Source organism: Vicia villosa, unplaced genomic scaffold, assembly GCF_029867415.1.
Source record: "Vicia villosa cultivar HV-30 ecotype Madison, WI unplaced genomic scaffold, Vvil1.0 ctg.000976F_1_1, whole genome shotgun sequence".
Taxonomy (NCBI): domain Eukaryota; kingdom Viridiplantae; phylum Streptophyta; class Magnoliopsida; order Fabales; family Fabaceae; genus Vicia; species Vicia villosa.
The window spans coordinates 124,169-196,257 of NW_026705440.1; the positions used below are offsets into that span (position 1 = coordinate 124,169).

The 72,089-nt window shown below is 33.8% G+C and overlaps 1 protein-coding gene and 2 long non-coding RNA genes across 3 annotated transcripts; 1 reads left to right on the top strand and 2 right to left on the bottom strand.

Annotated features, from left to right (window-relative positions):
- Window positions 1–18,583: 18,583 nt before the first annotated feature.
- LOC131632646 (uncharacterized) lies at window positions 18,584–19,709 on the top strand. The gene is made up of 3 exons (XR_009293066.1): window positions 18,584–18,768; window positions 18,994–19,061; window positions 19,686–19,709. It is a non-coding gene; the product is annotated as an uncharacterized LOC131632646 (long non-coding RNA).
- Window positions 19,710–29,457: 9,748 nt separating this feature from the next.
- LOC131632645 (uncharacterized) lies at window positions 29,458–31,392 on the bottom strand. Its single transcript, XR_009293065.1, has 4 exons — window positions 31,302–31,392; window positions 31,124–31,225; window positions 30,692–31,036; window positions 29,458–29,868 (listed from the first exon to the last, which is right to left on the bottom strand). It is a non-coding gene; the product is annotated as an uncharacterized LOC131632645 (long non-coding RNA).
- A 64-nt stretch (window positions 31,393–31,456) lies between these two features.
- LOC131632638 (uncharacterized) lies at window positions 31,457–35,300 on the bottom strand. The gene is made up of 5 exons (XM_058903384.1): window positions 33,094–35,300; window positions 32,705–33,010; window positions 32,512–32,617; window positions 31,712–32,436; window positions 31,457–31,591 (listed from the first exon to the last, which is right to left on the bottom strand). Exons 1-3 carry the CDS (start codon window positions 35,295–35,297, stop codon window positions 32,524–32,526), a joined length of 2,604 nt encoding a protein of 867 aa, XP_058759367.1. The 5' UTR covers window positions 35,298–35,300; the 3' UTR covers window positions 31,457–31,591; window positions 31,712–32,436; window positions 32,512–32,523.
- Window positions 35,301–72,089: the final 36,789 nt, after the last annotated feature.

The following is a 72,089-nucleotide window of genomic DNA, read 5'->3' on the forward strand; positions in this document are numbered from 1 at the left end:
CATAACTGCCACCCCCCCCCCCGTTCGCAATTCAAAACAAAGAAAGCTTTCCGCCTACTATTTCCGTTGTCCGACCTTAAAATAACAATTGCAAATCCATTTTTGTTAGCTTCCTTCCGAACCAAATCAAGCAATTGTTCGCGATCGCCGAAGCTCCGATCAATTGTAAAATGTTGTCGAACATCGACCGCATTGATCATAGGAGTAACGTCAATAACCGGATCATTATCAACGTTGAAAATTTCCGGAACTAATACTCCACCGTCTTGCACAATGTTGTCCGGATGCACCATACCTAACAAATGAATAAATTATCAAAAGTTGGCCAAAACTGTTTTTTTTTACTGCCAGGCCTATTTTCGGAAGTTAATTTCCGAAATATGTTAGGTAACATATTTCAGAAATGAACTTCCGAATTATATCAGTGTTCAGCAGAATTTTGTTGAATCAATGTAGTGAAATAGGGAATGAAATAAGTGATGTTTACCTGAAATTGTAGCTTTTTATGCTCCCTTTAACATGATCAACGGTTTGAAACTTGATTTTAGGACGAAAAATGGATGGAGATTGATTGGGTTTTGTGGAGGGTTTGGAAAAGTGTTGGAGAAAAATGATGAAATAGTGAAGGAGGGAAATTTGTATATGCAGAAATATTTTCGGAAATGAACTTCCGAAATATTAACGGTTTTGACATCTTCGGAGGTTCATTTCCGAAGACGAAAAAAATTCAAAAAAAAAGCGCTTCGGAAGTTCATTTCCGAAGCAGGGGTAGTTTTGGTTTTTCGCTGGGTGTCACCCCCATAGGGAGGTGGCTAAAGAAAAAATCACAATTTGGATAGCAATTTTATGGAGTCTATGGATGCGTAGGAACGACATTGTGTTTAACAATGGATCGTGGAATTCGAGGGATGTGGTATGGAGTTGTAAGACCCTAGTGTGGAGGTGGTCATATATCGGGAAAATTACCCACTCCAATTATAACTTCTATGAGTTTTACAATAACCCATTGTTCTACTTAAGTTAAGTTGTAATCGGTCTGTAATTTTCTTTTTTGTTCGATTTTGTGGCGTTGTAATTTGGAATGGTTGGTGGTTTATTAATATATTTCTTAATTTCAAAAAAAAAAAACAAAGTACACGGACTTCACAAATAAAAAGTTTACAAATTTTGATTAAAAATAACTTTTATTTTCATTTAGAAAACTATAATAAACAACAGTACATTTTTTTATTTTAAACAAAAATAACTTTATCTTTTATCTTAGAATGGATTTTTCTCATACTTGAAAAATCACTTCTTATCACGCATGGGTGAGGTCCATGCGACGTGCACTTGGTGAAAAAAATAAATTTGATTTTGTTAATGAATCAATTTCAGTTCCTGGAAAATTTGATTTGAGTTTCAAAGCTTAGAATCGTTGCAACATGCTAGTTCATACGAGGATCATAAATTCCGTTGATGAATCCATTTGATAAAACATCGTCTTCCTCGAGAACACCATTGATGTGCGGATTAAGCTCAAAGAACATTTTTCACAAGGTGACTTTATTCCCATCTTTTAACTGAACTGTGAATCTTTGCTTTAAATTAAAATTCACGATCTGTTTTTGAATTTTTCACGACTTTGAAGGTTCTATGGGAAAAGCTCAAAGCATATTTTCCTATTCTTATATGCTTGTGTCCTCATCGATGTGTGTGTAGCACATGTCTGGGAAATGCTAAGCTGCAACATACTCATTCCATTTGCTTTCTCACTAGTTTGAACGAAAATTTTGATCTGGTTCGTTTTCAAGTCTTGTTAATGAATCCTTTACCTAACATCAACAAGATCTTCTTCATGGTGTTACAACATGAAAGATAGTTCAAGACTTCAATTTCTGATGAGTTTAATATCCTCATCAATGTGAGTGACTATAGAAGATCTCTAGGAATGAGGCGTGACAATGGTTCTTCCTCTTTTGGCAACAAGAAAATTTGTACATATTGTGGCAAAACTGGCCACATAGTTGACACATTCTAATAGAAGTATTGTTTTCCACCTAATTTTCGCAAAGGTAATGCTATAATCAACCTTTCTTCCCTTAAACTACATGAAGAAAAGGATGATGTTGATGACTCAAGAAGCCACAAAGGGACCGATATGATCAACTCATGAATTTGCTAGATCATTTAAGCTCTCTTAGAAATTCAATTGCATCTTTTAGCAAAGTGAACATTGTAACACCCCGATAATTAGATTTAATTATTTAATTATTATTTGATGTTTTTGATGTGATTATGTGATGTGTGACGTTTTATGTTGATGTGTGTGGGGTAGTAATTCTATTCCTGAGAAATCTCGTCTTGAAGTCCTCTCTCGGATCTTATTTCGGTTATGTATACAATTATGCTGAAATTTATTTATTATTTAATTTTTTTGGATTAACTGCAGGTTAGGGGTTAGGGTTTTGTGTGGTGTGGATCATGAGGATTTGAATCAAGTTTTTTATGTCTATACAATAATTAGAAAAATAATAAGTGTCAATTTTTAGTTAATTCAATTTATGATATCTCATACTATTGATACCTAATAAAATCACTGGTTGCAAATTCTTTGGGCCTCATTTGCCTCAAATTCTAGTACTCTTGGATTTTATATGCCATTGTTTAAAACATTTGTTTTTGTTTTGTATGGTTGATGTAATTATATTAGGAGCATTAGAATCAGGAGATTTTTCATGAGATCGACACCCATCAGACATGGATTTACGAACATGATCGTCCTCGACGCAAAACTTGACAACATATTATAATGATGAAAACTGTAAATACCCGGTAAAACATTGCAGAATCAGAATTTTGCAAAAACTAATTTCGAGGAATGAAGAAGGCTTTCGTTGAAATTTGCTGCTGCAAATCAGAATCATGACGCTGAAATTATGTCGACGCCACCATCGAAAGGTAAGTGTTTCTCATCCATTACTTTAAATTTTCAAAAGACTACTTTTAGACGATTTATAAGTGAATTTACGATCTTTGTGCTTTCGGTTAAGATAAACATGTGTGAACAAGTATTGCCGTTACGATAATATATGTAGTGTTTCGAAGATATCGCGTAAGCATGTATTACCATATAGTACAATTACTGTGAAACATTTACTGTGAAATATATATATATATATATATATATATATATATATATATATATATATATATATATATATATATATATATATATATATATATATATATATATATATATATATGCTAGGGTACCATTATTATAAAAATGTCATTATGCATTGTGTTATCAAATCTACTCGCATGATTCTTAAAGAGCTAATGAAACATCTTCTGTTCCATCTTAAATAAGTAAATGCTGGCAACAATCAGAGATGACCAGTTCATCGATGCAAATATAGTGAAACTGCTAATTCAATAGCAAGCTTAAATAGCTAATCAAATGTGACTGATGAACTTACGGTATATACACACGACACTGTTCATTCATGTACGGACAACTACTATTCATGTACGATCGGAACTGTTCACGTTACTATTCATGAACAGTATTTTACATTAGTCACCAAATTTGGTTAATGCACTGTAAAAATTTGGTTAATGCAGTAATAAAGTTGGTTAATGCAACATCCAGGTATTAAAAATAATTTTTAGCAGTCATCAAACTTGGTTCATGCAGTGTAAAAACTAGATTAATGCAGTAATGAAGTTGGTTAATGCACGTCCAGGTATTTTGAATATCTGGATGTTGCATTAACCAACTTTGTTATTGCATTAACCAAGTTCTTACACTGCATTAACCATGTTTGGTGACTGCTAAAAATTATTTTTAAAACCTGGATGTTGCATTAACCAACTTTATTACTGCCTTAACTAAGTTTTTACACTACAATAACCAAGTTTGGTGACATCTAAAAAATATTTTTAATACCTGAATATTGCATTAACCAACTTCATTACTGCATTAACCAAGTTTGTACACTGCATTAACCAAAATTAGTGACCACTGTAAAGTACTGTTCATGAATAGTAACGTGAATAGTTCCATCCGTACATAAATAGTAGTCGTCTGTATATACGGTAATTTAAAAAATTATAAATATTTTTTATAAATATTATTATTTTATTTTAAAAAACATTGTTCACCGTATAAATACGGTGAGAAGTGTTTGGTGTAAGTATTAGTGTATAATATGGATGTAAGAATAGCATTACTCATGTACTTATGGGGTTATTCTTTCTCTCTCTACGGATAATGAGTTTTGGTTCGTTTATAATTGTTTTTTGGTTACAGTTCATTTCTAATTGTTTCAATCTTTTCTTTTGTAATGCTTTTTAATTGGATGTCTAGAAATGACTACATTTTTAAGAGCATAGATCCATCTTACGATGATGTTATGTCGGCTATTATATTTCTATCTTTAATATGGTTATCTTCTTGCGATCCTTTGTTATCTAGTTGTAATTTTTTACCTTGAAATACTCATCCTTTCCGTTGTTTTTGGAGGTAGAGGTATTCCATGTTGTACTTTCGTTCGATTAGCCTTTTTGGCTCAGTTTTAATAGATATCTTGCCTATTAAAAAAAATTGTTTTAAACTTTTATTTTACAGTATGTTATTGATGTTTCAGTCTCGGTCGAGAAATTATGCAACTTTTTCTAGACACTGGAATAAAAATTATAAGTTTATAATTATTAATCAAAGGAATACATGTGTGGGGAAACATTCTCTTCACTCTCTTCATCACTTTGCTGCATGATACCATTTATGCTTTGGATTGGTGAAAGTGGACACAATATTTCCATTTTTTTATTTGACTTGCATTCATTTTAATTTTTAAGATTCTACTTTTTAAGTTTCATCACTTTTTATTAACTTACATGGAGTTACTTCTCTTTCTCAACTGTTTCTTAAAAACTGTCGCATAAACAACAATACAATGAAAAAGTTTAATCTTTAGAGTTTCTTCAAGTGTGAATGAAAGCAAATATTATGACTAAGGGGATGTTCTCCCCCTGGCCCTTACTATTAATGAAAACATATAAATATGCAGATAATTTACACTTTAATTTATTTTACTCAAGTATTCATTTCAAATGTAGCTTTCAATTTTACTCTAATTTATTTTCTAATTTTGTTTGTCAATTGGATAAATGGTGATGTGATGATGTTGATACAAATATTATACATTTGAGAAAAATGTTCCTGTTAATTCAACATATGATACTATAAGCAAGATATATAAAACAGTATATATATATTTCCTTTAAGAATCCTAACATAGTATATATAAGAAAAATATATAAAACACAATATATATATATATATATATATATATATATATATATATATATATATATATATATATATATATATAAACTAAGATGCTTCTAAATTTTTTATTTTCTTTTTATTTGATGGTACTTTTATTTTATTTAAGAGAAAAAAAGGATATTCATCGATAATACAAAGTAATATATATAACTTAACCAAAACAAGTAAATACGCCGACATATAGAGGGAAAAGATGGAAAGAGGAGCGGAGAGAGACCGGGGAAGCGACGGCAGAGATGGATGGCAAATGGTGAGTAAGAGGAAAAACAAACCAAAAGAACACAGGATCATGGGAGGACATTGGGATGCAAAGAAAGGCAAAGAGATCTATGAAGATGAAGCAAAAACATCTAGTTATTTCTTTACGGAATTTCCGGAGAAGTATGAAGCGAGGGATATGTTCGAGGTATTCAAGGAGTACGGGTTGGTGTCTGAGGTAGTAATACCGCCAAGAAGAGACAAAGTAGGGAGACGTTTTGGGTTCGTAAGATTCAGAAAGGTTAGTGATGAAAAGCTATTGGCAGTGCAACTGGATAACATATTCATCGGTGAAAAGAAACTACATGCAAACATTCCAAGGTTTCAACGTAGCACAAGTGAACGAAATCAGTTCCAGCAAAAGCAGAGGTACAGAGGAAAACCAGCATTGACTGGGAATGGGTTGAAGAAAACATACAAGGGGGTGGCGAGTAAGTCGTATGCGCAGATAGTTAGAGGATCAGAGGCGAAGGTAGATGTTCATGGGGGTAACGAGGCTGACAGAGCTAAGAACTACAAGAATAAAACTTGGAGGAAAGTAGGGTTTGGGAACGGTTACGATAGTCTAGGAAGGGGAGAGCAGAAACCAATATTTGCACATAAGCATTTCACGGTAGAAGAAAGCAAATTGGAAAGGTTTAAAAAAGCGTTCGTAGGGGTGGTGGAGAAGGCTGGAACAACGTATGATATTCAAGAAGCTTTCAACATTGAAGGTTTTTTTGGGGTCAAGATTAGTCCAATGGGAGCAAACTTATGTTTGATGGAAGAGGAGACTGAGGGGGTGTTATCATCATTGATTGAAGAAGAGAAGGAATGGATAAGAAGGTGGTTCTCAGAGATCAAACCATGGTCACCAGAGATGGTGGACAACGAAAGGCTAACATGGATAAATTGCTATGGTGTTCCATGCCATGCATGGTCCTTCGAATTCTTTGACTTTATTACATGCTCATGGGGTAAACTGGTATCGTTGGATGAGGAAACGTTGGAACAAAAAAATTTGGATGTGGCTAGAATATTAGTAAGGACCAAATATTCTATGGTATTGAATGCATCTATCATGGTGGATATCAATGACAATGTCTACAAGGTGAAACTATTGGAAGTGGCCCATGGTCCCAAGAGGTTGATGGAAATGAATAGCTTGAATGAAGACTCATCGGAAGTAGAGAGTAGTGAGGAAGAGTATGAGACATCAGTTGTGGCGGAAGAAGGCGAAGCTCAGGGAGAAACTCAGGTTCCGGAGACCAACGAGGAACTAGTACAACCTATAGTTCTAGAATCTGAAAAAGTAGGAGGAGGTTTGGAGGTTAGGGCGGTGGAAGGGACGTGCAATGATAAGTTTTGCATGGAGAAGAGAAATAACGGTGATGTGTTAGGTGGGTCTGAAGAAGCATTAATGGGAGCATTAAATGCAAAAGTGGATTTACTTGTAGAACCAAAAAGTAATCCCAACTTACAGAAAGCAAACCAAGGACAAAGTGTAGCACGTGGAGGAAAGTATGTATTGGAACCACATGACCGAAATAGGGTGGAAAATGAAAAGGAATTTTTGAATTCATTTTCAGACTCATCTATTGGGCCAATTAACCAAATAGGAGATGGGCCTTCAAACGGGCCGAAAACAAAAAAGAAGAAGAAAAATTTAGAAGACATCGTTGACAGGTGTAAAGAGTTTGTTGTTCCTTCCTACTTCAATGCCTTGTTGCCTCATAGAAGGAATTTATGCAGCTTAGCTTTACCAATTCAAAAACCTAGTCAGTCTAATTCAATCTCCACAAGTGAATCGATAGAAAACAGGCAGGTTGATGGGTGTATCGATAGCTCCTCTATCAATGACTCAGAAATCCGGCAGGGGAACTCAAGGTACAGAGGTGTGATGGATAGAACCATTCCGACGAAAATATGGAATTCCATCAAGGAGCTAGGAATCGATGGTGAAGAAGATGACGAGGTATTTGAAAGCATCATACGAAAAATGGAAGCAAAGGAAAAACAGAATGATGCTAAGATGGTGGAGCATAACAATGGTGATCAATGAATATTGGTACTTTTAATTTACGAGGGTGCGGCAATTCTCTTAAGAAAAGAAGAATCCGGCAAATGATAGCAAAACAACAAACAGATATGATTCTATTTCAAGAAACTAAAGTATGCGAAATGGTGGATGAGGTGGTGTACAATCTATGGGGGTCGAAAGAATGTGATTGGTCTGCAAAGAATTCAGAGGATCAATCGGGGGGAATTCTCACAGTCTGGAATAAAGACAGTATTACGCCAATTCTAAGCTTCAGGGGGGAAAGGATATTTGGGGGTGAAGGCTTGGAGAAAAGGTAAGGTAATTTACTTTATAAATGTTTACTCGTCCTGTGCTCTGAATGAGAAGAGGTTGTTATGGAGTGAACTACTAGTCTTAAAGAACAAGTATGGTGATGGTGAGTGGATTATGGGGGGGGGGGGGATTTTAACGCTGTAAGGGAGGTAGAGGAAAGATGGGGAAGAAGTGCTAATTCGAGACAAACAGAAATGGAGGAATTCAACACTTTTATAGATTGTATGGAACTGTTTGATGTACCGGTACTAGGGAACAAACATACATGGATCAATTCCAATGGCACTGCCAGTAGCCGTTTAGACAGATTTCTTTTGTCTGAAGAAATTGTTCAGAGCTGGAATGTTGTGGCACAACGGTCTGGAAACAGGGACATCTCAGATCATAGGCCGGTATGGATCTTAACAAATAAGCTTAACTGGGGTCCAAATCCATTTAAAGTCTTCAAAGCATGGTTTGAACATTCAGAATTCCTCCCGTTCGTCAAGAAGGAATGGGAGTCGTTTTCAATCCGAGGAAAGAAAGCTTATGTGGTCATAGAAAAATTCAAGAGGTTGAAACTGCGTCTAAAATGGTGGAATGAAAATGTGTTCGGGTGGATTGACCTAAAGGTGGAAAGCGAGGTAGAAGAATTAAACAAGATGGAGATGGAAATGGTGAATTCAAGGTCAGCAATATCACAGGGTTCGCAAGAGTTAAGGAGAATTAAAACAGAATCTCTATGGAACTTCTTGCACCTCAAAGAGTGTATAATAAAACAGAAATCTAGGCAAAAGTGGATTCAAGAGGGTGATCTGAATACTAAATTCTTCCATTCAATGATGAAGGCGAGACATAGAAGAAACGCTATTGTGGAGATTAGTACAAACAATGGGGTGGTTAATACTGTGGAAGAAGTAAAGCATGAGATTAAAACACACTTTGCGGAACGGTTCAAGAATCAGAATGGTACCAGGCCAAACTTCAATGGGATAGTGTTCAACTCTCTATCAAATGAAGATAACACAAAACTAGAGGAGGGTTTTACAAAAGAAGAAATTGAAGATGTCATTTTTGAAAGTGATGGGGATAAAAGTCCTGGGCCCGATGGATTTAATTTGGACTTCATCAAAAAATGTCGGAGTATTGTCGGAAGCGATATCATTGAATTTATTCAGGAGTTTCACAAGACATCAAGGTTATCAAGTGCCATGACCTCATCCTTTCTTGCTCTGATTCCTAAGGTGGAGAGCCCCCAATGCCTTGACGAATATCGACCCATATGCTTGATAGGATGCCTTTACAAGGTCGTGTCGAAGATTCTAGCAGCAAGGCTGAGAAGTGTGATTGGAAAGCTTGTTTCTGAAACACAGACAGCGTTTATCCCGTGTAGGCAAATACTTGATGGTATTATGGTAACAAATGAATTGATCGACTTTGCGAGAAGAGAAAGAAGAAGTTGTATGATGTTTAAAGTTGACTTTGCACAAGCATATGATTGTGTGGACTGGAGTTATTTACGAGGTGTCATGAACAATATGGGCTTTGGTAAGAGATGGTTAAGTTGGATGGAACCAGGAATATTCACTAGCAAGATGTCTGTACTTGTGAATGGAAGTCCAACAGAAGAATTCACGGTTAAGAGAGGATTGCGTCAAGGGGACCCGTTATCGCCATTTCTTTTTGCTATAGCTGCGGAGTGGTTGGCACGAATGGTGAGACAAGCAATAGCAGTAGGTATGTTTAGCGAGTTTAAGATAAATGCCACTGATGCATACAGCCTGTTGTAATTCGCTGATGATACAATAATGGTGGGTGAGGGATCGTGGCAGAACGTTTGGTCCTTAAAGGTGATTTTACGCGGATTTGAAATGGTGTCCGGGCTGCGTATTAATATGGCTAAAAGTCAAATATATGCGGTAGGAGTGGATAATTATTTTCTGGTGGCAGCAGCACAATTTTTATCATGTCAAATTGGAACTATTCCTTTCAAGTTCCTTGGTATAATGGTGGGAGGTAACCATAGAAGGGTTGATTTTTGGAAACCAATTATAAGCAGGTTGAGGGCAAAGCTTTCGACATGGAAGGGGAGGTTACTATCGATGGGGGGAAGAATCTCACTAATTAATTCTGTTTTATCGAATCTGCCTGTGTTTTATGTGTCGTTTTTCAAGGTACCAGCCAGTGTTATAAAGGAGATCATCAGTATTCAACGTAATTTCCTGTGGTATGGCTCGGTCGAGAAAACGGGGATCATATGGAAAAGTTGGAAGGCGCTGTGCAGGACCAAAGAAGAGGGAGGATTAGGGATAAAAGATGTAGCACTGTTTAATAAGGCATGTCTAAAGAAATGGCTGTGGAGAATTGGTTCGGAGCGAAATGCGATTTGGTCGAAACTTCTTCGTCAAAGATATGGAAATGTGATTAATAGGATATGGGCTGACGAGGAGAGTGAGGCAAAATCTAATGAGTCTTTATGGTGGAGAGATTTGATGTTAATCAAAGGAACCATTTTATCACCGGCTTTCTCGCAATGGGTGTCGTGGAGACTAGGGAAGGGGGCAGACATATCCTTCTGGAACTGTAAGTGGATAGCAGGAACTACTCTGAGACTGTTGTGCCCAAACTTGTATTTGATAGCGTCAAACAAGGGAGCTTCGGTGTATGAAAGTGGCTACTGGGCAGGGGAGAGATGGCATTGAGCATTGCATGGGAGTGGGATCAAAACAATGTGGAGTTAGGACCGGAAGCAGAGCTGTTAGCAGAAATTCTATTGGAGGTTCGGCCAAATCACATGGAGCAAGACATAATGATATGGCCTTATGGAGAAGGAAAGGTGTTCTCAGTTAAATCTTGTTACGAAAAGTTACTGTCGATGAATGAAGTGGAAGGTTTAGGCGAGACTGAGGCTGCGGCATTAAAGCTAGTGTGGAAGGCGAAAGTGCCACTTAAAGTGAAAGTATTTGCTTTGAGGTTAATTCGTAACAAATTGCCAACGAAAGTGCAATTGGTAAGGCGAGGTGTGGAAATAGCGGATAGCGAAATGATTTGTAATCTGTGTAAGGAGAATAATAGCCAAGATGAAATCACTCATATCATGGTTTCGTGTGAGGTTGCAAAGAAAATATGGAAATCTGTTGGCTTATGGCTGAATTTGCAGGGTGGTATTGGTGAACCAGCCTCATGTCAAGAACACTTGCTATTATTTTTTGCAGCTTGAAGAACAAGGTGAAAAAGGGTAGGGAACTAGTAATCTGGTTGGCAGCAACATGGTGTTTATGAAGAGCAAGAAATGGAATCATTTTTAATAGTGAGATTGGTGATAGTGATGAGATTATATTTAATTTGCAATCCTTTTCTTGGTGGTGGAGTCAAATAGGATTAAATAGACTTAATTGTAACTTTTATGAGTGGTCTAAATACCCTCTAATCTTTTTTTAAATAGGTTGTTGGGTACGGTCGGTTTAATGTTCGGGTTCGAGTATCCCTAGTACTCTGATTTGAATATACAAGTTTCTTATAAAAAAAAAACAAAGTAATATATATATATATATATATATATATATATATATATATATAAATATATATATATATATATTATTGATTCAAATATTTTTATATATCGAAAGAATTATAGGCAATGATTTCTTATCTTTTTAAAAAAAAAATTCATTTTATTATATTTTGAAAACAAATGTGCGTACTATATCGGTATCCGTGCGAACGCACGGGTATCCCGCTAGCTTCATACGTAAGGATTGTTTCGTTATGCTTTCATCATTTTATTATATTCACTATTTCATGATTATTATTTCGTTATGCTTTCATCAATTTATTATAGGGAAAAAGGGATATGCACTGACAGTGTAAAATATTTTTACACTGTCAACCAATTACATCCATGTATCCAATTAAAACATAATTTTAATTTTAAAAAACTAATATGACATGGCAAGTGTAAGAATTTTGATTGGTTGTATGTGTAAAATTAGTTTACACTGTCAGTGCACTACCTTTAAACTCTTTATTATATTCACTATTTCATGATTATTTATATTATTATTGACAGTTTGACTTTTTCTTTAAATCAAATCTACATTATTTCTTTTTAAAAATTAAAATCACATCTATTTTTTAACATATTATTTGTTTTAAATACCTTTAATATACCTATTTATATTATTATTATTTCTTTATCAATTACATACATTATTCTTACAGATGGAAACTCTATATTTCTTAAGTGCATTCTTAGTTGTATTATTCAATCTAAAATAATATAAACTTTATTTTATTAATTATCTTTTATGTTCAATATTCAATTTTTTTTATTATTAGTATTTTTATAACTTTTCCAATTTTAATCAAAATATAATCTTTTACTAATACCTTTTATTTGCCTCAACCCGAATGCGCGAAAACGACGAGCATCCGTGCAAACGCATGGATATCACACTATTTAATATTTAACAAGTGCAGACTCATAATGCAATGCCATTCTCTTTCTGTTAAATTTTTTATGGACCAGAAAACTATCTTAGTCTCTATAGTGCAATAAACATGCTTATCCATATATTCAAATTATCTCAAACTGCGATGGCAATTTGACTCCTCTAGATCACCCTGCTGATCATTATGATTATCATGTAATATATGTTAGCACAATTTTTAATTTATAGACACATATATTCTTGTGTAGTATCTTATCTTACTATTTTTTTATTCAGTGAATGGGAAATAACCACTATGTGCTACTGCACTCAAAGTGAAACCCTAACTTCTCTTGCCTTATTCCAATCTCTCAAAACTCCATAATATATTAACAAAATTACAACACAACTTCTCCTTGCACAAATCATCATAACTCATTTGTTTGTGTTTATTTTCTCTTTGCACAAATCATCGTAACTCATTTGTTTGTCTTTATTTTCGACGAATCTTTTCAAGGAAAGGTGCGTACGTGAAACATTTTCCTCCATTCATTTTACGAGTTTTGATTTTGTTGTTGATGGTTTTGTTGAGATATGTTGTTGTTTTGTTAAGGTAAGTTGTTATTTTTGTTGATAAATGTTATTGTGTTGAGTTATTGTAGATGTTTAATTATTAGGTATGCTGATGGTTTTCTTGAGGTGTGTTGTTGTTTTGTTAAGGAAAGTTGTTGTATTTATTGATAAATATTGTTGTTTGTGTTGTGGTAGATGTTTTTTATTAGGTATGTTGATGTTTTTAGGGAGGTATCTTGTTGTTTTGTTAAGGTAAGTTTATGTTTTTATTGATAAATGTAATTGTTTGTGTTATTTTAGATACTTTTGTAAAAGTATGTTGATGTTTGTGTTGAGGAATGTGTCATACCCTAAATTTCACCCATAAAGATTCATCTACATCATTTGCAACACCTGCATAAAAGTTAAAAGTTGACTTTTTGTTTACCTTGTTTATTTCATTTGCAGGTTTATTTTTAAGTCCAAATGCCCGAGTGATCTCTATTTGATTTACTAACTATATCATTTGTGATTGATTTTTGCATTGGAATTTTTAATTTTTTATATATTTTAATTTTCATTATTAATTAATTTTTGCATATTTTAATTTGCATTTTTAATTAAAAATGATTTTTGCATGTTTTAATTTGCATTTTAATTACAATTGATTTTTTTTTTATATTTTAACTTGCATTTTTAATTTTTTTCATATCTTAATTTGCATTTTTAACTATTGTTGATTATGGCATATTTTAATTTGAACTTGAACTAATAATTGTATTTGCACATGTAAATTGAGTCTTGCAACAAAGAACATTTTATTTGCTCTTTTTATTTTGAAATAGGATAAAATTAGAAAGAAAAAAAGCGAAAATGAAATGAATAAAATAAGATAGTTTATTTTTTAATATTCTTACATCCAACGTACCATCTCATGCTATGTATAACACGTGAAAAATGAGAACAAGGGCAGACAAGTCATCTTCAAGTCCATCATATTCTTTGTTGTCCATAGTCATACCCTTCATGATCCCTATATCTCACCACCATGCATCATTAGCATCAACCTTATGATGTAACATGGAAACAAGAATTTACCAATTACACACATACATTCATCACAAACAATCAACATACCATACATACATAAATTGAGCTCACAGCTTTTTCACTAATTCTCCTAACAAACTCAGATTTTAGTCTTACAAACAAACACAAAACTTAAAATCACAACCCTTGATTCAAAGGAAAGACACACGGATCGCTAAACCAAACATTCCTTGCCATTGAGCAATTTCTCATTCACTCTAACTTCGCAAATATTTCCCTCCATTTATAACATATTGACTCAATATTCATGACTCTCTCACCTATAAATTAGTTCCTCTAGGGGATCAAGGGGACTGAGGGATTGCATTTGTGTGTTTTGTTGTTGTTATGAGCTCTAACTTCTTTTTCGTGTTGATTACTTCGCCAATATGGATATTTTAACCAACCTAGTTTAGTTTCCCAAAATTACATATGTTTTGAGTTCCTCAATGCATAGGAGAATATGTAGGAGCGAGATTCAACATCTCGTCAGACAACCTTTTTCCTTTTATCTCAACACTCATACGTGATGACTTAAATAACTTACAATCTACCATTTTTACCCTTTCTCCATCACTCGTTCGTGTTGGTCTAGACACTCGTCCGTATCACTCAAACCAAAATCCAAAAAAATTAAGTTCTCCTAAGAACTACATAAGCTCTGCCTTTTTCATTGCACTCGGGAATACGTAGGCACGGAATTTTGAAATCTTGTCGAGCCCGATATTAAAAAACCCAAAATACATTTTCCTTTCTTCGTCTTTTTTTCGCGTAATCACTACAAGAAAACATTGATTTTGCCATGTGAGTTTTCTAGGTGAAAATCACCTAGCAAACATGTACTTGCATAGTGATTTTCACCTTGCAACATAATTTTTTGTATAAAAGAAAAGAAAAAGATTTTCCCTCTCGTAACTGATGGGTGAAATTTGAATTTTTTTTGAAAATAACATTGCGAAGTATTATTCACCCCGCAACTAAGTTTCAAAAAAATGGGTGTAAATTAAAGGTTGGAATTATTGTGTGTCAGGTGTGGTAGCTGACCGTTTGACACTTTTTCAAATGCAGACATTGCGGGGTGAAAGTCATTCCACATGTCCCAATGTCTCTTTACCTTGCGGGGTACAAAATACTTCGCAAGTGTTTTTTCAAAAAGTTGATAGAATGATGTCGGAACTTTACTTATGGCACTGAGCACAAGGCAGGCTTTGACTGACACAAAAGTTGCGCGGTGGGAGTCACTTCGTAACTCTCAACAACAATAAATGTTGCGGGGTGTGTTTCACTTTGCAACATTATTATAAATACCAACTTTTCTCTTTCATTCTCCACACTCTATTTTATATCTCAGTTTTCCAAATACTCGTTCTCTCTTCCACACGTACTAGCTGCGGGTTCATCATTATATAAACCTAAAATCTCTTAAAATTTACATTTTTATCAAAAATCAAAACCTCCAATCCCCAATTTTGTAGCTGGTTCAAAGTTTTGGTTGAAATGTTAGAGTTTATGTTTTTAGGGTTTATGTTAGAGTTTATGATTTGGTTGAAGTACGATTGTGTATAAAATTTCCATGATTTGATTGTATTAAATTATATTGCATCAATGTTAAATTGGTTTATATTATACTGGATCAATATTTTTAGGTTTATGTTAATAATTTGTTTTTTTTTTCGTTTATTTATATATAAATAAATATTACATTTAAAAAACAAAATAATATATGTTTCTAAACAGAAAATTTTAATATTATATTCAAAACATATTTTTTTTTTCGTTTTTTATATATAAATGAATGCTTTATGAGAATAGAATAGTATTATTCATATTATATTTAAAAAAGAGCTTGAAAATGGTATATGTTGAATCCATTTTATATATAAATTATATATATAAATTTCCATTTTATAGTGTGTTACAACTCCATTTTTCTATCCAAAATTAAATTTCTCCACAAAAGAGCTTGAAAATGGTATATGTTGAATCCTTTTGGAGACTGGTTGTTCACTATTCTGGTTTAAAAAAGATTTTTTTTGTTTGTTTAACACATAAATGATTTTTAACACAGTATTGAACATGATATTTTATTGTGTTGCAGAATTTGCCAACCGAGATTTAGTATTTGGAGTTCTTTTGGATCTTGTAGAGATAAGGAATAGTGACATTTTGAAAGCTAGAGAGGTTCCGAATCAATTTATTCATGCCGCCCCTTTAAGTGCAACTAGACATTTTCCACCATTCAAGAAGGTATTAGAAGAGATTCAGAAGCATCTCCTTTTTATTTTTGTTGGTGTGGTGATGGGTGGTTATGCACTTGGGTTTTGATATGGTTGTTGTTGCAATGAGACCAAATGAGTCTGGCTCTGTTCCAGTTACAGATCAATCCAGTTTTCTGGTTTCTATCTTAGATGCACAACACACAATTTTGTAATTAATTTAAAAAATAATAGTATATATGGTTCTTCTCAGATTGAAATTTAAAAATCACTATTTGTAATTAATTTAAAAAATAATAGTATATATGGTTCTTCTCTTTCACTATCCATTCACACAATTTTCTCTTTTGCAGATCTACACCAATACTCATCAAATTTTTTATTTGGACCTTCCGCCTCCATTCGTCACAACCGTGATTCCATCCGGTTCGACAATCTCTTTGCCACTGTCTAGCCTCAACAAGGTTGATGCACCGTTCAAGTTAGTTCATCAACTCTGTCTTTACACTTTGCAAAGATTTGCTAAAAAAACTTGGGGAAAATTTCAGAATCAAACTAACGTGAATTTCAGCGAAGAGGCCGGTCCTTGCAACGACAAGCATAACGAAAGTTGTTGATTTCTCAGATTTAAAACCCTTGCCATTGAATTATTTTTTTTCCATGTCGACAATGTATATTGAATGAACATGAGAGATGAAGGACAACCGTAATGCGACGATATATGTGAATCGGTAACAGTACGCCGGCGAGTAGTGTGGACACTGAAGCAGTTGGTGTTGTTAGGTTTTAGAAAATGATATAAAGGTGTTGTGAAAATTATATTTTATATATTTTATTAAAAATTACAGAATTTACTACATCTAATCTGAACAATTGATAAGTTAAATATCACGCGTCAAAAGATCAACAAAGAAACTGAATAACCGGACAATTTAAAAAGTGGAGCGGATACCAACTCGAGTAAAGAAATATATCATTTGGTTTGATTATGCACAATTTAAAGTTGTGCTATTATGAGTATTAATATCAAATACAACATAAAACTCGTGGAACTTTTATCGGTGAGATTAACTTAGAGTTGTTCACAGTTTAGAATATATCCAGATATTTTAATGTGTCAAAAAGTATTGTTGAATAGAAAGTACTATCTTGTTGGTTAAAAGTATTGGTTATTGTCATGTTCATAAAATGTTCTCATCAAGTACAATTCATTTTGCAAGAGAGTATAACAACTTTCTTAAAAATACTTCTTCAAAGAATCATGTCCTCAAGCTAAAACAATTATAAGAAACAGTTTTCACGATCGTGTTCTTAGGTAAATATAAACTCAACGCTCCTTAATTACTTTTTTTTAATACTTAGAAAAGTCAATATTATTGGTTTTAAATTAAACCAATAAATATGTGTTTTTTTTTTTTGTTCTGATAAATCATTACTCATTACTCTTATTTATGTGTGTTAGTGGATGATTTAATATAATTTATGAGTTTTAATATTGAGAGTTAAATCAAATAATGATCATTTATTCAATATTAATTTATCATTAATAGACTTGTTCTTTTATTTTTTAGCAATATTAGACAAGAGAATTCAATAAGTATTAAAATTCAAAAGTATGGATAGTACTATATATTTATTGGAAGATTCAGACTATCCAAACTATTTCATAGCATGTACCATAATTGTCCTATATGTTTTAACGTTAAATTTCCATTAAAAAAAATGTTATCTTTAAAATATAGATCAAAAAGAAAATAATAGAAAAATTAAGGATTAAATATGAGAATGTTTAACATGATTTAATAGTGTGTTGAATATAATTTAATTGGAGTCTTTTTTTCTTTGAGAGATTTAGTGATGATTAAATTTAAATCTATTATAAATATATAAAATGTAAAGTACCTGATAATTACAAGTTAACCCAACTGATTAAAAGCTTAATCTAATCTAATTACAAGGGTAAAACAGACTAATTGCACATTACTTGATTTATATTGATTTGGTATTTAATACCGCTGATGTGGCACACCAAGAATTTTTGTCGCATTTTATATATATTTTTTATATTCCATTTATATTCCATTAACAAATAACTTGAATTGAACGAATAAGGGATGTATGGATGCATTTATGGTGGCAGACAAAATTGAACATCCATCATAAATATTCTATTCTTGAGAAAATCATTATTTACATTGCAAAAAATCCTTTCCCGAGATTCATTCATTTGAATCTTGCCTAAACCATATTAATAGATGTTTTGAATTTTCAATTTTCAAATTATGCTTAATATATTCTGTTGTTTTCTATATTTCTTTTGTTTTTGTTTTGTAATGGGTAGTAAATTTTAGGGCATTGTTTGCCTGTTTGAGATGGTTGATGCCGATGACGGTGCTGGTTGAAAGGGAGGTGAAGATCTACATCTTTCTTTCTTTAATTTTCTTCTCTGTTCCTTAATGTTTTTCGCCAGAAAATTGAGGAGCATGCTATTAGGTGTGGAGAAGAAGAGGAAACAATAAGAAAAGCTTGATTCTAATTTCACCTCAAGACCTCAGACTTCGAACATGGATGAATCTGGTATTCTATTTCATGTATTTTTGTTTTTATTTCCTTGAAAATATGATGCTGCTCATAAATAGTGAATCTTAGACGTTGTTGAGTTTCTCTAAATGTAAGTTTTGTCATAGTGAGTTTCTCTAAACAATATGGTTTTGATTTGTTTGGGAAAGTATATGATGAAGTAAATTGATGAGGTTGAGTGCTTATTATTTTTTCATGTTATTTGGTTATTTTGTTTTGCAGAGTCGTGGCAAGTCGGTTTTTGGACTGGAGCATGGCTCAAAACTGGAGTAGGTTCATTGGCACAATAGGTATGTTGCAGCAAGTTTGGTACATGTTTAATATGCATAGATCTCTGAACCGTATGCCCCTTTGGTTTTATGTGAGCCATTGAGGTACTCTGAATATAACACCATATTACGCTGCCTCTGCATATTGACTTCAAATAAGAGGATGTTTGATTAATGCTTGGGTTTGGATGTGTATTTTGGATACTATTTCCTGTTAGTTAGAAATGTTATACTAATTGAAGTAGTTTGAAAAACATTAGAGAATCTGCAATCAACTGTTAGTATGTTGGCTTTAGGACTGTTTTGTATCAAAATTGAATTTCCTTTGATGTTGCATGGTGAATTGACATGAATGATGAATGGTGATAGTTTATTGTTCTGAATGGTTTTGTTAAGTTATGTAGGTTAGAAAATGACTCAAGATTGTGTGTAAGTTAAATGTATGCAATGTGTAAAAGCTTGAACGTGCATGGCCCTTGGCTCTTGAATGTTTGGATTTTGAAACTGGCTGTGTGATTCCCTCTTTGGACCTTCATTTGAATTCCATGATCAATGAATGTTTAAACTTGCATTTGCTGTTGTGAACTGATGGACCAGTTACTGTAATTTCTATGAGCATTAATGTTAGTAATTTTGTCGTGGCAGGAATTAATTGGATGCGACTATACTACAGTAGCTGTAACACCCCAAATTCTACCCAAAAATTATAATGCGGAAAATATCAGAGTATTTAAAAATTTTCAAACAACACATTGGAGTATCACATATCAACTTAAAACTTCAACTTGTATTTCATTCAACAATGATACATAGCATTCGAATTAACAGTCAACTATCAGCTTATCTCAACTCAAACTACTTTGAAGTATAATAAGTAATTCATATTATTCAACTTTGAATCAACGGTTAAAATAACAACAACTAAAACATCAACAACCTAGAAATAATGATATAAGCAACCCCCCGAGTGCTACGTATCAGAGCGACACACCAACTGGACTCGATGAAGCAACAAACTTCCACATCTATACTTGAGTACCTGCCCATTTCCCATGGTAGGGGAAACATCAGCAGCAAGGGTGAGATATCAAACTATATAAATAGGATCATGATAAATCATATATTAGGTAAAGAATATAAATGAATCAGCGTCTCACACAACATCAACATAAACAGCACAAAGAACATCATCAATGAATAGTCATGATATCAACAGATAAACAAATTCAACAGGTCATCATATAAGCATCATCAACAAGTCAACACATAGGCATCTTTATTTTATATATATATATATCAGAAAATAAGGCATATTCGGTTAATCGCATTCACAAGTATTAATATCATCACTCTATTCATTAAATCACAAATTCACATCTTCACATAATTTCATCATTTAATAAGTCACAAAAATACAATGACTATATAGTCACAAAACGTCACAACTATGAATCACATAAGACACATGGGACATGACTCATGTATATGCATGTGGTACCAATCGGAGCTTCAGCCCCCGTCACCAATTGCCCAATTCAGAGGCACAAGGCATAAGCCTTCGTCACTAATTTGTCAATCCAGGCCGTCACAGAGTATGCAAATGAAATGTGACTCGACAAACAAGACAATACAGCATACTCATCACAATCACATATCGTCACGAGGCATGAGCCTATATCACAAACAGTTACCATCTATACGAGGTAATTCACATCACCATAATATTTCATCTTCACTTAGTCACAAAATCATCATCACAAATATATACAACATCACGTATTACAAATCATCACAAAACATCGTCATATTTCAACACATTATCGCAATTATACAACTTCGCATATAAACAAGTCATTACATATATATCCTCATGCTTCAGCATATCACAACAAACATACAACTTCGTGTATTAACAAAATCGTCACAAATATACAATTCGCATATCATCAACAGTATTACAATTATCATCACGTTTCGGCACATTGGCACAACTACTCAATTTCACATATTAAAAAAAATCATTCAAATTAAAACCATAATTATCGATCAATTCGTAAGATAATCTCAACTTGCTAATTTATCAAGTAAACCGAATCAACCTCCAATTATCAACTAATTCAATTAGACATAATATTATTTATCAAGACAACATCATTGGCATAACAATATATTATTCTCAACATAAATATTCAACCAAATCACGATTACGGTCAAATTCTCAAGACACCGTAATTTACCGATAAACCGAATAATTTATTCAAGTCTAAGTATATTCCAATTAATTAGAATTATTGAAATTAATTCTACTATTTAATTTAATCAACCGATCAATGTCACACTATATTAATTCTAATTTCATTATATTCTATTTCTAAAATTTGTGTCAATTTCCATCACAAAACCAACATTTATTTATAAAGAATATTTAAATCAAACACAATTTCGGTCGATTCGTAAATTATCACAATTTCAACAAAATAACACCACGACGTTAATCTACTAATTAAACTTAGCTACCACGTGAATTTTCATCAAATTCCGGACAACTAAGTATACCGTTTATTTAAGCTATTTCGATCAAACGAGACTGTTTTAAATTACACTTTGTTCCACCAGAATACTGTTTTACACTTATTAAGCTTCTACTATTTTCAATTATTATATATCATCTCATAAATATTCATTATACTATTATTTCCATTATATTATATACATACCTCAAGTTATAGTTTAGAACAATAAGTAGCAAAACAGATACTTATGTATAAACAGCAAGGGGCACTACCAGCACACACATTGAAATAGAAAGAAATAAGGTTACATGATAACTCTTTAGCACCTAAGTGTTTCTATTTAAAAAGACTCACATAAGGCACAAAATGAAAACAAGTTACTATACATAAATAAAATCTCACGAGAAACAGGATAACTGGCTAGGTGGGTGTGCCGTCGGCAACTTCTTTCACCCAATCACTATATCGTCCGCCAATACTCATTAAACCACCATTTCAGCTGCTTGCATTTCTCATTCATTTTTATTTACGCACACAGAATCAATAGTGTTCTAATTTAATGAATCTACAACAAACAAAATTAACACAACAATCTATACCCTAAACCCACATACAATCCATCATATTCACATTTAGGTAGTAAGAATCTCCCTTACCTTGGATTAAGTGCAACTCTAAGAAGAATCAATGGAGATTTTTGAGAAAAATTGCACTTTAGAGCAACACTTTTGGGTCCCCCTTTCTCCTCTTCACAAACCCTAGCCTCCCTTCTCTATTTTTCCTTTCTCTTCCTCGGTTCCCTTTCTATCACTATGCTTCTATTATTTTTTTTTTAAATTGGCAAAAGAGACCACCACTACTTAATGGGCCTAACCAAATATACCCCTTAACACTTAAAAATGTCATTAATTAAACCCAAAATTTAGTCTACTCTTAATAAAAAAAAACTATCACCATTAAATACCATTAAAATAAAATCTGATTATTTTAATATACCGACTGAATACTCAGTGTCTCATATTTACGGTCTAATCTTAATTACTCGGAAAATTCCCAAAACGCTACATATTATCTCATTAATATTTTTAATACTAAAAATATTAAAATCTTCGATTAAATGTCGATCCGCTATCCCGAACTAATACCGACTAAATCGTCTCAAAATACGAAAACTTCACTAAAAACTCCGAACGTCTAGATTAAGCGAATAATCGAATTTTTGGGCGTTACAGTAGCGATCGAAGAGTTGAAGGTCTCGATTGAAAGCTCAAGCTCCACAGAAAACTGGAAGCGAATGTAACAACAAGAAAAATGCAACTTCAGAATAGACAATGTTTGACATACTGGTGCCACGGTGGCATCAACATTGGTTTTGTTTTGGTTTATAAATTGTTGAAATTGATTTTATAGAAGGTAGTTGAATTATAATTTAGAGAGGGAAAAGAAAAGCAGTGTGATGCTATCTCTAATGTGATGATTTTTGAAGATTCAGCTTTGGGATGATTTGTTGTAACTTACTCATGAATGTTTGGATGGCCTTTTTTGGGGAAGAATTGATTTTTTTCTCTGAAAATGCCTTTAGAATCCTTACAAAAACAAACTCCTCTTTTTTTATTCTAATTTTAATCTCTATTTAAATGTTACTTCATCGACACTTTGGAAATATCTACTAGGATTAGTGAACATTAATATTGGTTGCTGCAATAATTAAATTCGCTGAATGACTTTAACTAAAATTATATTTTTTATTTACTCTATTTTTATCAAACAGGGTTTCAAAAGAATTTGTTGATATAGTATAAGTAAAAAGATAAATTAAAATTAGTGTTGATATCTATTAAAAATATGAAACAAATAGAACATATTTTATAATTACATGATATGATTATAGAATAAATTTATATCATAAAATGATTTTTTTTTAAATCTGTTTCATTATTTTTTAATTTAAATTTGTCACTTTTATTTATAAATGCATTCTGCGTAATAAATTTATATATTTTATATGACTTCATTTGTTGCATTATACAATTTTTTTTTAAACATAGAGTTTAAAGATCTGCAAATCATTGGTTGAGATTGTTTAAAACTAATTTAGTGTAACTGCATGAAGTTTTAAACATATTATAGATTCATATTACACACAGATGCCTATGACTTTATTTATATAAGAGGGAGACAAGGTTAAGAAACAAGGAGATAGAAAAGAGGAAACTAAAAGAGTTTATAAAATGTAATTTGAATGTGTAAACGGACCCGACAAGCATTATAAATTAAGATATTCATTATGAATTCATTCCGATAAATTATTTTCCTCTTTTATAATAATTCTTATTTTCTTAACAAAAATTAAGATTTTTCGCTCAGCAAGTATGCTGATAAATAGCTAAATGTGTAAAGTATCTTAATAATAATAATTGGTTATCCTGTATTTCTATTGTTTTTTTATGGTAGTTTTTTATTTTAAGAAATGATATGAGGTTATAGTATTTGTAGCAGTTGACAAATTGAATTAAGTTTTGTTGTGTAATGTATTTTGTGTTTGACTGTAAGGGAGCTCATTTGCTTTAAGTAATTATCTTGAAAAAAGTTGTTTAAATTTATTACGGCAGAAGAAATTGTAGTTTAATTATTTTTTTTAAACAATTTTAACTATCAAAATATCTTGACTTATATGTACGTTCATTTGTTTTGTTTGAAGGATAATAACAAGTAAGTTTACTCCTACAAAATTAAATAAGTTATTTTTATAAGTGGGTTGTTAGTAAAAGAAAAATCGTATAAATTAATTAAACGAATAAGGAAATTTAAAGAGAACAAATATTTGAAGTTGAATCGTTTAAGTTTTATTTTATTTTTTCAATTTTCCAAATGAAGCATTAAAGACATTCTTAAACTTTCTTCTTTTGTTTTCTTCAATTTTCCATATGGTCATATGGAGCATTAATGACAATAATTATTTTCTTTTTATTTTCAATTTTGTATAAGAAAAATTATCATACATTCTTTACTTTCTTTTTTTACACAATAAACATTAATTCAAACTATTTATTAGAACAATAAAAGTCGTAATAACTTCTGATAAAAAAACTTAATTATTTTTATGAAATGATATTGTAATAAAGGTTAAATTATCATTTAAAATAATATTGTAATTACAATTTATTACTTATTTATTTTAATATATTTTTTTCCTTATGTGTCTAATACCATCTATTTAAAAAAACTTGGCCTCAATTACTGGACTATTTTATAAATTATAGTTGGTGCCAACAAGAAAATATTAAATTATAAAACGACATTCCTTAGCAGAGCATTTTATAAATTATAATTGGTGCATAAGTAAGTGTTACTCTATGTTTTATAAAGTTTATTGTTGGTCCAATATTTTTTTTTAAAACGACATTCTTTTTAAATACGTAAAAAAATGTATCTTTGATATAGATTTTTTAAAAATGGAAAAAAGTCTATTTTTATGCAAATATTGTTATAAACGAACAAATATTGTTATAAACGAATTTTTTTTAATGTTGATACAAATATATTTAAATTAATCATTTGATTATTCTTTTTTAAATGAACAAATGTATTGTTAATTTGTTGTTGTATTTACAATATGTAGTTATTTCAATAGCCCCTATGTTAAGTTTTGTATACGAACAATTGATCTCAAATTTATTTTACTAATTTAACAATGATACTTTTGCTTTCATGTTATATAAAAAATATGGGTGACTGTTTTAATTTGTTTTTCGTAACTTTTAGTTGTCCTATATTAATAATATAGCATTTTTGAAACAATAAAAATGCAAATGACCATATCTATTAAAACTCATATTTTTAACTTTTAAATGCAAATTCAATTCTTTTATGTTCAATGCAACTAATCTAAAAGGTCACATGGGGAGATGAAAAGTCTTCTAGACACCCAATTTTTTTAGCTTTCAATTCAAATATTTTATTCTCATGTATCTTAAAGGCAATTAAATTATAATTACAAGAATACTGGTCAAATTATCATTTAATAAATTATTATTGAATGAAATAATTATTATTAAATTGAAAACTAAATTACTCATAATTATTATTTATTTCTTAATTTCATAATTTTAAAAGTTAAAAAGAGTTTTTTTTTAAATGACTTTTGCTTTTCATCTAACATAAAAAATACGGGTGACTTTTTTATTTGTTGTCCTATATTAATAATATAGCATTTTGGAAAAAATAAAAATGCAAATTACCATAACATTAAAAATCATTTTTTTTTTAATTTTTCAATGCAAATTTAGTTTTTCCCTGCTCAATCCAATTAATCTGAAAGGTCACGCGGGCAGATGAAAAGTCTTTTAATGCAGATACAAAGAGTCCAATTTTTGGAGATTTCAATTCAATATTTTTATTATCATCTTAGAGACAATTAAATGATAATTACAATAATAATGGTCAAAATTATATCATTTAATATAGACTTTACAAAAATTTATTATTGAATAAAATAATTATTATTGAATTGAAAACTAAATAATTCCTCATAATTATTATTTATTTCTTAATTCCTGTTATACATTTTAGATTTGTAAAATGCATAAGTTTAACGAGATCTGACATTTGGATTCGACTGAATTTTTAGCTTATCTGAATTAACGGGTAGATGTGAACGTATTTATGAGATACTACCTATTACATAAATTTTTTATAGATATAAAGGAACTTTACAACTCAAAACTTTACAAGTCAAAACTAAATACATGTAATGTGAAATCCCGACCAGACCCGTGCGACAGCACGGGTTTCCTACTAGTTTTATGTTAAAAATTGCTATACATTATTATTAAGTGGTATAATATTAGAGGATTTGTAAGTGTTTTACTAGCAAACTAATTATTGTAAATTGATTGTTTTTTAAATAAACATCAGACTCGATATTATTTTAATTTTGTTGTTATATTATAAAATACTATCTTGTTGGTTAAAAGTATTGGTTATTGTCATGTTCTCATCAAGTACAATTCATTTTGCAAGAGATTATAACAACTTTCTTAAAAATACTTCAAAGAATCATGTCCTCAAGCTAAAACAATCATAAGAAACAGTTTTCACGATCGTGTTCTTAGGTAAATATAAACTCAACGCTCCTTAATTACTTTTTTTTAATACTTAGAAAAGTCAATATTATTGGTTTTAAATTAAACCAATAAATATGTGTTTTTTTTTTTGTTCTGATAAATCATTACTCATTACTCTTATTTATGTGTGTTAGTGGATGATTTAATATAATTTATGAGTTTTAATATTGAGAGTTAAATCAAATAATGATCATTTATTCAATATTAATTTATCATTAATAGACTTGTTCTTTTATTTTTTAGCAATATTAGACAAGAGAATTCAATAAGTATTAAAATTCAAAAGTATGGATAGTACTGTATATTTATTGGAAGATTCAGACTATCCAAACTATTTCATAGCATGTACCATAATTGTCCTATATGTTTTAACGTTAAATTTCCATTAAAAAAATGTTATCTTTAAAATATAGATCAAAAAGAAAATAATAGAAAAATTAAGGATTAAATATGAGAATGTTTAACATGATTTAATAGTGTGTTGAATATGATTTAATTGGAGTCTTTTTTTCTTTGAGAGATTTAGTGATGATTAAATTTAAATTTTATGTTAAAAATTGCTATACATTATTATTAAGTGGTATAATATTAGAGGATTTGTAAGTGTTTTACTAGCAAACTAATTATTGTAAATTGATTGTTTTTTAAATAAACATCAGACTCGATATTATTTTAATTTTGTTGTTATATTATAAAATATTTTAATTTATGGGTCACAATTAGTACAATACTATTTTACTTGGCTTTTTTTTTTTGTGTGTTATTTGGTGCAGGAACCAAAATACAAAACATTTAAGTTTTCCTAAGAACTACGTAAGCTTTGACTTTCTCATTGCACTCGGGAATACGTAGGCACGGAATTTTGAAATCTTGTCGAGCTTAATATTAAAAAACCCAAAATACATTTTCATTTCTTTCACTTTTTCTCGCGTAATCACTACAAGAAAACATTGATTTTGCCATGTGAGTTTTCTAGGTGAAAATCACCTAGCAAACATGTACTTGCAGAGGGATTTTCACCTTGCAGCATAATTTTTTGTATAAAAGAAAAGAAAAAGATTTTCCCTCTCGTAACAGATGGGTGAAATTTGAAATTTTTTGTAGATAACGTTGCGAAGTATTATTCACCCCGCAACTAAGTTTCAAAAAAAGGGTGGAAATTAAAGGTTGGAATTATTGTGTGTCAGGTGTGGTAGGTGACTGTTTGGCACTTTTTCAAAGGGAAACATTGCGGGGTGAAAGCCATGCTGCATGTCCCAATGTCTCTTTACCTTGCAGGGTGCAAAATACTTCGCAAGTGTTTTTTCAAAAAGTTGATAGGATAATATCTGAATTTTACTTATGGCACTAAGCACAAGGCAGGCTTTGACTAACACAAAATTTGTGCGGTGGGAGGGAGTCATTTCGTAACTCTAACCGACAATAAATGTTGCGGGGTGTGTTTCAATTTGAAAAATATTATAAATACCAATTTTTCTCTTTCATTTTCACACTCCATTTTATATCTCAGTTTTCCAAATACCCATTCTCTCTTACACACGTACTAGTTGAGGGTTCATTATTATATACACCCAAAATCTCTTAAAATTTTCATTTTTATCACAAATCAAAACCTCCTAGACCCAATTTTGTAGCTGGTTCAAAGTTTTGTCATCAAACTCATTTTTAAGGTATACATCTAAACGAAATTACTTGTTGTTTATCATGATAAAATTTGTATGATTTTGTGTATAAAATTTTTGTGATTGGTTGAAATGTTAGAGTTTATGTTTTTAGGGTTTATGTTAGAGTTTATGTTTTCAGGATTTATGTTAGAGTTTATGATTTGGTTGAAGTTTGATTTTGTGAATAAAATTTCTATGATTTGATTGTATTATATAATGCATCAGTGTTAAATTGGTTTATATTATACTGGATCAATATTTTTAGGTTTATGTAAATAATTTATTTTTTTCGTTTATTTATATATAAATAAATATTACATTTAAAAAATACAAAATAATATATGTTTCTAAACAGAAAATTTTAATATTATATTAAAAACATATTTTTTTCATTTTTTATATATAAATGAATGTTTTATGAAAACAGAATAGTATTATTAATATTATATTTAAAAAAAGAACTGTATTATTAGTATTATATATTAAAAATATAATAAAAAAATTTCCAAAACAATTTTTTTTTATAAAATAGAATATTTGCTAGGTGAATTTCACCCCGCAAGTTTCTGTCAAATTTGCACAACTCCACTTGCTCTGCACTACAAAAAATAAGTTAAACAGCGGAGGTTATTTTAACATTTAGCGGGGGTTTTTGGACCCCCGCTAAATACTTAGCGGGGGTTTTTAAAACTGTCACAAATAGTATTGCCACAAACAATACACGGGAGTTTTTTTTACTCCTGGTATCTTATAGATATCGCGGGAGTTTTATTTCAGGGGGTTAGTAACCCCTTTTATGTGAGATATTTTTATAAAACATTTACAGCATTATTTATTAAATTTTGTATATTGTAGGAGTTCTTAACCTCCTTTGTTATTGATTTAGTTATGAAATTCTATAAGCTCATTATTATCACGTGTATTTAGTATTTATAAAAATATGTTAGAAATATAATCAAATCTCTAATTTAGAAATATAATCAAATCTCTAATTGACATCATATGTAAAATATTCAACCATTTTTTAAAATATCCACAAAATTTTCATTAAATCAACAATCCAAAGAACATTAGACATTGATATTTTTTAATGGAACATAGACATAATTCAACATTAATACCTCAAATAAATTATAATTTTTAAAGCAGCTTAAAATTCATTAAATTCTAAATATATGTTGGCAGTAAGCCAATGTTTCTAGCATTTGATGATGATCTTGCATCTAAAGGTGGGCTAGACATACTATCATCCAATCATTAGAAATGGTTGCATATTTTCAAGGGTTACCCTATTTTTAATCACACTAAAAATAAAATTGCTAACATTTGATGATCTTGCAATTAAAGGTGAGTTGGTCACAGTAGCATCCAATGGTAATTTAGTCATGTCTGCATATTTGTAATACCATCATTCATTGCTTGCATTTGATGATCTTCTTGCATCCAAAGATGAGTTACCCACACTAGTATCCAATGGCGAGGTAGGCATGCTTGGTGAATTATGAAAAGTCGGAGCATCATTTACCTAGTAAAAACATATACACTCATAAATGATTGCACTATTAAAAACAAAACATAATTAAATTCAGTTAAAATTTTTTTTTGCATGAAGATAACATTTGTTTGATAAAGAAAATTTTCTTTCAAGTAGAGATCAAAACTATGACCTAAAATACAACCCAACTAACTTTGAAAACCAATAAACATAGAAATTTTAACAATGAGCAACATAATTACTAGAATTATATCAACAATACTTGTAATAACTAGAAAACATTTATAGTCTCCAAAACCAAAACTGTTTGGGGTATCTACATGAAAAGCAACAAACGAAACATTATAAAAACTAAGTTAACAAACTTTAAAATTTCAAGACAATGAGATTGCTATAATCAATAAATCCCTTCAAATAGATCAATTTTATGCATGAAACACATTTAGTTAATTAATATGACTTAAGATATTGACTTTTAATTTTTTATATTGTTGCCATTAAACCTAAAGGATAAAAAATGTGACATAAGCATTTCAAAGTAACACATTTGAGACATGTAGCAAATCATTTCAATGCAAAGCATTTAAGATATGTACTTAAAGATTTCTAAGTAGCACAATTAAGACATGTAGCAAATCATTTCAATGTAAAGCATTTAAGGTATATATTTTAGCATTTCAAAGTACTCTCGAAGTCTCAGCCTAATGTACTTGCAGCAGTTGTGAATACCCATGACTTATAATAAAAATATTGTATAAACTACGCATTCATATATAAAGATATATTACGTATCATCTTGGAATAGAAGTGAACACTAATTTTATGAAAAATAGTATATTTAAAGGAAACTTACATGTGGTTTATCAAATAGGCCAGCTAATTTTTCAGGTATCTTCCCTTCCTTCATTATGACATAGGTCTGGAATGAACTCAAGATGGTTTGAATTTGAGATTCTAAGTGGCTGTACTTCTCTTGCCAAGGGTTAGATGATGATGGTACTGCAACATTAGGTGAAGAATAACTCAAATCTGAAATTCGCAGTCTAGTGTTCCTAAATGCTCCAGTTGGTACTACTCCCATTCCCATGCAACGCACTCTCCCAGAATGCTCTAGTCCAAGCACTCTACCGAGAACATCTTGAGGAGAAACTTCTGATTCATCATTAGTACTTTGTGTCAAACCCTCTTCTATTTGTTCCTACATAAGAATTCAATTTTATAAAGTTTATATTTCATGTTTAAAATACAAAGTACATAAAAAACAAAATATTCAATATAAACTTACAACTATAGTCTTTGCAGCATCATTTACCAATGATCCATCTTTTCTCTTGTGAGTTTCAATGTATCATTTTCCACGACTCGGTAGTTGCCCAGTTTCCATAAACTAAAATTGAAAATAACTTATTAGATCATTTGCATTGGTAAAAATATATTCTAAAAATATAAATTAATGTTATTACCATCTCGTATCTTTTTCTCGCTAGAGGTTTAGAACCGCCGGTATGAGGAATAACTTGCTTGCTTCGACTTTCTTTATTTCTTTTACAAAGGTCCTATAAGAAACAATAATTTATAAAGTGAGTAAATTTTTTAATAATCATCATACATTCTTGAATCACATGATTTGTAGAACATTGTTGTGGAGGTGATGGTGAAGGATGAACCACATCTTGAATCACATGATTTGTAGAACATTGTTGTGGAGGTTCTGACTTTTGTGGATTTTGGAAGCGTTTGACCTTTACCATGGCTGTATATTCATAAAAAAGAGGAAAATATTAGAGCTAAATACTATAAATTAATAGATATGCATAAATATACAGTATAAACCCCATAAATAGCAACAAATTTAAAGATTCTATATTATTACCTTTAAATAAAGTATAATACATATTATTTTCTATTGGGACATGTGTGAAGATGTTTACAAGTTAGAAGCCAAATTATTGTCAATCATATCATCATTTATATCATTTGTAGCCAGTTGAGCATGCTCATCATCAATATTTACAATTTTCTCAAGTAGTTGCTCTTGGTATGGCTCATTTACATATCCAGCCTCTTCGACTTCCTCGCCCATTTCATATAAATCTCTTGGTTTTAAATGCACAGCAACACTCCATCCTTCATTGACCACATCATCTACATAATACACCATTTGTGCTTGAGATGCTTCAATATAGGGATCATGGTCTTCACGATCACCAGTATGAATTAATCTATCAAAATTAACACAATTAAAATTCCAAGGATCTTTTTTATACCCTCTATCCCTTGTTGTATCTGCCCACTTACATTTAAAAAGAACAACCTTAAACTGACCATAATAGTTAATCTCAATAATATCTTCTAACTTCCCATAATAAGGCAAGTCTGCTTGTCTTAAGTTCTTATCAGCACGACTCGAAACACAAGATGTGTTGGATGTTAAAAACACACCACTATTTTGTGTTTTTAACCCCTCTTCTCGAGTTAAGGTTCGAAATTTGTACCATTAACATTGTATGCACTAAATCTTCTTGCATTGTCCAATGGTCCTCGAGCTAGAAACTTCATATCAACTGACATAGTCCTTATTGCTTCTGGGTTCAAAATCTAAATAAAGTAGTTATATTAGTAAGTTTAAAAAAAAATATGAATTAGAATTATAGCCTTAGATTGATTACTTACCCGTTTTTCAAACTAAGCAACAAATTCTCTACTTACTCTCTTTTCAATATCTGTAGCTGATGGCCTTCTTGACCTTAAACTCCTCTTTAAGAATTGTCTAAATTCCCTACATGAATTAATTTTAATACAATTAATGCTCATGCTAGTTTATACTAAATATTCTAATCAAATGTTGTTTATTTCAATTACTCACTCAATAAATGGTGTGACTGTTTTGCCATTTAGAAGCACATAGCGATGAGCCTGTTGTTTTTGCATTTGAGATAGAGTGAAATTTGATGAAGCCCCTACTGGTTTACCCATTTGAGGGAAGATGGTGGAAGCATAAGAAGGCTCATTTATTTCATCACAAACACGTCTAGGTCGGTTGAATCTTGTCTCTATATCTTCAAGGTATCGTGAACAGAAATTAAGAGATTCTTCAGCTAAGTACCCCTCAGCTATAGAACCTTCGGGTTGGGCCTTGTTACGTACAAAGGACTTCAAATGACCCAATTCCCTACAAAAATTATGGATTTTAGATGTAATAAAGTTTGATGAGTATAAGAAATATGATAAGTTAATTTTTTTTGAGTGATTTACCTCTCCACAGGATACATATATCTGTAATGAACCGGACCTCCAAGTTTTGCTTCCTCTACTAGATGCACAGTCAAATGAATCATAACTGTGAACAATGATGGAGGAAATAACATTTCTAAATGGCAAAGTGTGGACACAATGCGGTCTTGGAGTATTTGAAGTTCAGGAAGATTTAAGCTTTTACTACAAAGGATTCTGAAAAATGAACAAAACTCCACCAAGACTGCGATAACATGGTTTGGTAACAAATTACGAATTGCTAATGGTAGTAATTGTTCCATTATAATATGACAATCATGACTTTTTAACCCAAATATCTTTTGTTGCACTTCATCAATGCATATGGAAATGTTACTTGAGTAACCGTCTGGTACCCTTAATTTCTTCAAAGTTTTAAGAAACAGCTTTTTGGTGTTGCGTGTTAGTGAAAACAAAGCAAGGTGGTAAATCCCTCTATCATCAGGCCATAGATCACGCCTTAATCCCATTTCTTTCAAATCTTTTCGAGCATTGAGATGATCTTTTGATTTAGACTTGTCATTAAGTAGAGTATACAAGACATTGTCACATACATTTTTTTCAATATGCATAAAATCCAAATTGTGACGCAGTAAATTTAACTCCCAATACGGAAGTTCAAAGAATATGCTTCTCTTCTTCCATTGCTTAACTACTTGTCTATTTCTTTTTCCCCTCCTACATGTAATATTAGGATTTTCCATTTGCCTCAAAATGTCAGATCCAGACAATTTTAATGGTGGATTTCTTTCCTCCACACCTCCATCAAAATGAACACGGTTTAATCTAAACCTATGGTTTTTGCTTAAAAAACGACGGTGACCCATAAAACACCATTTTTTACTATGCGGAAGACGACAAGGTTCTGCATCAAAGTTACAAGTAGGACAAGCCAACCCAGTATATGTGTTCCACCAAGAGAGAATACTTAAGCCCGGAAAGTAATTAATTGTCCAAAGAAGAGCTGCTCGCATTCTAAAAGTTTCATTAGTTGATGCATCGAAAGTCTCAACACCATCATTCCAAAGATCTTTTAGCTCTTTCACTAGGGGTTGTAAATATACATCTATTTTATTTCCAGGCACCTCCTTTCCAGGAATGATAATTGATAAGATGAAGGATGTGTGCTTCATACACATCCACGGAGGAAAATTATAGGGAATTAAGAAAACAGGCCAAATACTATATGAAGTACTCATCTTACCAAAAGGATTAAAACCATCACTAGCAAGTCCGGAGCGAATATTTCTTGGATAAGATGCAAATTCACGATGTATCGAATCAAAATTCTTCCATTCCTCACCATCCCTAGGATGCCTCATCAACCCGTCCTTATTATTTTCCAAAGCATGCCATCTCATATGCTCTGCGGTTTTTGAACACATGAATAGTCTTTGTAATCTTGGTTTCAGTGGAAAGTAACGAAGAACCTTTGCCGCTTTCTTCTTTTTATGATTTGGATTCCATCTGGATGTTCCACAATGCTTGCATATTTCCAAGTTCTTTTCTTCATCTCCCAAATACAACATACAATCATTTGGACATGCATCTATCTTTGTATAATTAAGACCAAGTTTTTGAATGGTTTTCTTAGCCTCATAAAAAGAAGGGGGGAATTTTGCTTGTTCAAATGCGTCTCTCAATAGATCAAGTATCATTTTCATTGCTTTGTCACTTAATCCACACAAAACCTTTATGTGATAATATTTAGTTAAAAATTCTAGTTTTGTGTACTTACTTCCTTCATAAAGTGACTGATTTCCGTCATCGATAAACTCACGAAAACTACTCTGCTCCTCCCTTAACCCTCCATTTAATATATCAGGACCACCCAATGGTTGTGATTCATCTATATTAGTGGTTGGTCTATGGTTCCCAAATGCATCATTGATCATAGTTTCCATTGGATTTTCAAAGCAAAACATCTCTTGCACAATATCTTCGTTTCTTGAAGCAACCGGCAGTCGCTTCTCGCCATGAAGATCCCATATTACATAGTTTTTGGGAAATGGTCTACAAAGCAAGTGATCCTTAACTACGTCTCTAGTTTCCCATTTTAAAAACCCACATACAGGACATGGACATCGTACTGTAGGGTCCTTCTTAAAAGCAAAGTCTAAGAATATATTCAAGCCATTTAAATATTCGTTTGTATTATGTAGCTTAGCAATCCAAGACTTGTCCATTGATTAAGATACCTATATAAGTTAAAGAATGAAATATAAAAACCAAAACTTGTATTATTCAATGAAAAATTATCACCATGATTGAATGAAAGCATCGATAAACTTTGTAAATAAAGAAAAACAATTACAATTTTTCTAACTAAAGCATGTGTGAAAATTTTATACTTGAATATAATTTATACTTACCTATAATAGTTCATTAATGTAAAGATTGACTAAGAAAATAATTCTAGACAATAATAATTAAATTATTTATCTTGACTAGAAAGCGTTCTTTAATTTGTTGACTTAAATTGCTTTTCTTTGCACTAGACTTCCAATGAAGATATTCACTAACAACAATAACAATAGAAGTACATTAGTTCATATGCAGCGAGAAGATTTGTTGCTATATTTGTTCAATCAGTTGCCTTCATTAGCTCAAAATATTATCACAAAATTGTGAATCATCTAACTCATCCATTTTAAATACCTTTCTTACTTCATAGAAATATTAAATCATAAATAATTGAATATAATCACAAATTATTAAAACCAAATAACAAAATAATCAATTAAAGAAAATCTCTTTTTTTTTTAATTGTAATCATTTAAAATTAAATCACAAACTATTAAAACAAAATCATTGACAATTATAAACATTATTTACAATGTCTAAGGTAGAAGAAATGTCCTGCAAATTACAACTTCTTGCAATCACTTTTTTTGTTATAAACATGGCCACGTAAATATGAGGAAAAAACTAAAAGGCTGTATGGATTTTAATTAGGGTTAAATAAGTTTTTAGTCCCTATAAATATGGCACTTTTCACTTTTAGTCCTTACAAAAAATTTCGTCGAATTTTGGTCCTCCCAAAATTTTCCGTCACGATTTTTAGTCCCTCCCGTTAGATTGCACTAACGGAGGCTTACGTGGCACGCCACGTATGACGCCACGTTAGGGAAAGTCAAAACTAAGAAAAAAAGACAGATTGCGGGGGTTGTAAACCTCCTTTAAATAACTTAAAAACAATAATTTTAAAGCACCAATTCCCAGCGTTGTCCTTCTTTTTTTGCCTGAATTTGACGAACAAATTCAGGCACCATTTCATTCCATCATCTTCAAAATCCCATGCTCCATGCATCACATACAAACTAGACACAAAACTACTTCATATTCAAGACACAATTCTCTTTATAAAACAACTCTTGGCTACCTAATGTGAATGTAACACTGTCAAAGGTGGAATAGATATTCAGGTCAACATTGAAAATGATTGTACATTACAAATAGAAACTAAATTCAAAAGCTTTATACATTTACTGTCTTATATAATGGTAACAAACAATATATCTTAGCCTTAAGTCCTTGTGTAGCATTCCTATATAAAGCATTTAAGAAAAGCATGAGTGGAAGCACCATATTTTACTTGCAATTTCTATAACATATACTATGAACAAATTTCAGCAAAAGCCATTCTATTCCTCTTTGATACTTTGCATAATCATTTTCAATTCAATGGTGTAGATTTTTAAATTGTTTAATGACATAGAACTACCAGTTCTATAAAATATAAATTATGGTGATATCATATATATATATATATATATATATATATATATATATATATATATATATATATATATATATATATATATATATATATATATATATATATATATATATATATATATATATATAAGACCACTTATATTTTACTTCTAATCTTAATTGTCATACAAAATTTATCTCACTCTATCCTATTAAACTTTTTGTTTTCGTTTCATACCAGGTACATCCAAACTGGTGAAATTTTTGCAAAGGTAAACAGATAAATTATTATTCAAATCAATCTTTTTTTTCAACTAACCCAACAAATTGAAGAAACTGTCATTGTAAATAAGTGGCTTGCATTTCAGGTGTCAAGTAGGAGAGAAAGCCAAAGGAATGTGAGGAAAAATATAACAACAATGATCATCATCTTTACAAAACAATTTCAGCATTAGAATCTCAAGTTATATTTTTGCGTGAAAGCATCTCAAAACTGTTAGAAATAATGAGAATGAAAAAACGTTGGCAGTAAAATGCAAATAGGAAAGGGATCTTACCGCAACAACATGCAGCATCTATCGCCATTTAGTTAGTGATCTTATGCTTGTTGCAAATGTTGGAGACTCCATGGTTGTTATATGCTTGTGGTTGTAATGGTAAGAGTACTAGCTTCTTACATGTATATATAGTATAATACTCACATTTGTAGATGCAGTAGTTAATTATTACATGCCATATAGTTAATTATTACATGCCATATAATATGACTAATTAGAAAATTTTGTGAAGCTACAAAAGTTGTGTGAAGCTACAGAGGCTTGATCTCAGAATGAACTAGTTTACTTGCATGTTTCCTAATTTAGTTAACAATCTAATGAATTTAGAGCTGCAATAATTAAAAAATAATATATTTGCTAATTTAGTTAACAATCTTATGAATTTAGAGCTGCAATAATTAAAAAATAATATAGCAAAAGTTGGCACGAATAATTTTGGATTGACAATACAAAAGTTTGTGTATGTTTCCATTCATTTTTTCTTTCATGTAATTATTAATTTGGGTTTATTCATGCTTGTTATTAACTTTTAAATTAGATTAAATTAAAAAATTGAAACTTTTTACACCCAATTTTCTCATTAATTCTAATACTGTTTTTTTTTACAAGCGAAATTTCTACCATGTAAACTAATCAAAATTTTGTATTACATTGACTCATTTCTCCATCTGTTTCTCTCCTTTTTCTATCATATTATTATCCATTATTTTTTTCTATTATCTTCCTCTCTTGCATACATATCACACACACCCCATTAAAAGTGTGAGAGAATCAATATTCTAGTGCATACAAATCTAGTACACCATCACTGCAAAGTCAACAAATAAAAACCAATATATGTAAATCCTGTGACTAACACAAGTTATTAAATCAGGAAAACAAGTTATTAAAATGTGCGTATGTGTATCAATGTATGTAAAATTAGCTTTGAGAAGTTACTGTTGATGCAACTATTGAAAAATCTGGAAGCAGAATTGATACAATGGAAAATTCAAAGTCTATTGTTTTTTAAGTTATTTAAAGGGGGTTTAAAACCCCCGCAATCTTTCTCTTTTTTTTTTCTATTATTTACCTTAACTTACGTGGCATGATACGTGGCGGGCCACGTAAGCCTCCGTTAGTGGAATCTAACGGGAGGGACCAAAAATAGGGACGGAAAATATTGCGAGGACCATTGTTTGAAGAAAAATTTTGTAGGGACTAAACTTGAAAGTTGACATATTTGTAGGAACCCCTAACATATTTAACCCTTTTAATTATGAAGCAGATAGTTAAAGAAAAAAAATTTATTTGCATATATCCTTTTACCACCTTATTTTCTATTCAATTGAATTAAAAATCTAAAAATATTCTCATAAAAGTGTGAAAATACTGCTCCCACTACGCCATATTCTGTTTTATGTTTGAAAAGTGCATTGCGGGGTGAAATTCACCTGGAAACGTTGCGAAGTGATTTTCACCTGGCAACGTCACGGGGTGTTTTCCACCTGGAAAAAAGTTGCAACTAACGTTTTTGCGGGATAATTGCTCCACCCCACTATAATTACGTTGCAGGGATATTTTTTCGTCTGTGAGGTGGTTTTCACCTAGAAAAACATTGTTTTTTTTTGTACTGAGTAATTAGGAAGCAAGTAAATGTGAGGGCAAGGTGTAGTTTTCATGATGTCAAAACATTGTGAATCAACTACAACTTAAGTAGAATCATAGAAATCGAGCAAATGCAACCAAGACAAGTATTTTTTGCTACAATACACTAATAGGTCGACTCATAGACACAATAGGTCGACCTACTGCAAGCTGCTTCGGAAAAATTCTATGTAAGGGCTGAATGCGTCGACGCATTACATGGATAAGGCCGACGCATGGAACTTTGGTGAAATCTCGGGTATGCGCACGCTGACTCTTCAGGTCGACGCATCCACTTTTTGTAATTCAGGTGCAAGAGCAAAATGCGTCGACGCGTTGAAGGAATAGGTCGACGCATAGCATTTTGAGGAATTCACAGGAATGCGCACGCCGACCCTTCAGGTCGACGCAAGTGTCATACATTGTTCATTTTCAATTGCAATACATTCAATAGGTCGACCTATGCAGATAGCTGGTCGACCTGTCGCTTACTAAACTGGTTTTCTGCTGTTTTCAAGTTAGCCTATGCATTGTTTGTGGTATAAATAATCAAGTGATCATTCTCAATCATTTCAACAAGAAACATGAAAGATTGACTCAGCTTCTTCTCATCTTCAACCTTTCGCTTATTGATCGAAAATCACACATAATCATCTTTTTCGATCGAAGTAAGGAACGTGTGTTGATAAGATTTGACGGTAGATATTTGTCTTGTTCGATATTTGACAGTAGGCATTTATCTTGTTCGAGTGAAGAGTGTTGAGGGTGATTCTTGTATAAAACCTTAGGGTTTTTCCTTCTTCATCAAAGTTTTGAGTACGAAGGTTTTTGACGATCGGTTCGCTTTAGAAATCAATTCAGCCGTGCATAAGGGATTGAGGGATTAAAGATCCGTTCAACAAACTTGCTACAACCGGAGGATTGAGATAGGAACGATCAGGGTCTTGATCGGTGAAGATCATTGACATTGACTTGATTCAACTTGAATCAAGGGGAGGATCAAATTATATTCAATTTTACTGCATTTGTGTTGTTGGTGATTGGTACATTCTATCCTTGTTAAACATTTTACAATCAAATAAAATTTTCCTAATTTCATTTGAAATTAGGGGCAGACGTACTCCTGCAAGGACGTTAGAGGAACTGCCTTAACAAATCTCGTGTTCCTTATCGCTTTTACTTTTATCTCGTTTCTATTTGTTTTCGTTTATTTCCATTGTTGAGCAAAAATTAAGGTCTGGTAAATATCGATCACCAAGTGTACGATAAAATTACTCAACCAACATTTGTTCAAATTTTAGAGAAAACGTTCATTGTGAGTAATATACCATCTAGTGTGCGATTAATAAAATTGATATATTCGTTAAAACGTAATTTGTTATTTGTCAATTTTCATCCGGAAGGTTTATAGCACATATCCGGTCCCCGATAACGTAATTGCTCTTAGACGATTAAGTGATTCAGGGAAGTCACGTTTCAAAAGCTAAAATTTTCTTAAGTAAAAAAAGGTGGTCTATTCACCCCCCTCTAGACCATTCCTATCGTCTAACAGTAAACGTCATGCTAACATTTTGCCAGAAAACTAAGTAAATGGTTATGTTGAGTATAATGGATGTGATGGATGCTAATACGTTCTCCTTGCATAACCGACTCTCAAACCTAATTTGGTTGTGTTTACGGTGATTTCCAGTAAACAACCGCTAGTCTTCCAAACTATAATAAATATGATTTGGTTACTCGCAGGATCGACTAGATTGATCCTAGGACATAGTCAAACAAAAGGTTTATTGATGTGATTTGGTTCATACCTGTTTGTTTTGATTTCAAGAAACTTATGTTCAAATGATTAATCATTCGATACAACGCTGGTTGCATAAGTTAGTGTAATTTCAAAGCATAAATCGTAATAAGAAAAACATGTAAATTGCGAGAATATAAATTGCAAGGAAATTAACGTGCAAGAATGTAAATTGCAAGAAAGTTAAAGTGCATGAAAATTAAATGACTTCGAAAGTAAAAGTTTTAAACAGAGAAAAAGAAGTAAGGAAAAACAAAAGACATTTGATAAGAGTAAATACACATGTATTCAAATTGGTGGTGTCATACGTACATTTCTCAGCGAACTCTTTCTCTTAACACTTGATACTTGAGCGATATGTGAGTGATTTGTACAAAATGAACACACGAAATCCTATCATTAAGACTCCTATTTATACTAAATTCGACCCTAACGGTCGTTCAATAATCTAATGCCACGTTATCCACGAGAACTCTGGGGACGCCATCTGTCGATGTGCAGTTTATGGAAACCGTTTCGCAATTCAAATCTTCCCGCTCGAGTTCTTTTCGACGTGTGGCAGTATAGCTATATTCGAAAATGATGCGGAAACACACTACGCTTCAGTACTTCATGCAATTTTCCGCGAATTGTCTAAGTCTTGGCAAAAGTGCCTTTCGTGCTAGCTTTAATACTTCTCTCTTTCGTTCCAACTTAGACATCTTTCTTGAAACATGGCCATCAGTAGCCATTCTTAAATCTTCAAAGATGGTCTTCAGTAACCATCATTCTTCGAACTCAAACCTTCGAAGGTTAACTTCTTAAACGAAATCTCCAGCCAACAAATTGCCCCCAATAAATGCCTGTTTCGACAAACGAAAGAAATAGGCGTTTCTTGCCACGATGGGATTTCGTTTTTCTTTCTTAGAGTCCCAAGACTAATAATTGACGTCATAATCAATTATAACTCTATTTCCAAAACGTCTTGTCACTTTCAGAAACGTCTTCTCAACAGTTACGTTCCCACGTCTTGACCTTACTTTATGATCATTACTCCTATATCCTAGGAATAGAGCTGGTGACTATTCGACCGCCGTTGGATTAAATCAACGCTTGCCGCGTGTCCTCTAGTTTTTACCCAAAAGGTTTGAAAGGGTTCCCGTTAAACCTTTAAATACTTAGTCTCTTCCTTCCTTTTTCCTTTCAGTTCCATTTTTTCAAATTCTTTCCAGGCAACAACGTGCTTAGTTACCTTCAAACTTCTTCCCCAAATCAAACATTTTTCAATAGCGTCTTCTTCAAATGTTCTCCAACCAGTTCTGAAGCTTCAGAAACCTACGCAACTGGGGAATCAGGAATACATACCCAAACCGAATACTGCGGAGGAACGCGCTATTTACGCTTCTCAGGTAATCATCCCTTTTGAACTTTCTGGAAAAACTTGTGCTTTCATGGGCCCATTATCAGGAGAAAATAGTTCATTAGATAAATTCTTTCCTGCATATTATAAGACTAGGCCACTGGTGAGCAAGACAAAAATAGATGACAAAGGTAATCCAATCTCAGAGGATGTTAACCCTACAGAATAAACTTCGACTACGCCTCCCGTAGCCTTAGAGAAAATTAGGTTAGATTACGTAACCAATTTTGTAAGGGTTTTTAGGTCAATCCCTTTAGCAAAAGATCCAGAACTATACTATTCTTGGTTAAACAAAGTGGAGAAACAGAAGGCTTCTTTCTGGCAAGAATTAGGGATTTATGATCTCATTCAATTGTCCAAGACTGGTTTAGAGTATAACCAAACTATGTTAGTAGCGTCAGTCCACTTCTGGGACGCTTCTCACAATACCTTTCATCTCCCATGTGGAATGATTACTCCAACCCTTTTCGATGTAGCTGCCATCACAGGGCTTTGAGCGACTGGTGAAACCTTTGATCCTAATGTCTTGGATATTGATACCATCAACTTCAACGAAGCTACAGTTACTTATACTGCTTTCATCCAGCAATACCATGACCAGACAAATGCTGAAGTCTCTGACGTAGAACATATTGCTTTCCTGGCATTATGGCTTTCGAGATGTGTTTTCTGCTCCAGGTCCATACAAGTAGCAAAAAGATATTTATGCATGGCTAATCAATTACACGATGGCAAGAAACTGAACCTGAGCGAATTGATTCTAGGATTTCTTTACGAAAACCTTAGTGAAGCTTTAGACCTTGTAAAGACTTACACAACAGGATCTCTCCTTTTCGCTGGTCCCTTCTTGTTATTACAATTATGGCTTAATGCCACTTTCGAAGCTCACCTCCCATTCCGGGGCATCGTTAACGAAGAAATTCCAGAAATCAAAAATCGAACTGTCGAAGGGACTAGATTGGCCTTGCTGACCCCAAAAGAAGAGACTGGGAAACTTCGTGAACATTTTTTAGCATATGTAATGATGTTTGCTAAACGTCACCAGTTCAGTTCTTCAATGGCTCCATTTGTACGAAGAGCTGTGGGTCCTGAATGGTTTACTCGAGAGTTTCCTGCAACATCTCCGAAACACCAAGCTGAGTCTTTGGCTGTTTGGGAAGCTTTCCTTATCCCAAGGTTATTCTATTATCGCCTTCGACCTTCCAAAGGTCAATACATCCTCGTTTGCTATCAGCAAAATCTTGTGTCAAGACAGTTTGGTTTGGTCCAAGCGAAGCCTAAGTGTTTGTATGACAAAAGGAACCATATGTGCTTCCGTACCTTATACCTAATTGAAGAGGAATGTGAAGCGAAGATAGCCAAATACACTGGTGTTTTCACCCTTTCACCTATCTCTTTTGTTCCTACTTTCTATACCACTCCAGATTTTCAACAATGGTGGTCAGATTATTATACCACACACATCTATGATGTCGAAGGCCTTACTCGAGAACTAACTGAAGCTTTTACTGCTGTGCAGGATAAATTCCGCAAAGGTACTTCAACTCACATTAAAGAAATCCAAGCTTTTCAAAAGTTCTTTGAAACTATCAACAGACCTGATGATCTTAGTCGGACCGTTCGCGAAGCTGCTGTTACTTTACGTGAAAAGTTTTCTGCAAAACTGGGTAAGTTAAAATTGCCCCCGTCTGTTCGACCAGAACTACGTTATGAAGTGGCATTTAAACTTAATCCTCCAAAATTCCCTCCACTACCAAGTGCTGATTTTGGTGTGGCTTTAAGTCCTCCTTTCCCAGACTGGTTCGTGTGTGGGAATGATCTCAAAATTCTTCAAGAGAGTACCAAAAAACGCGCTGAGCGAGTGGTCTCGACTAAGCATACCCTGGATACTTTCAAAGGGCGTCTTCATATAGATCTTAAACACGTTCGTGTCTTGACTCCAATACCCGAAGGTTTGGGTCTAGTTAATCTTTAGACTGACTTTTCTATCCCTTACTAAGATAATAATTTCTATCTTTGTTACAGCTGTTGCTCACAAGAGAAAGGCTAAAACAATTCCTGTGCAGAAAGATTCTGAGGCCTCGAAGAGCAAAAAGCCAAGTGGGAGTGATTCTATTACGACTGACGCGAAACCCACGGTATACACACCTTTCATATTCCAATTTGCATGTCTTACGGATAACGCTTATTTTCTCTTCTCTTTTTATTTTTTCAGAGTTCGAAGCCTCCAATATCTTCGAAGCGAAAGACTCTTCCAACTACTACTCCAAATGCTGCTTCAGATGGGGACGACAAGTCTCCCCCTCGTACCAGGCAAGGGTCCAAAAAGAAACAAAAGATTACCACTCCTGTGGGCAAAGGGAAAAAACCTGGGTCTTCGAAGATTACCTCTTCGAGTGATAAGGCGCCTTCTGAAGAATCACCTTTAAAAGCCACTAGTAACGCTCTAGTGATGGAAAGCCACAATTCAAGTCCAGCCACTAATACAGCTAAGGTATCTGGGTCTTTACAGCATAATCATTTCTATGAATTTTATTTCGAATGATTAAGTTAATGTCACCTTATGATTGCAGGATGATATCGGAACTGCTACTTCTGACTTCAACTCTTTCAATGCTGCTATTGACCTTGGTAGTCCCCAAGGTGAGCAAAGAAGTCTTTTGCTTAAATCGAATAGTTCTCCTGCAACTCTTGCACCACAATTACCCATATTTGCTCATTTTTGCAGATGCCTCTCAACACATCTCTCATATACTTTCACCAGTCCTTGAAGATGTCACTCCTCTTGCCACTATCAATACTGCATCCCCTGTTGAAGGAAGCCATTCGACTGATGATTCTCCTCCTATTCGCAAAGACGCATGTATGGGTGAGGAGGGTCAATTCTTAGGCGAAGATAATGCAGCGGTACCATCGACTGGGAGTGAGGACACCGTATCTGATCAAGGTGTCGAAGAAGAAACCTCCAAGTTAATCGAAACTGACCCCTGTGGAAACTCAAATTTCAAAACTGTAGTTATTCCCGAAACTACTCCACTGCCTACTTCAACCATACCTACTCCTTCAGAATTGGAGCAACTCAAACAAACTGATCCTCTCAGCTTTCTTAAAGCCATGATGAACATTGATAGTACTTCAATTCTTACGTCTGAAGCTTCTCCAACTGTTCAGGCCAAGTCTGGAGACAAAGAGGACATCTCCAGCCTCCTTCATCAAATAAAGGATAGTTTCTTCGAAACGAACCTCGTCGAATTCTTAAGCAAGGATTCCATGAAATGTGATGGCTTGAAGCAACTTTTGAAGAAAGTGGATTTACTTCTGGTTTCGAAAGAGGTCTCAGATGTGATTGTACTTCTGGGCTCATTACTCGACCAGCTTCAGTCTAACATCCTTCGACAGAACAATGTTAATGAGCAGCTTGCTGCAAAAATGGCTTCTCATAGTTCTTCATGGAAAGCTGCCACTGAGGCAACCAACAAGGGTGGCGCTCTTAGGATGGAGCGTTTGAAGAACCAAAAAGAATATGATGAGTGTGAGAAAAATATACAATCTTGGAAGAAAGAGATTAAAAAACTCGAAGAGAAGATACAGGAAGCTGAGTCTCGCCAAGCAACTATTCAACAAACCTATGATCAGGAGATAGCTGAAGTAGCACGGATGGGTATCCAACACTTCGAAGCTGCGCAGAAATTGGTGCCAGAGATCGAAGAATTGAAGAGGCAACGAGCATTGCTCGAGCTTAGTATGTCTTCGTGGGAGGCTCAATATTCAAAGATCAAAGATAGCCTTCCTAAGGATTTTAATTAATTGTCTTCGAACTTTGTATTTTTTGTAGCACTGATCCTTTGTTTTGTAATTGTTCCTTTTCAGAATATATGCAAACTTGTCTTTTTATGTGTTCACATTTTACTCTGAAATGATCAATGGTAAATGTTTGGCCATACTTCAAAATCTTGCCAATATCTTCCTTTTTACGCCACAGTAATCTTAATAAATGCCTCACGTGGCTCGATTACCCTTCGCAGCCCTAGACTTGACGTTTCTCCTCCCCTTAGCCGTAATCATCATTATTTGCTGACGTCATTTCTTCTTAAAACGTCTCTTTAAGACGTGCGTGCATCAGTTTTATGATTACATTCCAACTTCCAAGGGCGGGAAACGGCGGTGATCATAACTTCCCTCTGAAACACCAAATGCAGTCTAATCAATCATTAAAAACCAAAAACGTTTCTTTACCGTTCCTCTTGACTATATAAAGGGTTAGTGTCCCTTTCTTCTCTTCACACTCTTTTTACCCCTTCATTTCAGAACTCCCTTCTTCCTTCTCGTGCTCTTTTCAACTACAATCTTTTTCCAACTCTTAGCATGGCACTCAACAACAACTTAACCTATGCTAACATTGGAACTTTTATCAAAAAAGAGTTCAAACCTTGCCCAAAAGAATTCATCAGGCATCACATCAGCCTTCGTGCCCTTTTCCAGAACCAGGAGATGGGTTTTTACCTATCAATTCTAGAAGGAAATGTTTATCCTAAGATGCTTGTTGATTTCTGGATGTTTGCGTACCTACGCATTGATCCTGAAGGAAGGACTACAATAGTTTCTAATATTCGAGGGGCTGATATATCTATCACGCCTTCCACCATCTCTGAGTTGTTGCGCTGCAGCAACACTGGAGCAACCTTTGATGATAACAGTTTCACCATGACCACTTATGTTCTACTGGCGAGTCTCATGGAGATTGATCCTTATACCGCCAAACTCCTCAGGATTTGGCATCAACTTCTAGTGGGTAACTTCTATCCACGAAGCTGTGATGAAAACCAGATTATGGTGGAGGACTTGGAGTTCATCTCCTGTGCTTTGCGAGGGAGAAGATCAACTTTCCTTTGTTGATCTTCAGACGGCTTGTGGAAACTGTTGCTTTAACTTCCTCTCGAGAGGGTTCAGTCAGTTGCCTTCCTTTTGGGAGGTTTTTATCCTACTTGTTCCTCAGGAAAGGTGTAGTGCGAAGGATGCGGGACTCGGGTCGCATGAACATCTTCGAAGCAGAGGGTCTTCATCCGCTATCTTTGGAAGACTTAGACCAGAGGGTCAACTAAAGGATAGTTCCTTTTTAGGTTTTTTGCTGCTCCACTTTTGTAATCTTTGCTGTTCCATATGGACCAAAGTCGCTTGTACCTTTCACTTTTCTAAAATTAATGAAGATCTTTTGCCGTATTTTTATTTATAAATGTTTCCTGGTCACGGAGCCATTTTGCTGCAAATTTGACCATTTTGGCTTACGTAGTATTACTTAAATGTCTACGTTTTTGCAATCTTTACTTCGTGCATGCTTGGTTTGTATCTCTTTAGATACTTCCCATTTACCCTTAAGATCCTACGATCTTCTGCTAATTCCTCTATCTCGTAAGCATTATTTGAAAATACTTTCAAGATTCGAAAAGGGCCTTCCCAGTGTGGGGACCATTTCCCCAAAGCTTGGTTCTTTTGATCTATAGGTAAAATAACTTTCCATACTAGGTCATTATTAATAAACGTTTTACCTTTCACCTTTTTGTTGTATGCTCCGGACACCCTTTCTTTCTGTCTCTTTATCATCTCCAAAGCTCGAAGTCTATCTTCGTCCAAGTCAACCAATTCATTCATCATTAGTTCCCAGTACATGTTAGGGGGAATTTCTGCTTGTCTTTGTATCCGGACTGATTGCAAGTATATTTCAACTGGGAGCACCGCATCATGTCCGAATGTCAGTTGAAAAGGTGTAGTGTTCGTAGCTTCTTTCGGAGATGTTAGACAAGCCCAAAGTGCTTGGTCCAAAGTTTTGTGCCAACTTTTAGGTTTTTTCCCTACATGTTTCTTTATGAGACCAATTATGATTTTGTTTGCTGCTTCGACTTGTCCATTTGCCTGAGCATAGTAAGGTGTAGAAGTAAACAACTTGAAGCCTATCTCCTTGGCGAAATCTTGCATTTTTCGCCCAGTAAACACTGATCCTTGATCTGTGGTTATACTTTCTGGGATCCCGAATCTGTATATAATATGTTTTTGAATAAACTCGATCACGGCTTCTTGATCAACATTCGCAAGTGGTATAGCTTCGACCCATTTTGTAAAATAGTCGATTCCCACTAAAATATACCTTTGACCTCTAGATGACTTGGGATGAATTTCTCCAATTAGGTCTAACGCCCACCCTCTAAAGGGCCAAGGCTTTATTATTGAACTTAGTTCATTTGCGGGAGCATGTTGAATACCTGCATGTTCTTGACATTCTTGACACCCTTTAGCGAATTCTATGCAGTCTTTTAACATGGAAGGCCAGTACATTCCGTATCGAAATAGAAGCCATTTCATTTTGTGCCCTGCTTGGTGGGCACCACATGCTCCGCTATGCACGTTCGAGAGAGCTAAGTAAGCTTCTGCTTCTCCCAAAAATTTTAGCAATACTCCTTCAGGAGTCTTTTTGAACAACTCATTTCCCATCAGAAAGTATGATAGGGCACGATATTTTACCTTTCTATCAGTGTCTGAAGAAGGGTCCTTCAAATAATTCACAATTCGGAGTCTCCTTTAATTTCGACTCTGGTTGCCCCCAATTCTAACAAAGCTTCAAGTCCGGCTATCAATGCCTCGTATTCAGCTTCATTATTTGAACATAAAGGGCCTTCGATTTTATACTTAAGCTTTGTTGGAATTCCTTCAGGAGAAATTAGCAATATTCCAACGCCAGTTCCTTCTTTGTGAGTTGAACCGTCAAAGTATAACTTCCAAGGTGGCAGTTCCACATATTGCTGAGAACTTTCCACCACTGCATGATCAACAATGAAAGCTGCCACAATTTGCCCCTTCATAGCCTTAAGGGGTTGAAATGTTAAAGAGTACTCAGTTAGGGCCAAAGCCCATTTGCCAATTCGACTGTGTAATATTGGCTTTGATAACATGTGTTTAATAACATCACAATGGGACGAAACATAAACATCAACTGGCTTTATATAATACTTGAGTTTAATACATGAGAAATATAAACAAAGGCAGAGTTTTTCTATTGCACTATACCTAGTCTCTGCATCATTGAGTACTCTACTTAGATAATAGATGGCTCTTTCGATGCCATTTTCATCCTCCTGAGCTAACATGCTACCTATTGTTTTATCCGAAGCTGAAATATACAAGCGCATGTGCTTCTTTCCATTCGGAGGAGCCAATATTGGAGGATGCATCAAGTATTGCTTAATCTTTTCGAAAGCTTCTTGATGTTCAGCTAACCATTCAAACTTGCCTTCTTTGAGTCGAAGCAAAGGTGAAAAGGCTTGTGTGCGTCCACTTAAATTGGAGATGAATCTTCTCAAAAAGTTTATCTTCCCCAATAAGGACTGCAGTTGCTTCTTCGTGGAAGGAGGTTTCGTTTCCATAATGGCTTTCGTCTTATTCTGGTTAATTTCTATCCCCTTCTTGTGGACCAAAAACCCTAGGAAGTCTCCTGCCTGCACAAAGAAAGCACATTTAAGGGGGTTCATCTTCAAGCCATGTTTTCGCATTCTCTCGAATGATTGGCTCAGATGATCTAGATGATTGGAATCTGATATAGATTTTACCACAATATCATCTATGTATACCTGCATAAATGTTTCTATAAAGTCATGAAATATAGAATTCATTGCTCTCTGATATGTTGCCCCAGCATTTTTTAGGCCGAAAGGCATTACTACCCATTCGTATGTACCTATTGCCCCTGGGCAACGAAAAGTTGTTTTGGATACATCTTCTTCCGCAATGAAAATTTGGTTATATCCAGAGTATCCGTCTAACATACTCAGATACTCGTATCCTGCTGCTGAATCTATCAACATTTCTGCCACAGGCATAGGATACTCATCCTTAGGTGTTGCTGCATTCAAATCTCTAAAATCTATGCATACTCTTAAAGAACCATTCTTTTTAATAACTGGCACAATATTAGCAATCCATTCAACATACCTCGTGGTCTGGATGAATTTACAGCGCAGGAGTCTTTCTACCTCTGCTTTAATCTTCGAATGGATTTCAGGTGCAAACCTTCTGGGAGTTTGCTTAATAGGCTTTTTTCCTTCTTTGATTGGTAACTTCAGTTCGACTAAATCTCGTCCCAAACCAGGCATTTCATCGTAATCCCACGCAAAACAATCTTTGTTTTCTTTCAGCAACGTAATGACTTTAGATTTTAGAGTTGGTTCCAGCTTTGCACTAACATACGTTATCCTCTTCCGATCCCCTTCCCCGAGATTTACTTCTTCAAGTGGGTCTTGGGCTAACATTTTAATATTTGAAGCCATAGGATCTTTTTCGAATCCCAGAGGCTCTTCGTCATAAATTGCATCCAATTTTTGGGTAAATTCTTCCTCTGTGGTGTTTACCATTCGAACTGGATCTTCAAAGGATTGAGAGGACGCATGTAACTTTGAATCTGATACCTCTTCGTTTTCTGAAACCGAATTTAACGTTATGTTTGATAACTCGGCTTCGAGAGCCGTGTTTCTTTTATTCTCGGCTATATAAGCCGAAATCTTCTCGAAGAAAGAGGACTCAGACATTATCAACATCGTCGTCCCAGCCTGTTGGCCGTACCGTTGGATAATTCTCTCTTGATGTGAACTCCTCTGGACCGTCCATTATCTCTCTATTCCATTGGAAGCCATTTGGGTGTAAAGATAGATAATACAACGCGTTCTTGTTTGGGGTGTATATATCTTCTGCAGCATGACAAGGTCCTATATTTCCCAGGTTACTATCGAAACTAGTCTTGTTGACTTGATTAACTTCAGCCATATAATAACTCAGGTCTCCTTCGATGTTCTCCACTATGCCATCTTGTCTCCAAATGGTTAGTCTTTGGTGCATAGTTGAAGGCACCGCAGCGACTCCGTGGATCCACTCCCTTCCTAACAAGAGGTTATAATTTGCTTTTGCTGGTATTACCATGAACATAGTTGGTCTGGTAACGGAACCCCCTGTTAAATTTACTAGAACAACTCCCAAAGTCTGCCCAATTTGGCCTTCGTAGTTTGACAAAACCATGTTATGAAGCTTTATATCTGTGTCGAACATCCCAATTCTCTTCAACATGTATTGGGGCATTAGATTCACTGCTGCCCCTCCATCCACCAGGACTTTGTTAATGCCAACATTCTCAATCTTAGCCCTTATATAGAGTGGTTTCAGATGATTTTGTATACCTTCGTCAGGCCTTTCGAAGAAAGCGTTCTGCTCCTCAACTGCTCCATTGTTTAGCACATAGTAACACACAGGTCTGTGTTTTGTCATCTCTTCGACGTCAGATTCTTCACACTCCTCAACTTCAGTTTCCTGATTAAATTCGTGAGGGAGGACTGACACTACGTTGCATATCAAGTTGAGAGATGATACTCCATCCGAATCGAAATCATTTGTCATTCTATCTTCTTCCTTCCAGGAATTGGACCGCATCTTTTCTTCTTCTTCTAAAATATTTTCAGCTTCGAAGAGTCTGCGTTCTACCGGAGGTTTGCTTGTCTTTGTCCCCTGGTGTTGGACTTGGTTGCTGCTAGACTCTCCAATCTCCCTTGGCTTGTATTCCCTTTGGGCCTTCTTCATTCTCTGGTGCCTCCTCCATTGGGATCTGGACATAGGATTTCTGCCTTTGTAATTCTCAAGCCTATGCATCTCTCGATTTGAGGTCTGGAATTGCTTCCTATAAGCCATCTCAGTTCTTCCTCCTTGTTCCCAACTTCGCCATTTATTGGTTCTTGCGCCAGCTTGCACCCATCTGTCACTAGGTGTATCTGCAGGGACTTTGAATGTGACCCTTCGTGCCTTAGGGTGAGGACTGTCAGGCCTCTTATATGAAGTTCGATTGTCGAACACATATAAATTAGGACGGAGACCTTGGGTTTCCCGATTCATGATAAAATAACTCCTCTCGAGGGAACGCGCTAGGAGTTCATCATATACTGCTCCACATCTGGGACATAACACCACTTCTGTATTTGCTTTGTGGCATCTGACCAGGAAACTCACCAAACTTTCCGCAGTTCTTGGGTATATTCTTAGCAGTAGGTTTCCACCTCTCCAAGGCTGTTCCAATCTCTCTCTCAAGGTCCTCTCGAAGTTAGCTTGGATTCTTCGATTCAGCATTATAGAACATCTTGGGCACATCAGCATTTTTCCTCCATTCTTCTCGTGGCAATTCCAAAGGTAATCTTTCAAAGTTTCGCCCTCTGGTGAAATATCCACATTTCCCTGTTGCCTTGTCAACCATTTCTCCAGCTCTTCGATTTCGGACAAAGGTCGTCTGGCATTTACCATGTTGACAACTGCTGGAGGGGCCTCAGAAATTTGAATCTGCTGGAGTTTCATCCTGAGGTCTTCAGTGGCCTCACTAGTTTTTCCTTCCAGATTGTCGGTCATTTCTGGATCGAGGGATTCTTCAACATCAGTATTGAAGACCGCATCATCATTTAGGCTTTCAGTAGCCTGCTTTCCCTTTGACCTTATTTCTGGTTCAGCAAATTCGACTTCAGACACTTCCACCATGTTGATGTCACATGGCTCACACAGGTTGGTATCAGCAATGTTCAAGGGGTTGGTATCGACCTTCATATGGCTCTTAGTCTTGTCAGCGAACTTCAAACGACCATCCTTGAGAGCATTCTGAATTAGATCCCTGAAAAGAAAACATTGTGAGGTTTTATGGCCTAAAAAACCATGATATTTACAAAAGCCTCGCTTCTTCCGTTGTTCCAACGGAGGAATCTTAGAGTTAGGAGGTACTATCATTTGGCCATCTTTTACTAGCAAATCGAATATTTCGTCACACTTGGTGACATCGAATGTATAAGTTTTCTTAGGGAATCTATCGCTTTTATCATTTTCTACTGGATTCTTCCCGTTGGCAGGGGTAAGTAACTTGCAAGCATAAGGCGGTGCCTCTTTTAATTCAGCTAGGTCTATCTCGACCTCCTCTATGCCATATGGGTCATCAAAGTTTTCGCTATCAGTGTCTTCGACTTCAACGTAGGATATTCTTTCTTTTTTGTAACTCTTGTTCACTTTAGCCTTCTCTGCTTTCAGTCGTTCGACCTGTCGAACCCTATCTGCCAATTGGGGCCATGTCACTTAAATATTGGGTATCTAATTTCTTTCTAATCGAATAGTCTAAACCACCAGCGGCTATTTCGACTAATTCGTGTTCTGGGACGACTGTGAAACATCTCGATTTCAGCAAACGAAACCTGTTTAGGTAATCATCAATAGGCTCTATGAACTTCCTTTTAATACTAGCCAATTCCTTCAAACTTATCTTTGTTTGACCCATGTAAAATTGTTCGTGGAACAATCTTCCTAGTTGTGTCCATGTATCTATGGAGTTTGGGGGTAGGGTAGTAAACCAGATGAAAGCATTCTTGACTAATGAACTAGGAAAATACTTGATCCTTAGATCTTCGTTTCCTGCTAACGTTCCTGCCTCTGTTAAATATCTGGCTATATGCTCCACCGTTGATTCATTAGTATCCCCTGCAAATTTGGTGAACTTGGGTACCTTAATGCCCCTTGGCAATTCACTTTGCATGATGTATTCAGGTATGGGAGACCTGTAATTTGGACGTCGAAATCCAGTATTTAAGCCGTTATTAGCCATTATTCTTTCTATCATGGCAGTAAGATTATTTTCTGTTGCCAAATCATTTCTCCTGACTCTGTGGACAACTGCGTCAGGATGTTCGTCTCTCCCTACCATAACTATTCTGGGTTGTTGTCGAGGGATAGCCTGTTGGCCAGTCTCCGTTGTTTCGATTTGAGTTCCCATTTCGACCACTGGGTTCTGTCCGACTGGATTTGGCCTTGGTGGGGGTTCTATATTTCGAATTTGTCGGATAATTGGATCTTCTTCTTGGTAGGTTGACTGGTTATTCCTTCGTCTTTCTTGTGGGACTCCTAAAAAATCCGCCATTCATCCCAATTGTGACGATAACCTTTGGTATGTTTCTGCGCTATCCTGGCTAGATCTAGTAATGCTTGTTACTATTGGATCAAAGATGGTCCCTAACTCTCTAGCAAGGAGTCCTACCATGTCCTGGTTACTTGCATCCATTTCTTGTCGGAATGCTGCTTGAGTACTAGTGGTCATAGGGGGAATCTGAGTCGACGCACCAATATTGTGTGCGCTTCGACCTACTGAACCCACGTTTGGTGAAATCGCCGCTGGGTTGGTTGTAGCGTATGTAGGTCCTGCTCTTTGTAGTCCTGCCATATACGAATATGGCATCCCGTATGACATATTTGGTCTCTAACCATCTACAGTGAATGAAGGTCCTGGGGTAGATAAATGATTTGCAGCGTTCGTCGATACGGGTGGTATCTCGCTTGCACTTACAGACGGAGGAGCGGTAGTCGATACTGAAATTGGGATAGTCCCAGTTGATGTGGAAGTATTTCCAATCATGGCTTGCGAACTACCCGCTGGTTCAGATCCTGTCGAAACCGGTATGGCCTGCGCTCCTTGAGTGGACGTCGAAACATTCGTCGCGTTTGACGCTGCTGTTCCTGATCCTTGTGGGGGATTTTCCTCGCCCCCTGCACTGGCCGCTACGACCATTTTCTTGTTGTACCTTCGTCTAGGAACTGGTTTGGCATTGTTGGTTAATTTACCGTTCCTAAGTTTCATACAAGGTCTTGACAATTTCTAGACAAAACAAAACAATCAATTAATAACACTTAGTTTGACATTGTCCCACTGGGCGTGCCAATTTGTTTACGGTGATTTCCAGTAAACAACCGCTAGTCTTCCAAACTATAATAAATATGATTTGGTTACTCGCAGGATCGACTAGATTGATCCTAGGACATAGTCAAACAAAAGGTTTATTGATGTGATTTGGTTCATACCTGTTTGTTTTGATTTCAAGAAACTTATGTTCAAATGATTAGTCATTCGATACAACGCTGGTTGCATAAGTTAGTGTAATTTCGAAGCATAAATCGTAATAAGAAAAACATGTAAATTGCGAGAATATAAATTGCAAGGAAATTAACGTGCAAGAATGTAAATTGCAAGAAAGTTAAAGTGCATGAAAATTAAATGACTTCGAAAGTAAAAGTTTTAAACAGAGAAAAAGAAGTAAGGAAAAACAAAAGACATTTATTGAATTAAAAATATAAATATTCTCACAAAATTGTGAATCATCTAACTCATAAGTTTCAAATTTTTTCTATCATTTCTAATAAAATCACAAACTACTAAAACAAAATCAGAGGAAATTTTATATATCTAAATTGCAAATTAATGTTGGTATTTGTATACCACATCTAAGGTAGAAGCATATTGCTATTATGAAATATATAGTTACAGGCAGCAATGTATGTCTTTTGATATTCAATTGAAGGCCAATCTTTTTCGAGTGTCTTCCTTATTGTATTAAGCTGGGAATAAAAACAAAATAAAGTTACATTTTCTTTAAGAACATGATAAAATAATATATATATATATATATATATATATATATATATATATATATATATATATATATATATATATATATATATATATATATATATAATCACATAAAATAAAACATAAATTACCTTTTGCGTCTTTTCTTCTTTCCCGACTTGGCAATCACGTATGTCAGTGTCTCCTACTTTATTAGGCCACAATCCATGAATAACAAATCAAGAAACATGTAATTGATACAAATAGTACCATTACTTCCCATAGTTGATAAATCAAATTAAAATATAATTGATACAAATCAAGAAACATGTAATATATTCACAATTACTTGTTGTAATTGAATTCTATTTACTATTTTAATTTAACAAATTAACAAAATAAAGAATATTTCAATTTAGCTAAATTATAAAATATTATTATATAAGTCATTCACAGTTTTTAGAAACTTTCATTTTTCATTTGTCAAATAGTACTGTTAAGTTCAATAAATCATGAATCATGAATAAGATTAAAATGAAATTGAAACAAATAAGGAAGAAGAAAATTTAAAAATGACTACTTCACCACATCAAGAACTAAACAATTATTATTTATTGCTTCAATAATAAATTAAAATGAATTAAAATTTGGTGGATAAATTTTAAGACGTCTCTCCCCATAAAAAGTGCTACATAAACTTGTACTAATTAATGTTTTCTGATTCTTATTAACTGAATCAAAATAAATATTATATTTAGATTGTGTGCAGTCCTTAAATTAATAAATTTTTAAGTAATGCAATTTAGTTTATTTTTTAAAATATGTTTATTAATTATTGTTAGTGAGATAATTAGGAGAATTGAGGTTAATAAATATGAAAAAATAAAATATAATGATATCGTTAAATAAGATATGTTTGGACTACATATAAATGTTTTATTTAAAGTGTGTAGTTCTTAAATAAACAAATGTTTAAATAAATAAATTTATTTTAATTTTTAAAATATTTTTATTAATTATAGTTAATGAGTTAATTAGGTGAGTTATTGTTTAAAAATTATAAAAAACTAATAATATTTTTAAAATTATTTTTAAACAAAATGTTTGTAAACATTTTCTTTCCTTTTTGTCAGGCACGTCCATTTCGGTTCGAATACGAGTTCTGTTAGGGCGACCCTTTTTCTTTCGTCGCATCATGTCATTATGTCAAACTATCTCCCCATCATACTCAGGCCAGTAATCCTCTTTCGCTACCACTAGAAATGTCACACTATATACCTGGAGCAATGTCTCAGCCTTGTAAATTGGAGATAGTAGTGATAATGCGTCTCGGTGCGCAAATGCACATGCTGCTATGACATGTGAGCAAGGCATACGAAAATGCTTGAAACTTTCCACAGTCGCACCAATGGTCATCTAGTAGAACCCGATATTGTTGTCACGACAATCCTTCATTGTGGTCAATTGTTTCTCAAACACTGAAGCTGCGGTTGAATCGATCGAAAGCAGTTACATGATGACTGTTGGCCTTCGCTAATTGTTCTTTAATTAATTTCATGCAACTCTCGCTGAACAGTTGACCCAATTCTCTAACAGCACTCCACCTCTTACCTCTAGTTGAGGATAGCGAAGTCATCCTAAAGTAGGTTGCCTCCACCAGTGCAATGATAGTAAGGTTTCGAATGCCCTTAAAAACATCATTCATGGATTCTACTAGATTTGTTGTCATGTGGCCCCATCGCACGCCGTTGTTGTAAGCCCCGGTCCATTTCTCCCTGGAAAGGTTATCAATCTAACTTCCCGCATCCGGATTTAACAATACAATTTCACTCTGATAATGTTTGAAAGAAACTCCAACTGAAGGTGGAGAAAAACACAAGAAAGGGGGGGATTGAATTGTGTTCTTTATAAAATAAAATTTCTCTTTCTATATTTTTCTTTTTCTTCTTTTATATCTCATTCCGTTGGATATGCTTTAGAAAATATAGCGGAAACTTTGTGATGCATAACCAAAGAGATATAATCATTTAGTTTCTTTTTTTACAGAACTTCTGACTATGTTACGCACAATGAATACAGCATAAAAGTTCTGGATCAATATAAACATTTAGAAAGTAAATGACACGTTCATTTTTATCCTAGTTCACCTTCTCAATTAAGGCTACCTCCAGTCCACCCTCCCCAGGTGATTTTGCCTCTCTCAACCGAGGACTTAATCCACTATAACCAAACTTGATTACAACTGCACAACCAACTGTTGTGACTGACTTCCTGCACAAGCTACCCGCGAGTGACTTACCCTAGATGATGAACCGTTTAGTGATCTCAGCAAGATATAACGTTCATCAACCTAGTAACACTTGCACAAGTCAACTGCCCGTGACTAACTACAATGAATTGTTCAGTGATCTAATTCACAAATATAACATTCATTGACCCCTTTTAACTTTTGACCTTCACTCGGTCTTCTAAGAGGATTTCCACAATGATCACAATCACTGTCATCTCAAGCTTCAGGCCTTTACCTGGTCACTCAAGGAATCATCACCAATTTATTTGGTTACAATACAATTCTTCTTAATAAGCATATTTTCTTTTTATCTAAGTACATTTTGTTTTGACACATTGACAAGTGATTACTTCACATGTAAGGATTATCTTGTAGTCTTCGTGTCTGTATCTTCTGAACGAAATTTGTGCATCTTTGTTGGTAAGTAGAGTAAGAGCATTAACTTCATGTGTTGAGTGCTTCTTCATGTTGATCTTCGTCTTCACTTCATCTCTAAGAAGATTTAGAGCAACAACTCTATTTTAAGTTGCTTCTTGCTTTGATATTCATCTTCAGCTGCTAATCATGATACTCTTGAAGAGCTAATAACGTTTTTATTAATTCAGAAACCTTTAAGACTAAACCAGTCCTAGACCTATTTAGAAATCTATCTCAATTGTTCTCTCAAGAAACCGTTGTAGTGTAACTGCAAAAATAGTGTTTAAGATTGCTTCTATAAAGCATTAATAACAACTATGATATTTCATTAATATTTTGTACAGAATATTTGAACTCAAAGATTTGGTTAATCTTCAGTGCATGAGTTCATCGTGTTGTGTTGGTGCTCTTTTTGTATGTATCAATTATTTGTTTGATGCCCACACCACACACTTGAAGAATTGATTTTGTGTGTGTGTGTGTGTGTATATATATATATATATATATATATATATATATATATATATATATATATATATTTTCATATTTTTGCCCATTTTAATCTTGGTTATAGGAGAGAGCAATAAATGCTTGCGTGTTTGCTTTTTGCTTTTGTTTTCTCCAATGAGCTACATGTGGATAGCTTCTTAATCAACCTTGGGAGATGTACTTTTTGAGTGTTGCAGATGCCTTGCTAATGATTTGTTTTTAACGGTATCTTCCTTTTTGAATCAAACTCCATGATCTTCTGTTCAGCTTGGAATATAATTTCTGTATCAGTGTGTTTGCAGCGATTTGGTGCTTGATCAGAAGGTGCTTGTTTTGAATCATCTTTGCACATCAAGTTCGGATGGTACTTGTTTTGAATCATCTTTTGAAATTAGAAACATATAATTAGAGTACCACATTTGCTTATACAAAATTTATTTGCTAGTAATCATCAAAACACTACAAATATGATTAGAACCAAACTATGTTCTAACACCAACCCGCGGTAGTTTCACCTTCCGCTATTGCGAATTCTACTGGAAATATATTGTTGTTTCCATCTTGTGCAACAGCCATCAACATGGTTCCTTTGTATTTAACATATAACCAAGTTCCATTAATTTGCAGTATCGGTTTACAATATGCAAACCCTCGTATGCAAGGTTGGAAAGCCCATAAAATGCGATGGAATATTCCATTTCCTTGGACACGAGTTCCATCTGGGGAATGCGCTGGCAATGTCTCTAGAATAGAAACGGTGTCAGGAGCATATGTTTGAAGCGCAGTTAGGTAACATGGAATATTTTTGTATGACTCCTCCCAATTGTCATACACAATTTCAATGGCCTTTGTTATCTCTATCCTAGCCTTTCTGTAGGATGGAGTGTAGTTGTATGATGTAGTGATATGCGAGATAATCATTTTCGCCTTCAGAGACGGGTCACAATTGATAAGAGGCAAGATCTCCTGACAGATAAGATCATAACTAAGCTTCGTATGATCTTGGGACATGTTGGAGTTTACACATGTGTGTTGTTGTGAAATCGACTATATGACTCAGGCATCACTTCTCTTCCTATACGAAGCACACAGTCCGAATGCACAATCAGGGTTTTTACAAATGATTCTATACCTTTATAGGTTCAAACGGGCCACTTCAAAATTAACATTATGTTCCATGTGCCATTTTTTAATAGTTCTCAGATATGCCTCCTTAGAAGGAAACTTAGCTTCGGTCTTTAACGCTTCATCACTTTGTATGTACGGGTTGAAGAAGAAATCGGATGAAGGTTCGTTGCCTTGGAAGGATTTCGCTTCCGAATGGTGCCAGATGTGGAAAGATCGTGCCGAATATGTCCTCGACTTCCTTGTAAGTGATCATGAAATGAAACCATCACCACAATACATGAGTTGGTACGAAACTGTTACCACCTCGGATTTATTTGTGGTTGACCCGTTCTACTTAATAGACCCCAGCCGTCAAAATTATATCATCCCACAACAACAACCTCAACAGCAATAATACACACAACAACAACCACAATAAACACAACAACAACAATAACAATAATAATACACACAACAACAACAACAATAATACACACAACAACAACAATACACACAACAACAATACCCCAAATACCAATACCACTCCGAACAATAAAAAATAGCGATAGTTAAACTCGTTCCAAACTCATTCCCAACCACTCTATCAACATGACAACCAACACCAAGATGAAAATTCATATCAGGCCCATTTCCAACAACTTTTTCAACCTCGTAGTCAACCACCTCGCCAAAGCCTTAGACACCCCTCCCACTACCAAGGGCAGCCTCCTCAAGGTCATTCAGCCAATCAAGGTAGTTCAAGTGCCGCTGAGTGCTACCAACCGATATTCGTATCTCAACCTACTCCGCCACCACCATTTAGCACATTTGAGGGATTGGGTAACCGACTTTACGACAGTCGGCTTCCGGGACATTATGGTAGCCTTGACGAATTCCTTGACAATGACATCCAGGACAACACAATTCCAGGTCCATCTACACAGACGCAACAAGAACCACAAAGGGGAAGGGGAAGGGGTGGCCCTAGGGTTTGCGGCAGCAATACACGTCCTCGATGTGATACACGTGCACCTAGATGCAGAACGGAAGGGCGTTATGGTGCTGACAGACACTAGGAGTTTTTTAAGTTTCCGTTTATCAGTTGTTGTTTCTGTTGTATCTTTCAGTTCAAATTAATAAAATTATTTACTTCCAACTTTATTTATTTCAATCTTCGTTTCAATATTTGTTCCGGTAGTCCAAATGGGTCTCCAATTATTATTTGTAAAAAAACAAAAAAAATATTAAAAAAAAAAAAAAAGAAAAACCCACATAGGCGCCATTTCAAATGGCTAACCAAATGTGGATGACACATTCGCGCCAGATGAAATGGAGCATACACCCCATGCATACACTAATGCGCCATTTGGTTTGACGCATACTCTAGGGTGTGCTGCCAAACCTAGACACTTTGATAAATTTGTGGAAAAATTAGTTTTTTTGTATTTTTTTTTAAAAGAGGTTATTTGAATTTTTTTCAATAATAAATAACAATATAATTAATTAAAATTTGTGTCGAAAAATTTAAGAGGTCCCATCTCATAAAAAGTACTATATAAACTTATATTAATTAATGTAGTTTAGTTTTTAACTGAAAATTATTATTCAATTCAAAGTAGTAAAACTACTTTTGGCAGTAAAAAGTAGAGTTTAAGAGAAAATTATTAATTAATGTATTTTCAAATATTTTCTTCCAAAATACTATTTTATAATAATATGATATAGATAAATAAGATATGTTTGGTGACTACGTATAAATATTTTATTTAAATTGTGTGTAATTCTTAAATAAACAAATGTTTAAGTAATTAAATTTATTTTATTTTTTAAAATATCTTTATCTATCTACTATACAAACATATACTAAAAGATTGAGTATTACACTAAATTTATCTATCTACCTAAATTGCCCTTCCCATTCAAAAACATTACACTATAAAAAAGACTTTTTAGTAACTAACAAATTAAGTCTTCACTTTTTCAACTTTTCTAAATTTATGCACCAATTGTCATATTCTAATTGGTCCAAATAAAAAAACTTATCTCAATTTCTCCCTTCACCTTTTCTTTCCCCTCTGTTGTTTTTATTTTCATTTTGAAACCTTTTCCTCTATCTTCTTCCTTATTTCCCCCCAAAAAGACATTACTTTCCAATTGAAAACCTAAAGCGATAGCCATTCTTTGATTTGGTATCGATACAGTTTCAAATAATTTCTCAGACCATGAACAAAAGCTCTCACGACCACCGCAAACCCTCTTTACCCAAATCGATTCCCCCATTCTCAAATCTATTTGTATTTTCTCTCAATCTTTGTTTCGAAATCAAACCATGAACAAAAGCTCTCACGACCACCGCAAACCCTCAGAACCCTGATCTAAACTTATTTGACCTTCACAATCCAAATCCATTTTCACATGACTCTATTTCTCCTCAGAACCCGAATGAATTTCCACCCTCCAAAATCTAAATCGATTTCATATTTCACCATCAAAATCGATTTCTACTTATCAGTAAAATCAAAATCTATTTCACAACCGAAATTGAAATTATTATTTTTGTTTCAAAATCGATATTGTCACCGGTTGTATTGCAGCAGGTGTTTCGTCGGTTGTGTTCTTCTGGGTGTCCTGTTGGTCATCGTGTTGTTGTGAGTGTGTCGGTTGTGTTGCCACCGTCTTCATTTCTTCTTTTTCGGTAAGTGTTTATATGTGATTGTATTGTTGTTGTGAGTGAGTAAGTGAGGAATGAGTCGTGCTGCCGTCTTCATGAATATGTTTACATCTCCATTTCAGTGTTTAAACTTTTCTATTATGATCTTATAAAATTTCCTGTTTTTTACTTTCTGACATTTTCATTTTTATGACCTGATTTTCAAGTCCATGTACTTTATTTTCACTTTGATATTGTTTTCATCTACGTTTTCACTACTCATATTCATTCACATTTGCAGTAAGTATATGTTTTTTATGATTCTTTGTTTATGAATTCTAATCTTTTTATCTTCGTATTATAATTCTTTGTTTTTGATATCTAATCTTTTATCTTCTCATTATGATTCTTTGTTTTTAATAGATTTTGATTCATTTTATGTGTAGTTTTTTCCAGATCTAGAAATTAGGTAGGATAATTCGCGACGCCATGTTGCACCCCAAAATTTGCCCTCTTTCTCTATGCTATAAGTTATGATCGACGTTTATTTCGTCGTTCAAAAATCAAGAAAAGCTAAAAGAGTTTCTATTGTTCGAGGTCATTAAGTCAACATGCTTGTGAGGTGAATTGCAAAAGAAATGAATCATGGTACAAGGTTATGGGCTTAAGGAGAACATTGTGTTCAGGACACCATTATGTTTCCAATTTCTTAGTGGCTTATCATACAAGTTTGATTTAGATTGGTGAATTCAATTGAGTCAGAGGTTCATTGAAGTTTGCAAGTGGATTGGGGTTTATTCATCAAAAATGTTCATGCAAATGTTGATTTATTCATTATTATGCAATATCATTCAACGTCATCCCATTTTCACTCATTCCTTATGCCATTGAGATTTTAAAGAAAATTGGAAGAAATATTGTCAGATGTTTATAAAGTCAAAGTTCAAAGGCTTGAAGTGTATTTCCAAATCATAGCAATTCATGTTATTTCCAATTACAAATGTAATCCAAGTCCATGTTTATTACAAGAAAGCCCAAATTCCTTCAAATTTCATTACAAAAAAGATCAATATCCATTACAAAAGTATTCAAAAAAGGTTCACATTCAATTTACATTCAAATGTCCAATCCATTAATCTTATCACATCTATTACGTTATCACAAAGGGACCATACAAAGACGATCACTTCAAGCCCATTCCTCCAAGACTAATAAAACTCACGCCTGTTTGATCCTGCAAGAAAAGCGGCTACCTGTAGCAGATAAAAACGACACAAAACTAAATGAAGCATAAGAAGAAATTGGTTCAGATTTCGGTCCAGGGTCCCCAGAATTTTATTAGCAAAATGTAACAGAAATTGCAAAACAGGAAAAGAAAAACTCATAACGGAATCGGTAAAAAAACTTCCTCTGAACCTTCATAACCTCTCAACCGGGAATTCTCGAGTAACGCTCATAATCTGCATAAAACCAAAAGAGAACCAAATTCAACCATAACAGAATTCACAAAGATGTAACAAATTTCTCAAAACGCTCTTCAATCTTCATCTTCAATCTTCATCTTCAATCTTCATCGTTAATCTTCATTGAATCACCAACACAGAGAAAATCAGAAAAAGAATCATCAAAACCTCTGCAAAAATTCACCAAGCAACCTTCATCTTCAAATCTTCATTTGAATCTTCAGACTCTTCAATCATTACAAAACCCATCTTCTTCCTCTTATTCAGCACACTGAAGTCATCAAAAAAATCTCGAATCCTCACTCTCTTTTCAATCTCGGAACCTCTCTCAGAAATCTTTATCGCTTCTTCAACCTTCCTCTCCTCCATCGACGCTTCAATCTTCTCCATTTCTGCAAACCTACCATCACCACGAACACAATCATTCTTCAATCACCATAACCTTCTTCAATTCAGGATTCATCATCTTCATTTGCCACAAAATCAATAACAGAAAACGCAACCAAAAAAATCAGAAAAAGTGATAACAGAAACATAGAAAAAAGAAAGGGAAACTCACCTCAGAACCTTCATCTTTCTCTCTCTCGATTCAATCTTCTTCAAATCACCAACAGTTTCCACAATCACACTTCAATTCGCCTCTTCATCCATCACGATTCAACACAAAAACTCTTCATCAATCTTCATCACCAACGCATATCTTCAATCTTCAACTTCTTCAATCTGCACCTTCAATTCCTCTCCATTAAACTCACAAAAAACGCAGAATCTCAAGAATCTTCATCCCTCCCTTTTTTTAATCCTCCAACCTCAGCTTCAATTCATATTATTACCGCCTTCGCATTATCAGTAACAGAACAATCTTCAACCGAGATCCTGCGAATTTGCATCGTCAGTGAATCAACATCGTCATCACCGCGTCGGCTTCGCATTCACAGCGTTCAACACGACGTCAACAACGACACTCCAGCATCATCAAAACGAAGATGGAGATACGAGAGACCGAATCGAGGCCGGAGAATCATCGGAGAAGAGAGGAGAGAATCGCCGCCGTTGCTTCGATCGGAGAAGGTTGAGAAGGACGTTCCACCGTCGCGCCTTCGAGAGTCAGACGAGAGAAGAAGAACGTGAGCATCTCACGTAAACACAACCCTAATCCCTTTCTTATTTTGATTATTGGTCTTTTAATTAGAATTGAATGAGATTAGTGGTAAATGTGTATTAAATCTGAGAGTTAATTGAGTTTGAATTGGTATTAACAATCATTAATGAGAACCTGATTCATTGAACCAAAGTCTGAATGATAAAATTGTTGCTGGATCAAGTAGAATAATTGGGCCTTCACCATGGTTACTGTTTACACCCCATAGGCAAGCCCGTGCGCCTCTCACAGTTTCAAAATCTGTACAAAAACACTTTGGGCCTTGATATCCCTGGGCCATGCGCCCTTACCTCTGTCTGCACCACCAGTTTCATAATAAACCCCCCTGTGTACTTGTTTTTACATAGTAGATTTGTTTTTGTTTTACTATTTTGTCTTCTATTATTGTTAGCATAGTAAAGACATGAGATCATTGGTACACTTGTTAGATTTTTGCTTGATAAAAAATGAATAAAAACATGTAATCTTTTCTAGTTAGAATTAGATCTTTGTTTTCTATATTTGTTTTAGATAATAAAAACATGTATTCTTTGTCTTGATAGAATTTAATTGTTTTGTACTTAGTTTTGTTCCGTTGCTTTTTAGATAAAAATGTCATAAAAACAATTTAATCTTGTTAGACTTTTGTTTAGGATTTACTTAGAATTTAATTTCTCTTATTTCCTATGGCGGTGTGTGTTTGCCTTGTTATTACTGATTTGATTGTTGAGATGTGCGAGGTACTTCGAGAGAGTCTTTGATTGTGATTCACTTGCTTCGTGTTCCACTTTACTTGTGGGACATGAATTCGATTCCGGTGCGATTGATTTGCATCGTGTTCCACTTTATTTGTGGGACACGAATTTATTCCCGATGCGATTCACCTGATCTCTCATTCATTGAGATGTATATTCCTGTATTGTCTGGATTGTGTTTCTCTTGCAGGTTGCTTATGTGGTTGTGTTTGATACGCACTACATAGCGGTTGTGATTTATTTTCACCCCGCATCGCTTTGACGCTTATGCTGGACTCATGGCTTTGATGGATGTTAGATTACGTGAAGTTTCTTAGTTCTGCTTGCGTTGCTAGCTCACTGCGGATTTGCTATCCGCTCGGTATCTCCTTGTCCCTTTTATCGCTTTCTCGCATCATCCTATAACATGAGAAGTAGGACCTAGACATGCATCTGGCCAAGCCCTCGAAAGAGGCTCTGTTTTTGTTGGTGTGTTTACATTTGTGCTTTGCGGCAGGGAGTCACGGTGTAATAAGTCCTATATGGCACTCCGTTAAGTCCTCATGGAAGGCATGCGGAAAGGGTTAGTAATCAACCCCCGCCTAGTCTCATCGAGTCCGTTTGGTATGCGCACGCTTCGCGTTGCTCGCTTCTGAACTTGCAAAAGATCTTGTTATCGAGTATGTCAGGAAAAGGGTTCATGTAGCCGGACCCCCGCCTTTCCTATAGCTCGCGTCGCTCGACGTTGATGCTCGGTGTACGCACGCACCGTTTTCCTTTACGATCCGTGACGGCTTGGTTGCTGAGAGGGGTCCGCCCTCTTGTCTATGGCCCGATCATTTTCACGAGGTCTAATGCTTGGTTGACTTGGGTTGAGCTGCTCCCCTTGGCTATGGCGGGACCGCTTTTCTACCACTCGGTCAGTACCGTTGGTTTGTTTGCTTTACGAGCGGATGCTCGTTTGTGTGATATTATTGTGTGCTTCCCCTTTTTCTCGTAGGTTGTTACCTTAGCTTAGATTTGCACCCTTTGTATGATAACATTAGGTAGCAAGCTTTCCCCTTAGCTTAGGTCTTCCTCATGCATTCTTTTAAAACACAAACCACACTCTTTGATTTTCTTTTCTTAAGAGCTTGTTATTTCCGCTCCATTCCTAAGCATAAGCCTCCAAAGGTCGAGCAGCGGAGTGTGAATGTAACTCGTTCACCTAAAAAACACAAAACAAACAGAAATTAGTTAGCCGAGCTACGGTAGCTCTGATTCTGCAAAACAGATACGTAGGCAGCGGGGTAGGGCCCGTGCGAGCATAATCCTTTCTTTTCCCTACATTTTGCATTCATTTTAGTCCAGATTAGCGTAGATTTATTACACACCCATAGTTTTAGACACAGGCGTGGATACCATCGAGTACGATGGGCGCGAGGGGTGCTAGCACCTTCCCCTCGCGTAACCGACTCCCTTACCCTTTTTCTCTGGTCGTGAGACCGTTGTTTTGTTTTGTGGTTTGCTGGCATTCCCTTCCTTTTCAGGATAAATATGTTAGTGGCGACTCTGTTAATTTTCGCGGTAGCGACACGCCACTGTCGTGTTGTTGCAGCTGTAGCTGATTTCTGTCTTAAGGTAATTCTTTATATGTTCTTAATTGATGAAGTGAGATTGAATTTTTTCGGTTTTCGAAATTGAATGTCATGTTTTAAGAATTTTGTTCCTTCATCAATTTTGAATGTCAAGTAGTTCTTTATACGTTCCTTCAAGAATTTTGTAAGAAAGAGAATTGTTTAAAAGATTCATAATTGTTTCCATTTTGTATGATTCAGATTGGATTTAGTGCTCCTCAAGCCCGTGGAAAGATGACCCTCGTCTTTGCTCTCGACTACCTGTTCTAAATGATTGGCAGGTAGGCTTTAGCATTGAGGCAACAATGATCTTGAAATTATCCATTGTTTTGATTACTATGTAAAAAGAGATTAATTAACAAATTCCTATTGTATGTTAAAATTTTTAGGAAGTCTGCAACAATATCGATAGATGATTTCTTTTTTACGGCTGAAGGTTAGGTATATATAATACATTTTCAAAGATGTTGTATTATATATACCTATATAATATAATACGATATTGAGGTAAGGTATATATCGATAGATGATTTCTTTTTTACGATAGATGATTTCTCGTAGTTTATTCTACAATATAATACATTTCTTGAGGTAATTCTACAAGTATATGAGAATTGTTTATCGAAATCACGTCTAGGGCACTGTGAATTATTCTGGTTAGACCATATTGTAGAAATGGAGAAGGTTTGAGTCTTTCTCTACATGCGCAGTACATCAACTATGTAGAGTATACGAACTCTTCTATGTGAAGTTGAATCTTCTACTGCACCATGTAACAAGATGCCCGACAGCTGAAACAACATGTTCCAAATAAGCTACAATTTCAAATAGGCTGCAAATTATTGATACCATGTGATGCAAGATTGCATTCTTAGGGAGAGGTAACAAAGTTGTGGAACCCCAAACCAGTAATTGATGCTGATAGTATAAATTTATGGATGTTCTTATTGTCACTTAATGCTTAAACTTGAAGTTTGTTTTGCCATTAGTTTTTATTTGCTAATAGGAATTGAGAAGCTATCGGTTGCCACTGAGTTGAACTTAACCTTATCTACTGATCATCAAGTCTTTGATGGCAAAGTTAGAGGTATGTGTATTTAATATGCTTGAATTATCCAATGGAGAAGGACTTCCCACTCAACTAATAAATTGGCCAAACTGTCTGTTTTGCCAAGTTTGTTTTGTCATTGGTTTTTATTTGCTACTAGGAATTGAGAAGCCATCATTTTCCACTGAGTTGAACTTAACCTCATATGCTGATCATGTCTTTGATGGCAAAGTTGGAGATATGTGTAATTAATATGCTTTAATTATCCAATGCAAAATATAGTTTTTATTATGTGGTTTAACTCAAATTTGCAGGTGCATTTCTCTCTGCTATGTAGTCAAACTTCAATTATATAAAATGAATTCTTTTATAATGGCATACACCAAACTTTCTGGTGTTTGATTATTGTGCTTCTCATGAAAAACCATGTTGGTTAACCACAGCCTGGCTTGGAGTTGCATAACCTTTAACGGTTAGTCTGTTACTAAAATCTCAAACAAGTTGCTTAAAAAAAACCAATCATTTATATCCTAACTACAAGTTTAACATATACTACAAGTGACACAACTCATTTCCTATTCCTTAATGTATTGCATAATAACTCCCTCTGTCTACCCATTCGTACTTATCTCCTTAATTGTTTAAAAAATAATATTATTAGTGTTCTGTATAGTTAAACATAAATTTCCTTTGGATTCATTAGTGTTTTTAATCTGTCAATAGAATTTATTTGTTCATTTTACTATTTAACTTCGATTCATTGTTTGTATATCTAAAATAGTTTTTTATATTTCAACTATAATGCATTTCATTCACTTTCCTTTACAATGTAACAGCATGAAGGATAAAGAAAGAAGACCAAATAAGGTTTAGAGAGAGAAGCTCTCCCCTCTCTCTAAATTTAGGGTTTTCCATGTCCCCTCTTTTGATGGGTGTCACCTCCCCTCTTGTAGGGGCTCCTCCTCCTTCATGGAAGTTATTCACCACCATTATGGTGGTCATCTCCTCTTCAATGGAGGTTCCTCCCCCATTGTAAGTTTTCCCTCCTCTCTTTTCATTCCTTTGAAACCCTCACTCATGTTAGATTCATACATGCTTCTTCCTCCAACCTCCATCAAACTCCTCATCCTCTTCACCATCAACCATCAACCATTTGCAACTCTAAAATCACCTCCACCAACCAATGGCCTAGAGTGGAATCGACATGGAAAACGACCCCCACCGGAGCCGCCGCCACCGGAAGATAAGGAAGCCCGGATTTTATGTGTGTGTTTTCATGTAATAGTTTATTTTATTGTACTTGTTTTGTTGTGGGTTCTATTTTTTCTTGTTTGGTTTGTTTTATTGGGTGTGTTATTATTAGGCTTAGGTTGTTTTAAGTTCGTGCTCAAGGTATTTGATGAAATGCCTCAAAGAAGCTTGGACGGAGAAAATGTGTTTTGGAGTAAGAATCTTACTAGGGATGTGGTAAATCAAACTCCTCTTTTCAGTCAACAATTGTTTCATTCACAAGTTGTGAGATTAATCAATATTGTGAACCCGAATAATCGATTTGAGCGTGATAAAGCTAGTGTCAAAGCTAAAGATATGATCCGTAATTGGTTAGATTTAAAGATTGGAGTTCCAAAACTCACATGTCTCTTGTGGAAGAACTTTGCTTGGTTGATTGGATTAAAGTTTTGGTTTGGTACCTTCCTTTTGGTTTCTAATCTCTCAAAGCTTTTTAATGTCCATAGCTTGTTAGTCTTAATTATTAGTGATGTTGTTAATGTGTGGATGGGAAATGCCCTAACACATTTTATTTTTCTATGTTTGTACTCTCTCTTTTTCATCTAATGAATGAGATTGTTTTCTATAAAAAAAAAAAAAAAACGACCAAATAAAGGTAGTAATTACTATAAGAATATAACCTTTAACCCAATCCTTTTTTTATGTCTAATTTTTCTAAATTATTATTATTATTATTATTATTATTATTATTATTATTATTATTATTATTATTATTATTATTATTATTATTATTATAGTGTAAATTTATCTCATAATTACATGATGTCTAGAAAAAATCTTGGTTTTGATGTAGGTAGATGGAAGGAAGTCAAGGAAAAGAAAAGGCCAACATTAATACAGCAAGTGAGGGAAAATGAGTAGAGAGTGAAATACTAAATGAAATTGTTGGAGCCTCCTCTAATTTCATTAATTTCATTGTACCTTTTGCTTAGAGATTTTAATTTTAATATTGAATTGACAAAGAAATCCAAAATAATTTTGTAATGTTACTAATTTTTCATGAGATATAATTTCTTATACAGATCTATTTTTTTTAATTTCACTATCTTAACTGTCTTAAAAAAAACACTTTAGTTTCTCTTTGCAATAAAGTCTTGACATAGTTTTTTTTTTTCCCTCAAATTATAGTGATTCAACTAATTGTATTATATATAAGAAAAAAACATACATATACTTTATTCTAATGTATAATATAAAGATACTTAACTATTTTATTTTATTTATATATATATATATATATATATATATATATATATATATATGTTATATTTACATGTATTAGATTAATTTTTTAAACGTCAATTTTTAAAAGTTTTCAAACAGTTTGTACAATATATCAAGCATATAAGTTAAATTTATAACTATTTATTAATATTTTGAAATTAAAATAAATAAATATATACCTATTTTAATTTTTTTTATTACATTTCAAATTTTATTCACATACAATTTCTATTTTCATTCAATTTTTTTGATATGAATATTGTAACCTAACTTTTAATAGCAAATATGTAACAACTCTAATATTAATAACATGTCTGATAATAATTATTGTTTTTATTTACTTTTAAATAAATTTATTATAAAAACATTTAAAATACAGTTTTTAAGTTACTATTTTTATATATTCACTCACTTATAACAGTGATGTAAAATATTAACTACTTAGAAATAAATTTATGACTTAAACCTTTGAACTACTAATTTATTTGACTACTTATCCATGATACTTAATTTACTTATTGCACTAATGTAAAATTTTAATTAATAAATTAATTAGTATAATATCATCCACTACTATCAGTAATAATAATTTAAATAATAAATAATAAATAATATTTAGGTAATAATAATAAAAATAAAAGCAAATAATAATAATAATAGTCTAATATTTAGAGACCACTATAAGAAATAATATTATTTACTAAAATTATAATTATTTATCGGTATATATATATATATATAAATTATTTATCTTTTAATATAAATAATATTATTTACTAAGTTTATAAATATTTATTGATATATATATATATATATATATATATATATTATTTATCTATTAATATAGTTTAAACGAATTTAAAAATGTTTTACAATAGAAATATTTATTTATTTATATTTAAAAATATATAAAATATACTAAATATAAATCCATTTCAAAAACTCTTCAATGCCTTTAATGAAAT

What these genes read in the sequence shown, in the direction of transcription:
- LOC131632638 (XM_058903384.1), bottom strand. Translation starts at nt 35,297, where the DNA reads ATGGACAAGTCTTGGATTGCTAAGCTACATAATACAAACGAATATTTA. An exon ending in TATATGTATCCTGTGGAGAG is followed by an intron (nt 33,011 to 33,093) that starts GTAAATCACTCA and finishes TAATTTTTGTAG; the next exon opens with GGAATTGGGTCATTTGAAGT. An exon ending in ACAGTCACACCATTTATTGA is followed by an intron (nt 32,618 to 32,704) that starts GTGAGTAATTGA and finishes TAATTCATGTAG; the next exon opens with GGAATTTAGACAATTCTTAA.